Below are 72089 nucleotides of genomic sequence, written 5' to 3'. Positions count from 1 at the left end.
ACTGCTCCGGCGGATTCTGCCCGCTCTGCCTTGCTCACCGCTCCGGCGGTTTATCTCTGCTCTGCCTTACTCACCGCTCCAGCGGTTTCTGCCCGCTCTGCCTTGCTCACCGCTCCGGCGGTTTGTCTCTGCTCTGCCTTGTTCACCGCTCCGGCGGTTCCTGCCTGCTCTGCCTTGCTACTTCATTGCAAGTATCTTGTGTGTATCTGGTTCTGCCTTTCCCTTCCAGTCTGTTCGGTGTGAACAGAGCCCTGTCCCCTCTGCTCTGCCTTGCTCACTGCTCCGGCGGATTCTGCCCGCTCTGCCTTGCTCACCGCTCCGGCGGTTTATCTCTGCTCTGCCTTACTCACCGCTCCAGCGGTTTCTGCCCGCTCTGCCTTGCTCACCGCTCCGGCGGTTTCTGCCCGCTCTGCCTTGCTCACCGCTCCGGCGGTTTATCTCTGCTCTGTCTTACTCACCACTCCGGCGGTTACTGCCCGCTCTGCCTTGCTCACCGCTCCGGCGGTTTCTGCCCGCTCTGCCTTGCTCACCGCTCCAGCGGTTTCTCTCTGCTCTGCCTTGCTCACCGCTCTGGCGATTCCTGCCTGCTCTGCCTTGCTCACCGCTCCGGCGGTTTCTGCCTGCTCTGCCTTGCTCACTGCCCCGGCGGTTCCTGCCTGCTCTCCCTTGCTCTCCGCTCCGGCGGTTCCTGCCTGCTCTGCCTTGCTCACCGCTCCGGCGGTTCCTGCCTGCTCTGCCTTGCTCACCGCTCTGGCGGTTCCTGCCTGCTCTGCCTTGCTCACCGCTCCGGCGGTTTCTCTCTGCTCTGCCTTGCTCACCGCTCCGGCTGTTTCTCTCTGCTCTGCCTTGCTCACCTTTCTGGCGGGTTTCTCCCTGCTCCGCCTTGCCCACCGCTACGGCAGTTCCTCTCTGCTCTGCTTGTCTACCGCATCTGCGGTTCTGTTCCTGAATCCCAGTCTGTACTGGACCCTATCCAGCCTGTGCTCCAACCTGCTAGTACCTCTCCGTCTGCACGCCAGCCGTACTTGTCAATACCGTCCTGTCTGCATACCAGCCGTGCCTACCAGTATCCTCCTGTCTGCACTCCAGCCGGGCCTGCCAGTGCCCACCTGTCTGCATGCCAGCCGTGCCTCCCAATACCCACCTGTCTGTGTGCCAGCCTAACCTGCCTGTTCCTGTATTCCCCGGTGTGGGTCAACAGCCGTGTCCGGGGTCTGGCCTGGAGTAGCACCTGGTCCCTCTGCTCGTTTCCTCCCTGGTGCACGGCGTCGTTAGCCGTCGTGCGACCTAGGTTGGATCGGGTAGATACTTAGTTACGCCCCTCCAGGCACTCTCCGGTTCATGGCACAGTGGAATCACTAAATCACGCACACGCCAGTCCGCCCAGGCGTGTGCATAACAATAAGAGTCAGTTTGTAGGAATCGGCGTCTCACTGTTCTCTGAGCCAGCAGTCAGTGTAATAGCAGACTGGCTGAGTTTCACTTTTGGCAGAGGCGGCAAAATGTCACCCCTGGGAAGCATGTAAGGCCGCCATCTGAGGCGAGATGCTCATCCCCTCTCATGGTGGAAGCGTTTCTCTATTGGGGGACTCCCGACAGATGTTAGGGGAGAAAAGTATCTGGCTGATCCTTTTATTTTCTAGAGATAATCCACTGAATCATGATTCTGTCAGAGGGTTTCTTATTGAGATCACTTGCAAGGGGGCTGAGTGTTTCTGTGTATTAGACTTTACCCACTCTGGGGAGATTTTTCAAAATCATTAATGGTTCACTGTATAGCTATATATGAATCGCACTCATTCAGTACATGCCTATATATACTATACACAGATAGAATATGTCCATGTATAATGCACAACTGTGTCTACTGCATATGTGTATATACTATACATTTATATATGTGTTTATGTATTGTACCTGTGTGTATTTATATATAATAAGTACATTATATACTAACATACGCTCCACTTGGGGATGGGGTCAGTGGGTCAGTCCCAGCCTAGATTTGTCAGAACAGTAATGACAAGATGCAGCCTGTCAGAGAATATAGGTAGTGATTTAGTAACAGTATTCCCGAGCTTTAAGGTCTCTGGTCGGTGCTGTGTGGGATGAGAATCCTGATCGTGCACTGACCATACCGCTCTGAGCTTCAGGATCACAATCAGTAAATCACTGCTTGTAATCTCTAACTGCAGCCTCCTGTCATTATTGTTCTAAACAATCTGACACATGTAGCATCGGCGTCTCTGCCTCCTGCCGGGCAGAGACACCATTCCCCTCACCACCGCGGTCCTGGTCCGGCATCTTCAGGCCTCCCTGCTGCTGCACGCAGCTTCCCGGGCACTGCGCTTAAAGGGGTCGCGCTTCGTCCTAAAGAGTCCCCGGCCAATGGCCGGAGGACTTCTCCTATATAAGGCACCTCCTCCAAAATGGAGGTGCCTGTGCAAGGTTGTTGTTTCGTGTACTTACACTTGCTTCAACCCTCAGGTCCCGCTGCCAGTCAGTCCTGCCCGCCAGTCTGTCTCTAGTTCTGCTCGCCAGCCTGACTTCAGTCCAGTCTGCCAGTCTGACTGCAACCCAGCCCGACAGTCTGCCTACAGTCCAGCCCGCCAGTCTGTCTATGGGCTCTGCCCGCCTGCCTATTACCAGCCAGCTGTGCCTGCCAGTCTGCTTACCCGGAGCACCTGCCAGTTACCTGTTGTGCCCGCCAGCCTGACTACCTGGAGTACCCGCCAGTTACCCGTTGTGCCCGCCAGCCTGCTTACCTGGAGCACCTGCCAGTTACCTGTTGTACCCATCAGCCTGCTTACCCGGAGCACTTACCCGTTACCTGTTGTGCCCGCCAGCCTTCCTACCTGCAGCACCCGTCTGGCTATCTGCCATTCCAGCCTGCTTATCTACCTGGACCACACGTCTGCCTTCCTGCCGTGCTTATCCGCTGTACCGGTCAGCTCCTGTCATCTGACCAGTGGGAGTCACCTGCTCTCATACAAGGTCGGTCCCAGAGTAGCACCTGGTTCACCTGCCCGGTCCCTCCCTGGTTCACGGAGTCGACTAAGCCGCCGTGTGACCTTGGTCAGACCGTGTAGGCACCTAGTTTCGCCCCTCTGGTCCCTCCTTCCACCACCCGGACCCGTAACAACACATTCCTGGCCATTCTTTGCATTTCATTCTGGGTGGAGTCATGGGGTCATTGAGATCCTGGATGGGCTTGAAGTATGTGTAAGGAGTCAGAAGCGATGTTATCACTGGCACCAAACAGGAGTATCCGGGAAGAGGATCTTTTAAGATGGGATAAACCACCACACTGAGTTGTGTAAAATAATGCAGCGTGTGACTGTGCTTAATTACAAAGGTAAAATAAACTTTTATTTAAATTTGAAAAACGCACCACTAGAGATTCGAGACAGTAAACTTGTAATTCGGGGCACAGATATCTTCCCTTGATCGGTCTGCATCAGGAGGATGTGGACCCATGGATCTGTTGTCTCTGTCAAACTTACAGTTGAAACCAGAAGTTTGCATACACTATATAAGAAAACACATATGCATGTTTTTCTCAATATCTCACAGGAAATCAGAATAAACTTTGCCTGTTTTAGATCAATTAGGATCATCATCATTTTTAATATTTACCAAATGCCAGAATAATGAGAGAGAGAGCGAATGTTTTAAGGCATTTTTATTACTCACTGAAAAGTCAAAAGTTTACATACATTTCATTAGTATTTGGTGCCATTGCCCTTAAACTAAATTACTTGGGTCAAACGTTTGCAATATCCTTCCACAAGCTTCTCACGATAGTTGGTCGGAATTTGGGCCCATTCCTCCTGACAAAACTGGTGTAACTGATCCAGGTTTGTATGTCGCCTTGCTCGCACCTGCCTTTTCTGCTTTGCCCATAAATTTTCAATGGGATTGAGATCAGGGCTTTGTGATGACCACTGCAAAACATTGACTTTGCTATCCTTAAGCCACTTTGTTACCACTTTGGCAGCTTGCTTCAGGTCATTGTCCATTTGGAAGACCCATTTCCGCCCAAGCTTTAACTTCCTGGCTGATGTCTTGAGATGTTGCTTCAGTATTGCCACATAATCTTTTCTTATGATGCCATCTCTTTTGTGAAGTGCACCAGTCCCTCCTGCTGTAAAACAACCCCACAACATGTTGCTGCCACCCCAGTTGGGATGGTGTTCTTAGGCTTCCAAGCTTCTCCCTTTTTCCTACAAACGTAACGATGGCCATTATGCCCAAAAAGTTCACTTTTAGTTTCATCAGCCCGCAAGATATGTCTCCAAAAATTAAGGTCTTTGTTCCTGTGTGCATTTGCAAACGCTAATTTGACTCTTTTATGTTTCTTTTGGAGTATTGGCTGACAGAGTGGCCTTTCAGACCATGTTGATACACTACTCGTTTTACTGTGGGTATTGACACAATTTTGCTTTTGTCCTTGGGTTGATATGCACATGTCGGATCAAAGCACATTCATCTCTGGGACAAAGAACCCGTCTCCTTCCTAGGCGGGACGATGGCTGGACATTCCCATCTTGTTTTTACTTGCGTATAATTGTTTGTACAGATGAAGGAGGCACCTTCAGGTATCTTGAAATTGTACCCAAGGATGGGCCAGACCTGTGCAAGTCCACAACTCTCTTCCTGATATCTTGGCTGATTTCTTTAGACTGTCTTCTGATGCTTCACTAAGAAGCAGTGTGTTTCAGGTATGCATTAAAATACATCCACATGTGTGTCTCTAATTAAATCGGATGTTGCCAAAAACAGAAGCTTCCAAACACATGACATCATCATATGGGCAGTCCAGAATTGTTTAAATGAATAGCAATCTTAGAGTATGTAAAAATGCCTTAAAACATTCTCTCTCAATATTCTGGCATTTGACAAATATTAAAAATTATGACAATCCTAATTGACCTAAAACAGAAAAGGTTTATACTGATTTCATGAGATATTGAGAAAAACATACGTATGTCTTTTTATATAGTGTATGTAAACTTCTGGTTTCAACTGTAAATACTGGACTCACAAGTAGCTATGACACAATAGAAGATAGCCTGAACTATCTCATGAAGTTGATCTTGTGGCATGATGGTGGTTCTTGGCACCATGTCCACTGCCGGGTTGGGAGATAGTGATCCCTGGACAGCAGCCTATGATATTGGAAGCCGGCTTGTCCTCGGTAAGGATGCTGGGGAATGCATGATTGGAGCTGCGTGTTGGGACTCAAAAGGAGTAGGTTATGCTTGAGACCTTGGAATGGTCTGGGAAGAAGCGCTCCCTGAAGGACGATACATTGCACACCAAATAAACTGCTCTGATCTAGGAGCGCTACCTAAGGTATCAGTGCGGAATTTGTGGATGTTGCCTTTTTGGTAATTGTAGTGTCCTGTGATGGTGTAGTTGTCTTTCTTCCCCATCTGGTTAGGTAAAATGTAATCTCCGAGTAGTTGTTGTTTAGATTATGGCCCAGAAGAACAATGAACACGTCTTTACTCTACATTTGCCAGGACTATTCCTCCCACCTTGAAAGGTTTTATCACTTAAAATTGTATTTTTCTTCTCTTTTTCACACTAATAGAGACCTTGATGTGTATGTTTTACAGCAGGGGTCTCAAACACGCGGCCCGCGGGCCGCATGCGGCCCCTGAGGCTGCTTTATGCGGCCCGCAGGCACAGACCCCTTGACGATCCCGACCTGGTCCAGGAGGAGCCGCCGACAGCAGCGCTGAATTGCCACACAGAGACTGTTTCCCAGCACTGCATTTCCAATGCCAGCCGCTGGCCAATCAGAGGCCAGCAGCTGATATCTGCGTGTCGGCGCAGCGAGTATGACGTCATTGCCATATGCAGAAGTCAGCTGCTGGCCTCTGATTGGCCGGCGGCTGACATTGAAAATGCTGTGCTGGGAGACAGTCTCTGTGTGGCAATGCAGCACTGCTGTCGGCGGATCCTCCTGGACCAGGTCGGGATCGTCAAGGGGTCGGACTCTGTGGTGCCTGCGGGCCACATCTGCAGGAAGGCCGCAGAGGGAACGGAGGACAGGTGAGAATCATCTTTTTTTTTTTTTCTATTTTATGTGTGTGAAGAACAGCACAGGGGGCACATAGCCACAGGATGGGGACCGGGATGGGGCACAGAGCCACAAGAGGGGACCTGGATGGGGCACATAGCCACAAGAGGGGACCTGGATGGGGCACATAGCCACAGGATGGGGACCTGGATGGGGCACAGAGCCTCAAGATGGGGACCTGGATGGGGCACATAGCCACAAGATGGGGACCTGGATGGGGCACATAGCCACAAGATGGGGACCAGATGGGGACCTGGATGGGGACCAGAGCCACAAGATGGGGACCTGGATGGGGAATATTGCCACAGGATGGGGACCTGGATGGGGCACATAGCCCCAAGATGGGGACCTGGATGAGGCACATTAGTACAAGATGGGCGCCAGGATGGGGAACGTTGCCACAGGATGGGGACCTGGATGGGGCACATAGCCACAGGATGGGGACCTGGATGGGGCACATTAGTACAAGATGGGGACTTGGATGGGGAACATTACTACAAGATGTTTTCCATTATTACTATATGATGCTAATTGTAAGACAATATTACTGTATGTGGCCAATTGGGGGAAATAAAATTGTAAAAAAAATAAAAAATAAAATAAAGCATGAAAAAATATTGGGCACTAAAAATGCTGTTTTATATGTAAACTAAAGTAAACACAAAAAAGTGCACGTTTATTATCGCCACATCCATAACGACCCAAGCCATAAAAAAATAAACACGGCAAAAATGTTCAAAAGGTGTATACAAAAAAAATGGTATCACTAAAAATGTCACATTGAACAAAGAATGCGGCCCCCCAAATTCAAATTTTTTCCATGTGCGGCCCATATACCCAGCCGAGTTTGAGACCCCTGTTTTACAGAAAGAAATACATGACTGAGGCCAGCACTGCTTTCACTGCTCAAGAGGAATTACCACCATTTTCTACTGAGCAATCATCAGCCACATCTGATGAATCCTCTAATGACTCCTTGTAAGTAATTTTGACAACATACAAAAATAGAAATAAAAGATGAACAATTTATGTAACTTTTGAATTCAAATTAAAATTAGATTAAAGTCAAAGTTAAAGGGGTTGTGCCATAAAGAATACAGTTAACCAACCAGAAAAGATGGAATTAAATAGTTTTGTAATTTGTGTTTAAAAATTATGTTTCATTCAAAAGATACCAAGCTTTTATTTTTTGTGTTATGCTCTCTGGTGCCCCCTGGTGTTATTCCATTACGACCTGGTAGTGAGTGATCAGCTGGTCGAGTTTGCGCAGTTCCATTCATAAGAGGTCCCCCCAACTCCCCACCCGCAGCATACACAACATATTCTCTGTCAGAAGTCTGACAGCGCAGGCGCCCTGCTGTAAGCACAGAGCCTGTCTGTCTATGATTCACCCCCTGCGCTCACACAACTGACCTCTGAGTGAGATCATCTGCTTCACAGACCCGCGAGCTCGATTGCAGAGAGACGCTTCATAATTTAAAAAAAAAAAAAAAAGGCTTGGTATCTTTGGAATGAAGCATAATTTTTAATCCCTATGAATTGCAAAACTATTTCCACCTTTTCTGGTTGGTTAACTGTATTCTTTATCGTGGCACAGCCCCATTAATATTAACATAATTTGTATTTCATATGTATAAAGGAAAGAAAAAGAAGCTTAGAAAAAGAATTAGGCAACATGTATCAGTTGTCAGGTTTTCTTTAAGCTCAGTACTAATCAAAAGTTTGAAGCATCCTTTTAATGCAATGGTTTTACTTGTTTTTATTGGAATATGAATATTGTAGATATAGACTGTGTGCACACGAGAAGGAATAGTAGCGTTTTGGACGCAGCATATTTTTACTGTGTTGTACAGTACAAGTACAGTGGATGGGATTAACAGAATCCCATGTCCACTGTGCTTCTTTTTTTACACTGCATAAAGTCACCTGCAGTGCGTGTTTTTGAGCCGCAGCATGTCAATTTGTTTTGCGGCAATGCAAAAAACGCATGTATATCATAAATAAAGAAATAATTTTAAAAAATGACGTGGGGTGCCCCCTATTTTTGATAACCAGCCCAAGTAAAGCAGACAGGTGCAGGTTTATAATACCAAGCTGGAAAGGTCCATGAATATTGGCCCCCTCCCTGCCTAAGCCCGCAGTCGCCCCAGAATTGGCCCATCTATGAGATGGGCCAATTCGGGCACTTTGCCCGACTCTTCCCGATTGCCCTTGTATGGTTTCAAACAAGGGAATAATTTATGGGGTTGATGTCAGTTTCATAATGTCAGCTTGCATCAAGCCATGGTGTTAAGAAGTAATGTTTCTCCTTGCGGAGAGCGACATGCTAAGCACGTCAAGGTTAGGAGACTTTTCAAACCGCAATGCTCTTCTGGGAAATATGCAAATTGTCTCTTCAGAGAGGAATAGAACCAGAACTCTAGTGCCACCTATTGGAAGTATCAATCTTAAAAGCCAATATTGACCCTTTAACGAGTATTATCACATGACTTAGGATAAAATCCAAGACCAGAAGCTCACTTTGCTGACACTGTGTTTCCCAGAAGAGCATTGCTCCTTGTGCTATGAGTACAGTTTTTCCTTTTTTACCGTTTGATAGAAGGCACCCAAGTGCCGCTAAGTGTGTGTAGAAGTATGAATACCACTATAAAATACTAAAGGCAGATTAGGGACAAAGTTTTTTATATACCCCTAGGCGTTTTTAATCAAATATGAAATAAAGGCTAAATTTCATGACTTGTTAGAGAGGGGTCTCTTTTGCGGTTCTCCCCATTTTGTAAATACATTATCAATATACCCCTTCCAGGCCATTGTTTTCCTCACAGTTTGTTATATATTACTAACCCAGTAATAAAAAAAACACACACAGGATAAAATAGTTTATTTTTGAAAACACTCCCCCACACTTCACTCACCAACTTATTAAAAAGCAAAAAAAACACCCTAAAGATCTGGCGTAATCTTGCAAATCAGGAGTAGCCCAAAAATGGGAACCTGAAAGACATAAAAAGAGTTAAATAAAAACAAGAAACACTCCCTAATTCACCAATTTATTATTAAGTAATAATTAGTGATGGGCGAGCACCAAAATGCTCGGGTGCTCATTGCTCGGGTCGAGCAAATTGGAATGCTCAGGTGCTCGATCCGAGCAACGAGCCCAATGTAAGTCTATGGGAAATTCGAGCATTTTTCAGGCGACTCCCTCAGCGGTCTGCAGAGGGACTATGTGAGAACGAAGTTCCAAAAGCCCTAAAATTATCTGAAGGTAAAAAGGTAGAAAGGGTCCACAGAATTGGTCCTCCATCCTCTGTCTCTGGAGCCCACAATACTACCAGACCAAGACAGGTCATTATGAAATTTTTGGATTTCAATGATAAAGCTGACATTATCCGAGCTTACAAACAATTAAACCACCCATTGATCATTCAAGGCCATAAAATCCTGCTTTTCGAAGACTACTCAATTGAAGTAACCAGGAAAAGGAAGTCCTTCAGCGCTTTATGCACCAGACTGCGCAAAGAAAAAATCCGCTTTCAACTACGCTATCCGGATACTCTACGCCTGAAAGACACTGATGGCTCTTTCCGGGAATTTATCTCACCTGATAAGGCAGACTCTTTTGTCAACAGGCCCAGTCCTGAACAGACCCTCCAGGCAAAAACTCCCTCTAGTTCACGGTCACCTAGGAGACCCACGAAACAAGGAGACAAAGGAGACCAGAGCTATAACAATCGCTGATTTAATGAGTTTCTCCTTTTATACGCTTGGTGGCCCTGGAGTGAAAGTCTTTTATGGAGGCAATTGTTTGAGAAAATTCTGATAAATTACCTTAATTAGGGGGGGAGTTAGGTTTGAATTTGAATCTAAATTTAAATTTAAATGTAATCTGTTATATTGCACACATGGTCGGGCAGAAGTGAAGCCCAGGAGATAGTCTTTTCCCTAGCGAGCAGTTAAACATGTTTACGCTCTTGCTAGGTCAGTTCTTTAAAACTTTTGTATATTGTTTTTTTGAGTTTGTTTCACATGTTCGAGCTTTGCTCGTTAGTACGTAATCTAACTACATGTCATCATTATTTTGTAAGTTGTTCACCAAACATGTCTATCTTTACAGTCTTTGAATATGTATATCGTATCTTTGAATGTTAAAGGTTTGCTCTCTCCCCAAAAACGGATGAAAGTCCTTACACATTTAAAACGTTTAAAGCCTGACATAGCCCTTCTACAAGAAACACATTTGCCTGAAGCAGATTTCCCCCGGATGAAAAAATTATGGGTTGGGGGTATCTATGGTTCACCGTCCATAGATAGAAAGGCTGGAGTCTTAATCCTTATTAATAAGCAGTTTATACACCAGCTCATAAGTGAGCAGCAGGATGGAGAAGGGAGATTGATTCAATTAACATTATCTACGTCTTGTGGAACCTTCTCTATCTACAATGTATATGCGTCTAACATAGGCAACAAACCTTTTTTTAAAGAATTGGAGACTAGACTCTTATTTGACTCCAACCCTAACAAAATAATAGGTGGAGACTTTAACTCGGTGGTTTCAGTTCATGAGGATAGGAAAAACACTACTGGTACTCCGCAATCGGTTACCTCACATGACAAAGCACTAGCACCTTTTTTGTCTAGTTGCCAATTAATTGATTCATGGAGGTTTTTGAAACCCAGTAATAGAGAATATACGCGCTTCTCACACGCCAACGACTCTTGGTCTTGTATTGACTACTTTTGTGCAAATTGATGATATTGTTATTTCTGATCATGCTTCAGTGAGGTTGGAACTATCAAAGGATTTCCCTCGGGGCCCTGACTTCTTGTGGAGATTTCCAGATTACTTTTGCAAAGACAACTCATTTATTTCCTCTCTCAAGATATGGTTTAGCGAATTTTTATCTGACAATTCGGCACACCAAGATAACCCCACATTATTGTGGGAATCGGCCAAGGCGGTACTGAGAGGAAAAATTTTGGCATATACTTTTTCTCACAAAAAAGGGTTATGAAAAAATATAGTGAATTGTCCTCTGAACTGAAACAAGCCTACACTACATTTCTTCTTGACCCTTCCCCTCTTAATAAAACACATTGGTCTCAAAAACAATCTGAATTCAACCAATATGCAGATATGAGAGAAAAATTCCATTTATCTCAAACAGAAGCATTCTTTTATAGGTTTGGTAACAAATCGGGGAGGGTGATGGCCAATTTAGCTAAAGGTATGAGAAAGCCATAGGGAATTTTTAAATTAAGAAATAATAATGGGGTTATTCACACGGACCTTAAATCAATTAATGAGATTTTAGGCTCATTCTATAAGGACCTATACAAAAAAGCAAAACAAACCTTGCCCCTCTCTGATACACTCTTGGATAAGGTCAAATTACCTTTTTTTCCGGAGGAACATAAATCTATATTAAATAAACCTCTTTCATTGGAGGAGATTACCACTACAATTAAAAATTTGAAACCAAACAAAGCCCCTGGACCTGATGGATACACTTCTGACTTCTTTAAATCCTTAACGGAAGAGGTGTCCCCGTTGTTAGTACCGATCTTCAACAAAATAATTTGTGGCAATCCCATTTTCCCTTCCGCAACTATGGCTTATGTCAAATTATTACTAAAGCCAGACAAAGATCCATTATCCCCCAATTCATACAGACCGATTTCACTTATAAATATCGACATTAAGCTTTTATCTAAAATAATGGCTGATAGACTGACCTCCATTCTACCCCACCTTATATCCCATGTACAATCAGGCTTTTTTAAAGGTCGCTCACCCACGCTAAATATTAGGAAAGTATTATTGGCGCTCGATAAAATCCACTCTACTCCTGATCTAAAGGGATCCACAGCAATTATCTCCCTTGACACCGAAAAAGCCTTTGATAATATAAGTTGGGATTGGTTATACATGGTTTTAACGAAGATGTCATTGTCAGGCCCCTTTTTTAATGACATTCGTAATTTATACACTTCTCCAAAAGCCCAGGTGCATAACCCGGGTTTTTTATCCTCTCCCTTCCCTCTTGAAAAGGGAACGAGACAAGGGTGTCCTTTATCCCCCTTACTTTTTAATCTGGCACTAGAACCCTTAGTCCGTATTTTGTCAGACCCTAAAACTTTTTCAGGCATCTAATTTAACAAAAAATCAATTCAGGCGACTTTTTTTGCAGACGACATCATTTTGTTCATGTCAGATCCCTTTCTACATTTACCTCTGGTGTTGGATCTACTTAAAAAGTTTGGCTCATATTCTGGATTCAAAATAAACACTAAAAAATGTGAATTGCTACCATTAACTGAAAAGGGTATGAAACTCTACCCAAAAAAATCTTTCTATGATATTAATATAGCTACATCCCATATCACCTACACTGTGTTCCAAATTATTATGCAAATATTATTTTCTCAGATTTTCCCAAATTACCTATATGAATTGCAGTCATTGTAATTTTCCAGTCAAATAACTATTAGAGTACAATTGAAAGGTTTTTGTATAAACTGCCTATGATAACAGTATATTTTTAAAAAAATAAAAAACTCAAACTGCACTCAAAATGCATGTTCCAAATTATTATGCACAGAAGAGTTTTCAACCTTTTCATTTTAATAAAGAACAAAAAATGGTCATTTTTGCAATTATAAGCATTAGCAGGTTATTACAAACTGAAATCAAACCGTTTTCACCTCAAAACTTTATTCTAGGTGATGTTACATTTGCACATAGGACCCTTTGTTCGAAAGGAGCTTCTGAACTCTCTCGTCCATTGAATTTGTCAGGTTTTGGATGGTTTCTGCTTCAATTGTTTTGCATGAGGACAGAATACCCTCCCAGAGCTGTTGCTTAGATGTGAACTGCCTCCCGCCATCATAGACACTCCTTTTGATGATGAGGTTCTCAATGGGGTTGAGGTCAGGGGAGCATGGGGGCCACACCATAAGTTTTTTCCCAGAAACCATCCAAAACCTGACAAATTCAATGGACGAGAGAGTTCAGAAGCTCCTTTCGGACAAAGGGTCCTATGTGCAAATGTAACATCACCTAGAATAAAGTTTTGAGTTGAAAACGGTTTGATTTCAGTTTGTAATAACCTGCTAATGCTTATAATTTCAAAAATGACCATTTTTTTGTTCTTTATTAAAATGAAAAGGTTGAAAACTCTGCTGTGCATAATAATTTGGAACATGCATTTTGAGTGCAGTTTGAGTGTTTTATTTTTTAAAAAATATACTGTTATCATAGGCAGTTTGTACAAAAACCTTTCAATTGTACTCTAATAGTTATTTGACTGGAAAATTACAATGACTGCAATTCATATAGGTAATTTTGGAAAATCTGAGAAAATATTATTTGCATAATAATTTGGAACACAGTGTATTTGGGCATAAAAATAGGCCGGTTGCCATCTTCTTTATATACATTAAATTACCCCCCCCCCCCATCAAAAAAATTACTGATCAATTGAAATCGTGGCAGGATTTGCCCTTGTCTTTTTTAGGTAGGGCGCATCTCGTTAAGATGATAAGTACTTCTAAAATTATATATCAACTCCAAACTCTGCCATTACTGCTGAAACACTCTGACGTAATCACACTTAATAGGGCCTTCCGTCATTTTATATGGAGAGGAAAACGTTCTAGGATTAGCCTTGACAAACTTATGTCATCCAAGGATGATGGAGGCATCAATTTTCCAAGTATCAGGAATTACAACCTTGCTTGCCTTTTTTGCTACATAATTCACTGGCTCCACAAAAGACATACATACTCTGATTACTCTTTGGAATCAGACTATGCTTACCCCTTTAATTTAACTGCAGTAATACACTTCTACACCCTGACATTTTCTTTAAATATTGGAAGCAGCAACTTGATGACGTTGAAATCCCTACTAAGATCAGATTAGGCTGGAATATATTTAGAAAATACATTATAAACGAATCATGGAGAGAGACTCAGAATAAAATAATACACGGGGCCATTTACGCTTTTAATATACCGAAAAAAGATCCTTTGTCAAATAGGATGATTGCATGCCCTAAATGTCATCACCCATACTCTGATCTTATGCACGGCCTATGGTCCAGCCCTGATTCAACAGTATACTGGAATCAAGTCTCAGATGTGATAAAGACTATATGGGGCCCAGGATACACTCTCTCTCCATATGTAGCCATACTACATCATTGGAATAACCCAGAAAATCCTGACCAAAAATCAAAAGGCCCCCCAAAACTACTTCATGCTCTATTCTTCCTGGCAAAAAGAGTTACTTAAACATTGGCTGGATCCTATCATTCCCCCTATAGCAGAGCTAATAATCCAAATGAAACATTTTATGCGAGTAGAGCAATTAGATACCCTTTGTAACAAAGAACAGCAAGCTGGCAAATTTCTATCAAAATGGAAGCAGTTTATTATAACATGCTGTTCTCTGTCTGAAAAGAATAAAATTGTCAAACCATTTACTTCTACAGAATGGTATATTCTGGAGGATCTAAATAATAACCTAGGACTCTTACGTGTTAACTAAAGCAGGGTGTAAAATAATACTTCTTTCTGTATTATTTTCTCTACTGAGGACTTCTCAAAGTATCAATATCACGATATTCTTATAAAAAAATGTATCTATTTATTCTTGGATTGTCCATTAAAAAGAATCAGATTGCAGCAGGTACATACAATAATTAGTTATAAAGTAATTGTCCATTTGTCCATAATTAGCTTAATTGTTGAGATTCACCCATCTTTCCTTGGATCCTGGCTGGTAAATCATGTCTTTGTCCAGCACGTGTCCAGGCCTACATGTCAGATACTTCTCAGCATGAAGATTCTGTGTCTTGTGGGGTGGGAAGAGCAAGAGAGCCCCCCTTTCTGTACCATGGGCTTTTATAGCCAGTCGTATGGCACACCTGTTCTACATATGGTAGTGAACTAAAAATACACACACAAATAGCGCATGTCAACTAGACACGATGGCTGATGCAATCCTTGTGCAGTGTATAAAACTCAAAATTTGAGAATAAAATGAATATCCACTATTAATTATTTAACACAGGGGAGATAATCATCACAATTTATCATTATTTAATTAATTCCATTGACTGTAGATGACTGTAACTTGCTAATACTTAGTTTAGATGTCTATTTGTTAAGCCAGCTAACCGGAACTTATTGATTATTCATTGTGGATGATCTGTGTACAGGTTCCTTATTATGTGCACCCTGGCTTTGATTTATTTGTTTTATATGTCTTTCTATGATTTGTTCTGTTGAAAAAAACAAATAAAAATGATGTTTGAAAAAGGCTGATGTATCTGATAGGGCCGTCACTGTCACAGTTCCTCCTTTGGTGGAAGACGGCGAATATGAAATTTCTCGTATCTTGAATTCTAGATGGCATAGAGGGAGATTACAGTATCTTGTCTCCTGGAAGGGTTTTGGTCCCGAAGATAACTCGTGGGTAAGGACGGATGATGTCTCTGCTCTTAGGCTTGTTAAAGCTTTTCCACAGGAGGTTTCCGGATAGGCCTGGGCCTGGAGAATCTGGAGGATCCGGAGGATCCTCATAAAAGAGGGGGTACTGTTAGAACCCTCCTGTTTGTTTTTTCCATCTTGTGTTTTGCGGTCACGTGACCATTTGCCTTTATATTCCAGCTCCGCCCTTCTGGCTGTGCTGGACTTCAGTGTTTGACTGTTTCTCTAGCCTGGTGCTTTGGTGCCCTTCTCTGTCAGTTCACTTGGTCCTTCTGGTACCTCTTGTACCTTTTGTCAGTTTGTCTTTTTGTGTTCTGCAGCAACTTCTCTGTTTAGGAGGTGTCCCATTTTTTGTCCTAGTCCTTAGTTCTTTTAGGGACCTTAATGCTATAGGTCTTCGTTCAGACTAGCCGAGTACTAAGGCGGGTCTGTTCGCTAGGAACAGGCAGCCTGCTACATCATAGGGATTCAGCTTAGTCTTAATGTAGGGACAGCTTTCCCCTATCTTTCCTTAGTACATGTTGCAGATCATAACATTTTATTTCTAATTGGGATATTGGTTGGTTTAATATATTTTATCTTCTGATATTTTGGGTAGCTTTATACTTTCTAAAAATTGATTGATCAGTTGGGCATTAGGTTGTGGTATTGTATTGTTTTTTTTGTAAATTGTAGAGGGTTGAGTAATAATTTGCGAAGGTATTGGCAATCTCTTTGTTTGGTCATTTTAGCTTTGACTTTAGTCGCTTGTATTTTACCTGCTCTGTTTCCCTGCCAATAGTATTTAGCTTTGCTTTTCCGTAGGTTATGCCCGTATTTATGTTGGAGCAATTGATATAAATCGTATCTTAATTTTTGTAATTTTTGGAGAGTTGTGTTTACGGGGCTGTTTTTATGCATTTCTTCTAGTGAGGCTTTGTTTTGGTTGATTTCCTCTATTTGGCATATTCTTTCTTTTTTGTTTTGGGATGCTATTTGAATTAGTTTTCCTCTAATATAAGCCTCATGAGCATACCATACTGTTGATGCGGACACGTTGAGTGTATTATTAATTATAAAATATTCTTTCAAGGTCTCCTGCAGTTGGGGCCTAATTTTATGTGTTGCGATTAGGTAATTATTTACTCTCCATGGGGAGTATGTCGTGTAGTTGTATCCCTCTTTAATGTGTTACGAGATGGGCATGGTCTGACCATGTGATGTTACCTATCGTGGCTTTTGGATGTCATGTAATAACCATTTATCTGTAAGAATTAGGTCGATTCTTGAGTAGCCCTTGTGTGAATGTGAATAGAACGTGTAATCACGTACGGAGGTGTGCAAAACTCGCCAAACATCGTAGAGTTCTTACGCCAAGAGAGTCTGAGAAAGAGAACGAGCTTTTTCTTTTTTTGAGGATGTACAGATTTGTCTATGCCTGGCATGGGGTGATATTAAAATCCCTGCGCACCAGCAGGGCTCTTTTTTTTGCATCTGTTATTACCGCTAAAGTTTCCTTAACAAATGAAATCTGCTTGGAATTAGGGGCATATTTGGAGGCGATCGTGTAAATTTTGTTATTTCTTCTGCATACTAAGATGATGTATCTGCCTTCATTGTCTACAATGCTGTTGATCAATTGGAAGGCGATGGTGTTTTTTATCACTATTACTACTCCCCTTTTTTACCAATTGCGTGAGAGTGAAACACATTGGGAAGTTTCTGTTCTGCAACCTGTGTACGTCAACACTGTTTAAGTGAGTTTCTTGAACACACAGTCGGGCCTCTCTCCATAGTAGAGATCTTTTAACCCCTTTATGACCTGGGGCATACTAGTTCGCCCCAGGTCATCATACCCGGTTCAGCACGGGCCCCGGCGCTCAGCCTGCACTGAACCAGTGATTTATACAACTGACATGTGCTCGCAACAGCCGCGGGTGGAATCGCGATCCACCCCCAGCTGTTAACCAGTTAAATGTCGCTGTCAATCTTGGCATTAGCCCCGCCCATCGGTGTTCCCATCACATGATCGCGGGTCACCGATGGGTTGGCATGACAATCCGCGGTCTGCAGCAGACCCCAGTGGTTGTCATGTCCTGATTGCTATGAGCGCCGCCGGCCAGTGGTTGATGCTCATAGCAAGTGAACAATTCTGCTGCATATAGGCGATCTGCTCATCTCCTGTATGCAGCAAAGCCGATCTAACCCAAAATAGTATCAATAAAAACGTCAGCTCGACGCGCAAAAAATAAGCCATCACCTGGCCCTAGATTCCGAAAAATGGAGATGCCCAGGGTCTCGGAAATGGCGTGGCTTTTTTCTATAAGGAAACTTTGGATTTTTTTTTCACCACTTAAATAAAAAGAACCTATACAAGTGTGGTATCTACGAACTCGTAATAACACAGAGAATAATAATAGCAGGTCAGTTTTAGTATTCAGTGAATGTGGTAAAAAAAAAAAACATTTTGTTTTGCTATTTCACCGCACTTGGAATTTTTTTCCCGTTTTCTAGTACATGATATGGTAAGAACTAGTGATGTCGTTCAAAAGTACAACTTGTCCCGCAAAAAATAAGCCCTCACATGACCATATTGAGCGAAAAATATAAAAGTTATGGCTCTTGGAAGAAGGGGAGCAAAAAATTAAAACGGAAAATCGCAAGGTCATTAAGGGGTTAAACAGACTATTTATCCCTTTCACATTGATATTGGAAATGTGAAGTACCATATACAAAATACGGAGAAAATCTATATGTCACCACTAGACAGTTAGGGAAGAATGGGGAAATAACAAAATACAAATCTCAAAAGATATAAATAACTATAACAGTTCCAAGAATAGAGTCTGGTTCTAAGTGAACCTACTGGACATGCCGTGCTATCCAGTATACAACAAGGGGAAGTGAGAATGAAAAAATATTTTTCTCGTGCTACCGCAGAGTATTGGAAAAAATAGTTGTATGATCTGCTCAAAAAAAAATAATAAAAGATCTAGGCAGAGCAACTAAATTGAGGGTACAACGGTTAGGAAAGTAAGCTTGCTGCTTGTTCAGATCCACTCCTTCCTCAACATCGGCGGTTTCGTCTTCTTTATTAGAGAACTTGTCCCTTCTGCCACAGTCGCCAGCGACCACTTCTGCATCAGAGTCATTCCCTGCCGAGGAGATGTCAGGACATGTGTGACTCCTTTCTTAGTCATGATCAGCTTCCAGGGTAGCCCCACTTGTACACGATCTCGTTGTCTTGCAGGATTTTGGTCGCTGTAGAAAACTCGCACCTCCTGTTCAGGGTGGCAGCAGACAGATCAGTGAACATCATGATGCTCCTGAACCTGTCCGGAAGCTCTGGATTTCCCGCCGCGTCTTTGGTTATGGCTTCTTTAAAGTGGAAAAAGTGAAGCCGGGCAATTACATCTCTGGGTGCAGAGGTGGGGGCACTTTTGGGTTTGGGGATCCTGTGCGCCCTGTCTATTAGAAGGTTCCGCTGATACTTTTCAAGGATTAATTCAGTAAAAAAGTCCGTTAGGAACTCCTTCAGTGCGTCTGCAGCAATACTCTCCGGTATCCCTCTAAAATGTAGATTGTTGCGTCTGAAGCGGTTCTCCATATCCACCAACTTTAATCTCCGTGCATTAATCTCCTCATCTGCCTCATTATTAGCGTCGACCAGATTATTGTGAGCAGTAGTGAACTCCTCCAACTTCTCCTTAATATGTGCTTTTCTATCTCCAATGTGCACAATGTCTTTCTGTAATGCAGTGAAGGTGGAGGTAATATCACTGTGTATGCCCTGTTTAAGATCCCCTAAAAGGGACTTCAGTGTGGTCTCTGTAATGGGGGCAGAGCTGTGCCATGTGTCAGGTGCATTTGATACTTGCTGTTTGGTGTCTGGAGGTCTCTGGGCTGCAGGATGGCGATCCACATGGGTCCTCTGTCAGGGGGTGATGTTCCTGTGCTGGTCTCGGACTATAACCGCTCTTTATTAGGTGAGGTCTGACCCGATAGCAGAGGATCAGACCTCATGGAGCGTTCTGCACCGACTCTGGCTGCATGATGAGTTCTACGGCAGCCATCTTGGATTTTACAGGGTGTCGGCACAAAGACTGAGATCCTGCCCTGTGCCACATCTCTGCTCTTTGTGGTGCGCCCCATCGCCGCCCAAAGTGTACCGGAGCTTGTGCTGCACGATATTAAGGTAGTCCTCTACTTTTTTTTGCGCTGTGAGCCGCTATTCGACGGTGGAAGCTCGGAGCTGGGTCTATGTGCGGCCGCTCAGCTCCTCATCTGGACACACCCACTAAATAACATTTCCCACATGTCTACTTTACATCAGCACAATTTTGGAACCAACATTTTTTAAAAATGGGTTAAAATGGGTTAAAAATTGACCAGCGACTTTGAGGGCCCTTAATGACAGAAAATACCCAAAAGTGACACCATTCTAAAAACTGCAACCTTCAAGGTGCTCAAAACCACATTCAAGTAGTTTATTAACCTTCCAGGTGCTTCACAGGATTTTTTGGAATGTGGAAGAAAACAATGAACATTTTTACCTTTCTTTTTTCACAAAAATGTTATATTAGACTCAAATTTTCTTATTTTCATTCACAAGGGTTTTCAACAGGAAAAAATGAACCACTACATTTGTTGTGCATTTCTCCTGAAGAAGCCGTTACCCCATATGTGGGGGGAAACCACTGTTTGGGCACACGGCAGGGCTCAGAAGGGAAGGAGCGCCATTTGACTTTTTGAATGTAAAATTTGCTTGAATAATTTGGGGATGCCATGTCGGGTTTGGAGAGTCACTGATGTGCCTAAACAGTGGAAACCCCCCACAAGTGACCCCATTTTGGAAACTAGACCCCTCAAGGAACTTCTCTTGATGCGTGATGAGCACTCTTAAAAATAAAGAAATCACTTTTTAGGAAAATGAAAAAATCACTTTTTCCACAAAAATGATGTTTTAGCCCCAAATGTTTTTATTTTCACAAGGGTAAGAGGAGAAAATGGACCCCAAAAACTGTTGTGCAATTTCTCCTGAGTACAGCGATACCCCATATATGGGGAAAATACACTGTTTAAGCGCACGGTAGGGTTCAGAAGGGAAGGAGCACGGTGTGACTTTTTGAACGCAAAATTGGCTGGAATCGAGAGCGTATGCCATGTCACGTTTGGAGAGCCGCTGATGCGCCTAAACAGTGGAAACCCCCCACAAATGACCCTATTTTAGAAACTAGACCCCTCAAGGATTTTATCAAGGGTTATAGTGAACATTTTGAACCCAGAGGTACGACACAGAATTTGATACCCATTAGGTCATCATATTGAATAAGTTGTCATTAGTATTGAGCGCATGTGCTTGCTACTTGAGTTTGCATCGGGTAAGCACCATGTATTGCGGGTGCACGAGTGACATGCTCGAGTCCCCCGCCCCTCATGTTTCACGGTTGTTAGACACCCAAAAGAAAAACATGCGGGGATCGCTCGTGCATGGCAGGCAATCCCTGCAAGTTTTTTTTGTCTGTATAACAGCCGCAAAACATATGGGGTGGAAACTCGAGCATGTCACTCGAGCATCTGCAATTCTCTTTGTATACCCGAGATTTTTTGGCTGATGGAGCTGTATGGCAGCTTATTTTTTTGCAGGACAAGATGACATTTTCAGTGGTACTATTTTTATTTACATTCGTCTTTTTAGTATAATCTCTTTTTATTGAAATAAGAAAAGACATAAACATACAAAATCAACATCAGTAGAAGCCAGTGCTCAGTCTCGACGGTCAGAACATTGTATATTCACATATGTACTATTTTTCTTATAAGACTGAAGCACCTTTATCCAGCAGTATAAGCTTACTTTTATCTGTTCCAACAATGGAACCAAGAACATATATCAAATATCAACACTACCAAAACGGGAGAAAAGAAAAAAAAAAAAAGGGGGAGGGGGGGGAGCAGGAGAAGAAGTAATAAGAAAGTGAAGATAGGAAAGGAGAGAAGGGTTTAAGGAATGGGAACGGGGCAGGGGAGTCTGAGCTAAGGTTCCATTTTAATTTCACTAATCATCTCCAGCACCAATCCGGATCCAATTCGCCTATTCATCAGTTTTTACCCAAATAGCCCGTGGAACTCCGACGAGTCTTGAAACAAGATCCAAACGCTCCAGATCTTCATGAATTTATCCGCACAATCATTGAAATCAGCAGAAAGCTCCTCCATTCTGCAGATATTAGCCATTTCATTGTACCACTCTGAGATTGGGGGGATTTGAGGTGACCTCCAATAACGTGGAATCACCGCACGAGCTGCTGTTAAACAAAATCTTAAAATATCTTTTTTTTGGGATCTAATCGATGAAGGCAGAATGGAAAGTAGGGCTATCTCAGGGCAGTTCTCAACCCTATTTCCAGTAATTAGGTTATAGTTGGAGAATATTTTATCCCACAGAGGTTTGATCCGACTACATTCCCACCAGATGTGGAGCATAGATCCCTTTTCCACTCCACATCGCCAACACATGTCTGAAGTTGCCGGAAACATGGAGTGGAGTTTCACAGGATACCGGTACCATCTTGCCATAATTTTGAAATTTTTCTCCTGCGCATAATTTGCACCTGACATTTTGTGTGTAAACAAGAAACTTTTTTCCCAGTCTGACGAGGGTATGATATGTCCCAATTCCTGTTCCCACTTATGTTGAAAATTAAGCTTTCCTGAGATATTTACCCCTATCAGACAATTATAAAGCATGGATATTACATGATTGGGAGGAGATTCCTGCAAAAACAGTCTCTCAAAGGAAGATGGTGTACACTGGAACAGGGGCACTGTCCCCCTAGACGATAAAAACGATTGTAACTGTAGATATTCCAACCACTGGAGTTTTCTAGACGGATACCTGTCTTGTATTGTATTGAATGACGGAAATCTACCATTTTCGAATATCTGCAGAAGGCGAACATCCTCCCTAGCTCTCCATCCCATGAAAGAATCCCTCAAATATCCAGGAGGGAAGGAGGGATTGGAGAATAATGGCATAAGAGGGCTGATTGTACTAGAGGAAAAGTGTTTTTTCATAATTGCATGCCAAATTTTTTTTGTACCCCTAGTCAATTCAGATAAACCTCCAATTGAGGAAACATCTGAGGCGAAGAGCCAAGGAAGGTGCTTCAAAGGAACAACTACTCCCTCCTGCTCAACAGTGACCCATTGCTTTGTCAAAGAATTATAGTGCCAGTCTAGAAGGCGACCCAAAGCAGAGGCTTGAAAGTATGTTTTAAAATTCGGAAATCCAGCTCCACCAGCTGCTTTAGGGCGGTTTAAAGTCTGCATACTTATCCTAGGTCTACCTTTACCCCACACAAACCTAGTTAATACTGTACGTAATCTGCTGAAAAAGCTGCATGGGGGAGAGATAGGGACAGTTTGAAAAATCTATAAAAAACGGGGAAGTATATCCATTTTTACGGCATTCATTTTGCCAAACCAGGACATTCTCAGTTTACTGTAATTTAGTAAATCTTTACATGTACGGTCCAAGAGAGACTGGTAGTTTAGCGCATACATTTTTGATGAATCAGAAGAAACGAGCACTCCCAGGTATTTTATCGCCTCCGATTTCCACTTAAAAGGGAAGTTGTCCATCACCTGTCTAACCTCTCTCTGTGGCAATGACACGTTTAATGCCTCCGATTTTGAGTAATTAACTTTGAAATTACTCAGGAACCCAAATCTGTCAAACTCCTTCATTAATGAAGGAAGAGATGTCTGAGGTTGAGATACATAGAGGAGGAGATCATCTGCATATAATGCTGTCTTATAAGTCCTTGTACCTATTTTAACCCCTTGAATACTACTATTTTTCCTTATAGCGTTGGCCAGGTGTTCCATCACTATCACGTACAGAAGGGGGGACAGAGGGCACCCCTGTCTAGTCCCATTTTGTATCTTAAAGGGTGAGGACAGGGTTCCATTAACCCTAACTCTGGCAGTAGGACCTGAATACAAGGAGAAAATCAACTGTAAAAATTGTGATCCAATGCCTATTTGGCTTTGTGCTTCCTTCATAAATTGCCAATGAACCCTTTCAAAGGCCTTCTCTGCATCAACAGATAAAAGGCCCATAGGTAGGAATTGCTTTTAGCTTTGGAGATTAGCAACATAGTCTTAATGGTGTTATCTCTTGCCTCGGCCCTGAATAAATCCTACTTGATCTGTGTTTATAAGGGAGGGTAACAATGGGGCCAGTCTTTCTGCTAGAATTTTGGAGAGTATTTTAATGTCTACGTTTATTAATGATATGGGTCTATAATTAGCCGTGTTTGTAAGATCTTTACCCTGTTTAGGAAGGATACTAATATGGGCTTCCAATGATTGGGGGACGAAGCACGTCTTATCATTTAGTGAGTTAAATGTTTTATGCATAATAGGGGATAATTGAGTTTTAAGGGACTTATAGAATGCTGGGGTAAATCCGTCTGGGCCAGGACTTTTACCAGATGGTGTAGATTGAATAGCAAGATTGACCTCCTCCTCCGTGATGTCTTTTTCCAGTTCCCCAGAGACCTGGCTATCTAAAGATGGTAAAGAAGTATCCTGTATATACTCTTTAATTCGGGCAGTTAAGTCACTGGGAGAGAGATCAGAATATTGCCCTTTAATATTCTATAACTTCTCATAGTATGAGCGAAATATCTCGATAATTTCTGTAGGGTTATGGGCATCCTCCCCATTCTGTTTCTTGATATATGGAACGTATGTTGCCACAGAACGAGGATGAAGCAATCTTGAGAGTGCCCGTCCACATTTATCCGACGATTCATAAAAAAAACTTTTAGTTTGCTCCCTGTGTCTTAGATACTTTTGCTCAAGCAAGATCTTAAGATCATTCCTTTTTTTTGATAGTTCTGCAAGTGTATTAGGTGACAATGTATGTTTGTGCGATGTCTCCAATATGTGTATCTGTCTCAACAGGTCATTCACCCTCTGTGTTCTTTCTTTTTTGAGTCTTGAACCATGTTTAATCAACACGCCTCTCATGACACATTTTAGAGTTTCCCATTGCAGAGGAGTTGAGGTCTGATCTGTTTTGTGAATTTGCATAAAAGAATCAACAGAATCTTTTAATTCTGTCATACAGATACTATCCTTGAGAAGGTGATCATTCATTTTCCATGTCCACGAGCGTCGGACAGAGGAAGGAATAGATAGGGATAGAAAAATTGGAGCATGATCAGACCACAACATGTCGCCTATTGTGGCAGATGGGTTTAAAGAAAGAGCGTGATGACTCAACAGGAAGAAATCAATGCGACTATATGAACCATGCGCAGGAGAAAAATATGTGTAATCCTTACCCTGAGGATTCAAGATTCGCCAAACGTCTGTCAATCTGAGGGCGTGGATGGCCCGCTTCAGTGATCGGAGCCTTCTCGAAGGGACAACACCCCTTCCTGAGGATGAATCTAGCGCGGGATTCCATGTGAAGTTAAAGTCTCCACCTGCAATCAGAATACCTTCTGCAAATTCAGAGAGGGATGTTAGAAAGGACCTACACGTGGGGATCTGATCTTTGTTAGGGAGGTACCAATTTGCTATTGTATATATTGATTCCGCTATTTTAAGTTTTAAAAACACATATCTGCCTTTATCATCAATGAGGGAATCCATGAAAGTGTAAGCCAACGATTTGTGTATGGCTATGGATACACCCTTAGAGCGTGAATCCGGATTAGTGCTGTGAAACCATCGAGAATAATACCTATCACCAAGAACAGGCACATGCCCCATTTTAAAATGCGTCTCTTGTAACATAAGAACCTGAACTTTTTGTTTGTGCATAGAGTATAAAATTTCAGAACGTTTCTGTGGGACATTAAAGCCTCTTACATTCAATGAACCTACTTTAATAGATGACATGATTACCAAGGGTGAGGAAGGGGGTGGGGTAAGATGGAAGACGGAAATATAAAGAAAGGGACGAGAAAGAGGAAAGGGGAACAAAAATAAAATTAGAATAAAGAAAACAATCTGATGAGGGGAGATGAGTCTATTTTACACCTGCCAGCAGTGTGTAAACCCCTTGAGAGAATGGGCTTTCTACCGAGGAGCCGTCCCCCCCAAGCCCAAACAACAGGCCAAACCTTTTGTACTAAAACTTTGATATAAAGGCAGCCAAAAACTGACATAGATTAACATCTGCTTATCACTATATTAAATCTCAAATCAATATATCACATAACCTTATGAGATAATATCTGTACCTCCCAAGAACTGAATACCATTGACACAGTACAATTAGTTTTGTCACTGATTTCCAGTCACATATGTGAGGTATTCAAAATATCAACTATATTCTACGTTGAGAACATTTTAGAGGAATATAACATTCTAATGTCTTTCACCAACATTTTAGAGGAACATAACATTCTAATGTCTTTCACCAGCTTGACTAGCACTGAGGGCTAGAGAATTGACCACAGGTCCTTTTTGTGAGAGATGTTTCAATCTGGGGGATGCGAAACGTGTTTCCTATTGATCTCTCTTCTAGATTCTTCTCTGGCTTTGTTTCTTGTCACTTTTTGTGATTGTGGATTGAGATCCGACTTGGGGCCTCCCGGGAGACTTGGCCAGTCCTCTGATGATATAGATACGAGGGGGATCCCCAAGCCCTTAACAAAAGCCGGGATGTCTCCAGGGCAGCGTACCACATGTAAAACCCCAGAATGGCGGACTTGTAGGCGGAAAGGGAAACCCCAAGAATATAATATGTTCTGCTGTCTTAAAACCTCTAATAGAGGTCTTAATGTCCTCCTCTTCTGAAGTGAGTGACGTGATAAATCAGACATGAGTTGTACAGGATGATCTTGATATAGAATAGAATCTATTTTTCTGGCCTTTATTAAGATGCTTTCTTTGATTTTGTATTTATGAACCCGGCAAATCACATCTCGATGTTTTGACATGTCAGAGGGTCTGGGACCCAGGGATCTATGGGCCCTGTCTAACTCCAACTCACTCTCTAAGGGCCGACCCAGAATAGAGTTGAACAAATGGCGCAGTGTCTCATCCAATTTATTGTGCTCAATTGTCTCTGGAAGTCCTCTAATCCTAATATTATTGCTCCTTTCTCTGTTCTCAATATCGTCTATCAAATCTGTTAGATATTCCAGTTGGTATGAGTGGGAGGACAAAGTTTGTTCATGGGATTTAACTTGTTGGGCGATGGATGCTGTGTGTGACTCAGCAGCAGACACTTTTTCTGTTAACTCTTGCATGTCCCCTCTAATGGCAGCAGTTTCAGCTCTGTAGGAGGACTCCAGTCTGGACAAATAGGACTCCATGTCCTCCCTGGTTGGGATAGCTCGTATTCGAGCTTTGAGATCTCTCCACACTGCCTCATGCTGAGATAAATCATCCTGTTGGCTCTCCTCTGAGCAGCCAGGAGAGGGAGAGCGTAATAATGTGGGAAAGGAGCCTCTCTCAGGGGATCTCTGGTCATCAGTGGACCATTGGGGTCTCTGTAAGTCCGGACCCGCAGCAGAGGTAAGCTCTGCCGAGTCTGAAGTGTCCGAGGGTTGGAGCACGGAGCTATCCCCCACCACGCACCTGAATCCCGGAGGCGCGAAACCAGGGTCCGCCATCTTGGACTGGGGGGGGTCCTCCGTAGCTGCGACGGTGAGGCCTCCTGTGTTCTCCCACGCCTGAGAGGTATCGTCCGGTCTGTTGATCTTGATGGGGAGCGTTTACCACGTGGGCTCAGAGCCTCCGATGCAGGAGCCGAGGAGCGCTGTGCAGGGCCCGCCGACGCCATCTTAGATCCCGCTTGTGCAGGGGAAGCAGGTGCAGTGCTTCTCAGATAGCGTGTAATGTTCGTTGGAGATGCCCGCTGGGTACTCACACTGGTCTGTGTTATGTTCCGTTTCTTTTTTGCCGGCATTGGCAGTATTTTGGCTCGATTTGATGTGGTAGGCATGCCCCGAAGCTGGGCCAGGGACGGGAGCAAACAACCCTGCAACTTCACTCCTCCATAGCCAGGCCACGCCCCCACATTCGTCTTTTTAATCACTTTTTTTTGTTTGGCGGTATGATGATAAAGCATAGTTTTTTGATTAGTTTTTTATATTTTATTTTTAGTTTTTTAGTTTTATAGGACAGGTCTTTCCGGGCACCGCAATGCCAAATATGTGTTCTTCTAATAGTTGTTTTTTTTTCATAATAATATTTATTTATGGGTACAGAATATTTTAATTTTTTTTGGATTTATTCTTTTTTTTTTTTATATTTTTACTATTTTTTTTCACTTTCTGATACTGTTTTTCACTTTTACACTTTGTCGCACTAGGGGACTTTCATTTTTTGCAGCCTGATTGCCTTTAAAGCATAGGGATGCAGTAGCATCCTTGTGCTATGAAGTCTGTCAGCCCTGCACTGGCACAAGTTAGATAAATCGTGCATTGCACACGCTCTATCCATCTTCCTGATGCCTGGTGACCCAGATGTTGTCATGGTATTCAAGGTTAGAGGGGCGCTCTTAACTCTGCTTGCCCCGGAAATGCACAGCCTCTGTGCGGGCGCGATCACATTGTGCGTAATCGTAGGTACCTGGTCCATAAGTACCAGGGCGCAGGGACGTACTATTACTGACAATGTCAGAAAGGGGTTAAAGTGCATTTACTCCTCGCCAACGCACCCAAAAACACATGTATGTCATAAATAATTTTAAAAAATGACGCGGGGTCCCCCCTACTTTTGATACCCAGCCTAGGTAAAGGAGACAGGGCTTACATTATCAAGCTTGGAAGATCCATGGATATTGGCCCTTTCCCAGCCCAAAAATTAAAGCTCTCAGCCGCCCCAGAATTGACGCATCCATGAGATGCGCCAATTTGGGCACTTTGCCGACTCTTCTCGATTGCCCTGGTGCGGTGGCAATTGGGGTAATAGTTTATGGGGTGGATGTCAGCTTTGTAATGTCAGTGAGCAACAAGCCTAAGGGTTATTAATGGAGAGTTGTCTATCAGACACCCCCATTACCAATCCAGTAGTCATAAAAAAAAACCACAGTAAAAAATCGTTTATTTTAAAAAACACTCCCACACACCTTGCTCGCCAATTTATTAAAAAGCAAAAACATCAACATGAAGATCCGACGTAATCCAGCCAATTAGAAGTAGTCCAAAAATGGGAACCTGAAAGACATAAAAAGAGAGTTAACTAAATGAAAACAAGAAACATTCCCTCATTCACCAATTTATTATTAATAATAATTCCTGCTGCTGTGATGTAAACCATTGGGGTTCCCACGACGTCTCGCGATTCTGTACAGCAACCTTTGGTGCGTCATTCTGAGAACGACACTTCACAGATCACTCCTGGTCATGTCTCACGAGCGATGACATCAGTAACTGAGTAACGTCATCGTTCGTGAGGGACCTATGAAGGGACCTATTAGCACATTCCAATAAAATGAATGAAAATTATTGCGTGAACTGTTGTTGTTAAACTTTTTATTGGTACTGTACATGAGCATCCCTTTATAGGGAACCCCTTCGATGCTGTTACTTTTTCTTCACTTTGTAACTTATTACGCAAGGGACTATCCTCTTTTTTTCATATATCGTAAAGTTCTACATGTAAAATTTCCTTAGTTCATGTCTGTGCATGTGAATGGTTAAAGTGGATCTGTCACCAAATTTGACAATCCTTCCTGCACTGCTACTGGTGGCATCTCACACGGCTAAATGCATATGGATATATTGTCCTCTATTTGCTTCTTCTTGAACATTGGTTTGTGGTTGTTTTCCCTATGATCAGAATGCACCTTGGTGTTTCTAGGTTCTCCCCTGATGTAATATATTTTTTTTGCTCCTTAAAGGGAACCTGTGACGTGAAAAAAAGCTATTTATCTGCAGATATGGGGTTAATCTGCAGAGTAATAGCATCCTGAACCTGCACTGCACTTAGACCCCCGCTCTCAGGAGGAAATGAACTTTATTCCTCCCGGTAGTGTTCTGGGTTCAGTCACCGGGATGGTGCCGGCGTGGTTCAGTCACCGCTCTGTGTATAGAGAGGGCAGCTGTAACCGCATCCCCGGCACTGAGTAATGCTGAGCTGCTTTCAGTCAGTGCCAGTGATGTGGTTACCGCCACGGCTCACTATACACAGAGTGGTGACTGAACCTACACCTGTGCCACTCCCGAGATGGAAACCCAATGGATGCTGGGAGAAATAAAGTTCATTTCCTCCCAACAGCAGGGGATTAAGTGTGGGCGGGTTCAGAATAGTATTAACATAGAGATTATCCCCATATGTGCAGGCTAATTTCGTTTTTTCACATGACAAATTCCCTTCAAGGAAAGAAGCTTTTTTGTTGTAGTTATTATTTCTTACAAGCATGTAGTAATGTGTTTTTTTTTTTTTAAAATCTGCAGTGCAAGCGGACCTTCTGACCGCACCTATTATAGAGGTAAGACATTTTACGAAAATTCAGATGGTATAATGAAATATGTGACTTTATATTTTATTCCAAAATTTTTATAGGTTTTATTAAAGGTACAGTGGGTACAGAAAGTATTCAGACCCCTTTAAATTTTTCACTCTTTGTTTCATTGTAGCCATTTGGTAAATTCTAAAAAGTTCATTTTTTTCTCATTAAAGTACACTCTGCACCCCATCTTGACTGAACATAAACAGAAATGCAGAAATGTTTGCAAATTTATTAAAAAAGAAAAACTGAAATATCACATGGTCATAAGTATTCAGACCCTTTGCTCAGTATTGAGTAGAAAGACCCTTTTGAGCTGGTACAGCCATGAGTCTTCTTGGGAATGATGCAACAAGTTTTTCACACCTGGATTTGGGGATCCTCTGCCATTCTTCCTTGCAGATCCTCTCCAGTTCCGTCAGGTTGGATGGTGAACGTTAGTGGACAGCCATTTTCAGGTCTCTCCAGAGATGCTCAATTGGGTTTAGGTCAGGGCTCTGGCTCGGCCAGTCAAGAATGGTCACAGATTTGTTCTGAAGCCTCTCATTTGTTATTTTAGCTGTGTGCTTAGGGCCATTGTGTTGTTGGAAGGTGAACCTTCAGCCAAGTCTTAGGTACAGAGCATTCTGGAAGAGGTTTTCATCCACAATATCTCTGTACTTGGCCGCATTCATGTTTCCTTCAATTGCAACCAATCATCCTGTCCCTGCAGCTGAAAAACACCCCCATAGCATGATGCTGCCACCACCATGTTTCACAGTTGGGATTGTATTGGGCAGGTGATGAGTAGTGCCTGGTTTTCTGCACACATACCACTTAGAATTACCACCAAAAAGTTCTATCTTTGTCTCATCAGACCAGAGAATCTTATTTCTCATAGTCTAGGAGTCCTTCATGTGTTTTTGAGCAAACTTTATGCGGGCTTTAATATGTCTTGCACTGAGCAGAGGTTTCCGTCGGGCCATTCTGCCATAAAGGCGTGACTGGTGGAGGGCTGCAATGATAGTTGACTTTGTGGAACTTTCTCCCATCTCCCTACTGCATCTCTGAAGCTCAGCCACAGTGATCTTGGGGTTCCTCTTTATCTCTCTCACCAAGGCTCTTCTCCCACGATTGCTCAGTTTGGCTGGATGGCCAGGTCTAGGAAGACTTCTGGTGGTCTCAAACTTCTTCCATTTAAGGATTATGGAGGCCACTGTGCTCTTAGGAACCTTGAGTAATGCAGACATTCTTTTGTAATCTTGGCCAGATCTATGCTTGCCTCAATTCTGTCTCTGAGCTCCTTGGGCAGTTTCTTTGAGCTCAGGATTCTCATTTGGTCTGACATGTACTTTGAGCTGTAAGATCTTGTGTGTACCTTTCCAAATCAAGTCCTATCAGTTTAATTAAACACAGCTGGAATCCAATGAAGGAGTAGAACCATCTCAAGGAGGATCACAAGGAAATGGACAGCATGTGACTTAAATAAGAGTGTCTGAGCAAAGGGTCTGAACACTTATGACCATGTGATATTTCAGTTTTTCTTTTTTAATAAATTTGCAAAAATTGGAGTTGGGGAACACTTTTTTAGTGTGTGACAGCAGCCAACCATAAAAATCCGATATACAGTGGCTTGCAAAAGTGTTCACCCCCTTCGCAGTTTTTGTGTTTTTCTACCTTACAACCTGGAATTTAATTGTTTTTTAAAGGCTTTGCATGAGATCATGTAAAGAACATGCCTACAGCTCTGAACATTTGGTTTTATTTTTGTTGTGAAGCAAACAACAAATAGGACAAAATACCTGAAAACTTCAATGCGCATAACTATTCACCCGTCTAAAGTCAGTACTTAGTAGAAGCTCCTTTCGCAGCAATTACAGCTGAAGGTAATTTTGGGTAAGTCTCTATGAGCTTTCTACCTCTTGCCACTGGGATTTTTGGCCATTCTTCAAGGCCAAACTGCTCCATCTCCTTCAAGTTAGATGATTTCCTCTGGTGAACAGCAATCTTCAAGTCTGACTACAGATTCTCAATTGGATTACAGTCTGGGCTTTATCACTAGAAAACATTTAGGCTATGTGCCCATGTTGCAGAAATGCTCCGGATTTTTCCTGAGCGTTTCTGCATCTCCCTGGCAGAAAAAACTCATGCGGATTGTACATGCGTTTTTCCTGCCAGGGACATGCGGATGTGAAGCGTTCTTCACATGCATTTCTGCATGCGGATTGACAAGTTCTTTTCAAGCGATTTTAGCATCACTTGGAAAGTGATTGACAACTTGGTCACACTATATAAATCCATGTGTGTTATATAGTGTGACCTTAAAGAATGTTTAAAAATAAAAAAATTAATCTATACTTACCTTCCGATGGCCCCCGAAGTCTTGCTTCGCTCCGTTCTCCCTTGCCGGCAGCTCGCGGTACACTGCACTGAAGGACCTGCCATCACATGACTATGACGTCAGCGCAGGTTCTTCAGTCCATAGCGAACTGCCGGCATGGGAGGATGAGCGCAGCGGGGGCCGTCAGAAGGTAAATATAATATTTATTTTTTATTTTAGTCTTTTTTTTTACAGGTTCTATGGTACCCTGGTCCGGAGGAGAGTCTCCTGTCCTCCACACCCGGGTACCATCCGCACATTGAAACGCTTGGATTCCGCATGTACAGATGCAGTGATGCGTAATCCGTGCGTTTCAATGCAAGTCAACGGCGGCAAAAAAAATAATTGGTAGTGCTGCGTTTTTTTCCGCAATGATAACCCGCAGCGGAAATTTCCACAGCATGTGCAGAGCACATGCGAATTATCATTGGGGACCATGGCTGGCCTTCTACCATGCGTTTCTGCAGCGTTTTTGCCGCTGCGGAAACGCTTAAAAAAAATGCATCGTGGGCACACAGCCTTACACTTTTTCCCTTAAATCACTCGAGTGTTGCTTTAGCAGTATGCTTTGGATCATTGTCTTTTTGGAAGGTGAACCACTGTCCCAGTCTCAAATCACTGACAGACTGAAACAGGTTTTGCTCAGAAAATATCCATGTATTTCGCTGGATCCATCTTTTCCTGGACTTGAACAATTTCCCCTATCCCTGCTGTCGAAAAACATCCCCATAGTATGATGCTAACACCACCATGTTTCACTGTGGGGATAGTGTTCTTGGGGTGATGAGTTGTGTTGGTTTGGCACCAGACATAGCGTTTACTTTGGTGGCAAGAAAGTTCAATTTTGGCCTCATCTGACCACATCGCCTTCCTCCACACATTTGAGGAGACTCCCACATGTCTTTTGGGAAACTCAAAATACCTTACAATTTTTGTAAGTAAAGGCTTTTTTCTTGTTCAATTATGTTTATTGGTATTTTAAAACATTTTAAAGGGAGAAATGCACACACAATATAAGCCTAAAGGTTGGCGGAGAGTAGGGGAGGTAGGAAAGCTAGGGGGAAGGAAGGGGAAGTAAAAGGTAATTCCTTTTGAAAATATGGAAAAGAGAGGCAAGTGTACAAAAAGCTGTCTTTCAATTTTACATGTAACTTACACTTGTTAAAATTATAGCTTATTCCTTATGAATTAATTGCTGAAAAAAGAAAGAGAGAAAAATTAGTAAGACACATATAGTACATTAAAAGTAGCTTAATGATATATGTGGACACTTGCCGGGGATCAAGATGTTCTCCATCGACCTGGGGGGAAGGAGTTTGATTTAAGTTTCCATTCAGTCAGAGTGAAGTATGAATAGAAGTTCGCTGACCTAATGCAAATATTGAAGATTGTTTCAATTGGAAGATGAAAACAAAAAGGATTATGATCTTTTTATAATCTGGTTCTTGAAGATGGATTGTAATTCTATGGTAATAGTCCAAGATGGAAAATTGTATTACAATCCAGATGAAATCCAAGGCATAGACCCAAATTGACCCATATTGTAATCGAATTTAGTATGAATTGTAATTCAAGTGTTTATAATGTTATAATCTTGGTTAAAATCCGTAGATATTAGCTGATATTTATTCACCTAGTCCAAGAAATTCTAATTAAAAATCAATATTTTTTATTCATTATCCATATAAAAAATCAGAAAAACAATTTTTTTTTTAAAAAAAATGACAGGGGACATCCAGAAAAGAGAGATGCAATATATAGCTTGGTCATATCACATTCATCATGATTGTATAGCAGAAAACTAAACCACCTTATTCACTTGATGCATATTTGAACCGGTATTATAGACAGATGTAAACAGATTTGACAAAGTGCAAATTATGCAATACCCTAATTAAATTAAATGGTAGGGAGTCAGACATTTACATCTATGATCATAAAGTGCTAAGTGCTTATATTTAGAAAAAATAGTCTGCATTATTTCATTGCATTAGTTGGACCGTAAACAACTGCTTACAACTATGCAAAGTGCCATGGAGTAGTCAATATACCTATTAAAAATTGGTAAGAAAGTAAGAAAAGATCAAAGATATCTAATGATAGGCCAGGCGTCCGGGGGAGCCGTCCATAGGGAGTTATCCCATCAATCATGTGCCAGCTGTAAGGTGCTTTGATGGCTCATCGCACATGTGTATACTACACCTGTTTGCAAAAGGGACTTCCGGGTGGTACGCAGTGGAACGCATGTGTGGAACGCACGCGGTCCACATGTAGCGCATCCCCGGAAGTCAATAGGTGATGTCACACGCGTCTGCGCACAGCTCCCATGGGCCGCACGCCACTATACAGGAACCGGACCCGTGGAGTAAAGCCTAGCTGTGCAGAGCAGTGGAACGCATGTGTGAAACGCATGCGGACCACATGGAGCGCAACCTCAAAATGGTCCATCCCCACTTCCTAAACCATGAACCTGTAGGACATGGCATACATATCAAGGAATGACAAGGGAAAATGGGAGGGGAATGGGGAAGGAAGGAGGGAAGAAGAAAAGAAAAGAATAAACCAAATGTAAAGACAGAAAATAGATGCTGTAGGAGCATCGATTACCATAAAGTGAAATGTGAAGGGGGATGGGGGGGGGGTTGAAAAAGAAAGTAAAAGTGTAAATTAAAAAAGAAAAATCATGTATGAATGAAAATATGTATTTGTTGAATGTAAAGTGTATAAATAACGAAAATAATGTATGTATAGTGAAAAAGCAAAGAATAAGTGAAAATTAATAAAACAAATATATGTAAATAAGTGTTAATATGTCTATAGTCAAAGAGAGGCTAAGTGTAACAATTAGAAACATTTAATTGTGCTAGGATTTTATGCCACGCAATCACGGAGAATAAGGGGAGAAGCCTACCCTTCTATCAGTGTCAACCGTCATATACAAAAAACATGTTCTTCCCAATTGGGGACCCCCCAACTCACTCCTGAGATCATATATTGACATGTTGGATATATATCACTTGTTAAAAAGACAGCACCGTCCAATTTTATAGTCCATGTTCATCATTGATGGATAATTAAAATCCAAATATTTCTTACTTAATTTGTCCATTGCCATAAATTTCCGTGGACAATGCCACGAATTTCAAAAATATTCAATATGTTTCAGATTCACTTGTTAAAGGGACACAGCGCCATCTATAATTATAGTCCATGCATATCATTGGTAGATGGTTCCAAACTAATGTTTCTTGATTCTAATTGTCCATTATCATGGATCTCCACAGAAGGCTCTAGGAACACGATCCCCTTCGGAAGGAGGAGTCAACCAGGTCATCAGACTCCACCCCAAGTAGCCAAGGCAGCAGGTAAGTAGTGGATATAAGTAAGTCTTTGATCTGGGATAAAAAACACAAATCAATCAATTAGAAGTACATAATGGTTTGTAAAGAGGACTACTCATCCTTCACAGTACCCATGATACACAAAAATGAAAAATGAGAAGGGGGGGGGGAGGGAAAAAAGGGAACAAGGGAAGGGAAATTGGACCTAAGATCTATTTAAAAGCTGATTACAGCATAATTCTCGGCTACCCTATAAACGGCCTCGCAGACGCCAGGAAAAATGGTCAGAATGAAAAAAAGGGAAAAGTTAACCCCTTAAGCCCCGCGGGTGGTTTGCACGTTAATGACCGGGCCAATTTTTACAATTCTGACCACTGTCACTTTATGAGGTAATTACTCTGGAACGCTTCAACGGATCCCCCTGATTCTGAGACTGTTTTTTCGTGACATATTGTACTTCATGATTGTGGAAAAATTACTTCGATATCACTTGCGTTTATTTGTGAAAAAAACGGAAATTTGGCGAAAATTTTGAAAATTTTGCAATTTTCAAAATTTGAATTTTTAAGCCCTGAAATCAGAGCGATATGTCACACAAAAGAGTTAATAAATAACATTTCCCACATGTCTACTTTACATCAGCACAATTTTGGAACCAAAATTTTTTTTTGTTAGGGAGCTATAAGGGTAAAAAGTTGACCAGCGATTTCTCATTTTTCCAACAAAATTTACAAAACCATTTTTTTAGGGACCACATCACATTTGAAGTCACTTGGAGAGGTCTTTATGACAGAAAATACCCAAAAGTGACACCATTCTAAAAACTGCACCCCTCAAGGTGCTCAAAGCCACATTCAAGAACTTTATTAACCCTTCAGGTGCTTCACAGGAATTTTTTGAATGTGGAAGAAAAAAATGAACATTTAACTTTTTTCACAAAAATGTTACTTTAGACCCAATTTTTTTTATTTTCACAGGGGTAGCAAGAAAAAATGGACGCCAAAATGTGTTGTGCAATTTCCCCTGGGCACGCAGATACCCAATATTTGGGGAAAAAACACTGTTTGGGCGCACGGCAGGGCTCGGAAGGGAAGGAGCGCCATTTGACTTTTTGATTGTAAAATTTGCTTGAATAATTAGCGGACGCCATGTTGTGTTTGGAGAGCCCCTGTGTGCCCAAACTTTGGAGCTCCCCCACAAGTGACCCCATTTTGGAAACTAGACCCCCCAAGGCACCTTTATAGATGCATAGTGAGCACTTGGAACCCCCAGGTGCTTCACAAATTGATTCGTATAAATGAAAAAGTGAAAAAAAAAACACTTTTTCATTTTTACGAATCAATTTGTGAAGCACCTAGGGGTTCCAAGTGCTCACTATGCATCTAGATAGGTGCCTTGGGGGGTCTAGTTTCCAAAATGGGGTCACTTGTGGGGGAGCTCCAATGTTTGGGCACACAGGGACTCTCTAAATGCAACATGGTATCCGCTAACAAATTGAATGCAAAATCGGCTCAAATTGTTAGCGGACACCACATTGCGTTTGGAGAGCCCCTCTGTGCCCAAACTTTGGTGCTCCCCCACAAGTGACCCCATTTTGGAAACTAGACCCCCCAAGGCACCTTTCTAGATGCATAGTGAGCACTTGGAACCCCCAGGTGCTTCACAAATTGATTCGTAAAAATGAAAAAGTGAAAAAAAAAACACTTTTTCAATTTTATGAATCAATTTGTGAAGCACCTGGGGTTCCAAGTGCTCACTATGCATCTAGATAGGTGCCTTGGGGGGTCTAGTTTCCAAAATGGGGTCACTTGTGGGGGAGCTCCAATGTTTGGGCACACAGGGACTCTCCAAATGCAACATGATATCCGCTAACAAATTGAATGGAAAATCGGCTCAAATTGTTAGCGGACACCACGGTGCGTTTGGAGAGCCCCTCTGTGCCCAAACTTTGGAGCTCCCCCACAAGTGACCCCATTTTGGAAATTATACCCCTCAAGGCACCTTTCTAGATGCATAGTGAGCACTTGGAACCCCCAGGTGCTTCACAAATTGATTTGTAAAAATGAAAAAGTGAAAAAAAAAAACACTTTTTCATTTTTATGAATCAATTTGAGAAGCACCTGGGGTTCCAAGTGCTCACTATGAATCTAGATAGGTGCCTTGGGGGGTGTAGTTTCCAAAATGGGGTCACTTGTGGGGGAGCTCCAATGTTTGGGCACACAGGGACTCTCCAAATGCAACATGATATCCGCTAACAAATTGAGCCGACAATTTGTTAGCGGATATCATGTTGCATTTGGAGAGTCCCTGTGTGCCCAAACATTGGAGCTCCCCCACAAGTGACCCCATTTTGGAAACTAGACCCCCCAAGGCACCTATCTAGATTCATAGTGAGCACTTGGAACCCCAGGTGTTTCCCAAATTGATTCATAAAAATGAAAAAGTGTTTTTTTTTCACTTTTTCATTTTTACGAATCAATTTGTGAAGCACCTGGGGGTTCCAAGTGCTCACTATGCATCTAGATAGGTGCCTTGGGGGGTCTAGTTTCCAAAATGGGGTCAATTGTGGGGGAGCTCCAAAGTTTGGGCACACAGGGGCTTTCCAAACGCAACATGGTGTCCGCTAACAATTTGAGCCCACAATCTGTTAGCGGATATCATGTTGCATTTGGAGAGTCCTTGTGTGCCCAAACATTGGAGCTCCCCCACAAGTGACCCCATTTTGGAAACTAGACCCCCCAAGCACCTACCTAGATTCATAGTGAGCACTTGGAACCCCAGGTGCTTCACAAATTGATTCATAAAAATGAAAAAGTGTTTTTTTTTTCACTTTTTCATTTTTACGAATCAATTTGTGAAGCACCTGGAGGTTCCAAGTGCTCACTATGCACCTAGATAGGTGCCTTGGGGGGTCTAGTTTCCAAAATGGGGTCACTTGTGGGGGAGCTCCAATGTTTGGGCACACAGGGGCTCTCCAAACGCAACATGGCGTCCGCTAACAATTTGAGCCGATTTTCCATTCAATTTGTTAGCGGACACCATGTCGCGTTTGGAGAGCCCGTGATGTGCCTAAACAGTGGAGCTCCCCCACAAGTGCCCCATTTTGGAAACTATACCCCTCAAGGATTTTATTAAGGTGTATAGTGAACATTTTGAACCTAGAGGTATGGCACAAAATTTGTTTACATTAGGTCATCATATTGAATAAGTTGTCATTATTCTTGAGCGCAAGTGCTCGCTACTTGAGTTTGCATCGGGTACTCAGGTATGCACCATGTGCAGCGTGTGCTCGAGTGACATGCTCGAGTCCCTGCTCCGCATGTTTCACGGTTATTAGACACCCCAAAAAAAACATGCGGGGATCGCTCGTGCATGGCAGGCAATCCCCGTAAAGTTTTTTGGCCGCGAAGCATATGGGGCAGAGACTCGAGCATGTCACTCAAATACCCACGATACTCAATGCATACCAGAGCACCCGATGCAAACTCAAATAGCGAGCACTTGCTCTCAACACTAGTCGCCATATCGTCATCTTTTTTTCTTACTTTTGAAAAAAATCCCAACCCCAGCCCTAACCCTAGCACAACCCTAGCCCTAGCACAACCCTAGCCCCAGCACAACCCTAGCCCCAGCACAACCCTAGCCCCAGCACAACCCTAGCCCCAGCACAACCCTAGCCCCAGCACAACCCTAGCCCCAGCACAGCCCTAGCCCCAAACCTAACCCTAGCCCAATCCTAACCCAAGAGTTTATTTTTGACGCTGTTCCTTGTGCGGTATAAGTGATTAGACGACTTTATTCTTCGGGTCGGTGTGATTACAGCAATGCCAGAATCATATGGGGTTTTTACGACTGACAGCTGTCACACACTAAAAGACGCATTTTTTGTAAAATCTAGTTTTTGCATCGCCATATTTTGAGAGCTATCATTTTTCCAGATTTTGGCAGACAGTCATGTGACGGCTCGTTTTTTGCGGGATGACTTGACGTTGTTATTGGTGCCATTTTCAGGCACGTGACATTTTTTGATCGGTTTCTATTCCGATTTTTGGGAGGCAGAATAAACAAAAACCAACAATTCAGGGATTTTTTTTTTTTTTTTAAATTCTGTTCCGCGTGTGGTAAAATTGATGAGGTAGCTTTATTCTTCGGGTCAGTACGTTTACAGCGGTACCACATTTGTATCATTTTCTATGTTTTGGCGCTTATACACAATAAAAGCTATTTTATAGAAAAAAATATTTTTTAGCATCTCTTTATTCTGAGAGCTATAACTTTTTTATTTTTCGGCTGATGGAGCTGTATGGCGGCTTGTTTTTTGCGGGACGAGATGACGTTTTCAGCGGTATCATTTTTATTTATATGCGTCTTTTTGATCGCGTGTTATTCCACTTTTTGTTTGGCGGTATGGTGATAAAGCATTGTTTTTTGCTTCGTTTTTTTTTTTTTACCGTGTTCACTGAAGGGGTTAACTAGTGGGACAGTTTTATAGGTCAGGTTGTTCCGGACGCGGCGATACCAAATATGTGTACTTTTATTGTTTTTGTTTTTGTTTTTTATAATAATATTTATTGATGGGTACATTATATTTTTATTTTTGGTGGATTATTTTTTTTTATTTTTTTTTTATATTTTTGCAATTTTTTTTTTTTCCACTTTCACACAGTTTATACACTTTATTACTTTGTCCCACTCTGGGACTTTCACTTTTTTTTCTCTGATCGCCTGCATGGCACAGGAATGCAGCACCATCCCTATGCCATGCAAGCTGTCAGAAATGCACAGTGTGAAGATTGCTTGGAGATGCACTGCGCATGTCCAAGCAATCTTCCTGCTGTCTGGTGACCCGGATGTTGTCATGACGACATCGGGTCGTCATGGCAACACCCGGGAAGCCTTTGCAGACTGCGCTGGAAGCCGGAAGAGGAGGTGAGTATCGGCGATCACCTCCCCTTGCCCCCGCAATGCCGCGATCGACTTCGATCGACTTCGATCGCAGCATCGCGGGGGTTAATGTGCTGGGAGCGGTGCAGGACCGCTCCCTGCACATAGTACCGGGTGTCAGCTGTGACAATCAGCTGACACCCGGCGGCGATCGCGCCCGCACAGCCTGTGTGCGTGCGTAATCGCCATGACGTACTAATACGGGTCTGGCTCTTAAGTCCCAGGGCACAGACGCGTATTAGTACGGCAAATGTTGTTAAGGGGTTAAAAAGGTATTAAAATACCATAAGATAAAAACATAAAAAATAGCCACCCAGAAAAAACATGAAACCTACCAACTCGAAAAAATGGGGGAAGAAATAAGAATAAATTACAAGAAAAAACTAAAACCCGTAGCTTCATTTAAACCCTGTGGATTCAAGGTCCCCAATTGAAAAATCCAACGACTTTCTAACTAACCTAAGGCTTTTCCAAGATCTCCACCCCTTAGACCTAGGACTATCTGACCTATGGCAAATGCCTTAAGGCCTTTAGGGGACCAATTGTGGTACAGTTTAAAAGCGTTGAGCGAGATTAGTGGCTTGTTGTTCAACTGACCAATAGGGATTCCCCTAATGGTGGAGGGCAAATGAGACAATTCTGCATGTAGCAGTGAGTTAGTGGCCGTAGACTTGCGATATATATCCGTAATGACACGTCCTTCACTAGAAATGTGGATTTTGAGATCCAAGAAGTCTAGCTCTCTACCATAATGATATGTCAATTTAATGTTAAAATTATTATTATTATTGAGAGCTTTCATCAGAATATCCAAATCCCCCACTGACCCCTCCCACATAAACCATAAGTCATCGATATATCGCATCCACCCTTGCACCAAATCAATGCCAGGAATTGATTCCCCCTGGAATATGTCCCTCTCCCAAGCTCCTAAAAACAAATTGGCTTAGGATGGGGCACAAGAGACCCCCATCGCTGTGCCCTGTAGTTGTAAATAAAAAATTTTTATGAAAAATAAATACATTATGCTTGAGGACATATTCCAGGAGGATCAATATTAAGTCAACTAGCTCTGAATCCAAATCGGTAGATCTCAGATACCAAGATGCCGCTCTCAAGCCATCTTCATGTTTTATACAAGTATACAAGGCTTCCACATCTGCCGTTACCATGATGGCTTGGTCTGGAATATAAAGGTGGTTTAATCTTTGGAGAGCCACATTGGTGTCCTGGATGAATGATGGTAGGGTGGATACGATAGGTTTCAAAAAATAATCAATGACGTCGGAAATTACCTCACATAATCCCCCATTGCCTGAAACAATGGGTCTACCGGGGGGGGGGGTCAGTGTGCTTTTTGTGGACCTTTGGAATGAGATACAATGTGGGAAGTTTTGGATGAAAGTTATTAATTGTATCTAACATTTTTTTGGTAATAATACCCTTCTCCAAAGCCTTCTCCATGATGAAAATTAATTCATTGTGGAAGGTAGGGGTCGGATTATATACCAGTTTTTTTATAGCAAGATGGTGGGCTTGTTTTTCGTATAAACAGGTGGGCCGCACCACCAGATTTCCCCCCTTATCTGCTGGTTTATATACCACGTAGGGGAGGGATTGTAATTCTTTTACCGCTGCTCTCTCCTGTTTATTAATGTTTGACTTACAGGGGGACAGCTTGGAAGAGATTGAATGTCATTAGTAACTAGTTTGGTGAAAACATCGACCGCTGGGCATGTACTTAGAGGGGGGAACTTTTTGTATTTGTGAAAAAGGTTCGAAGGAATGTTACCAACCTTTGTAAGTTTATTTTCATCATCCAATGATTCCAAAATCTGAAGTGCTTCCCTTTCTTCCACGGTGGGAAACATACTCTGATGGTCGGCCTTGTTATGCAATTTTTTAAAAACTAGCTTTATAGCAAGGAGATGTACATCTCTCACCACCGAGAATGTGTCTAAATACGAAGAGGAGAAAACGTCAAACCTCTTTCAAGAACTCTGAGTTGAATTTCAGATAGAACATGTGAAGACAAGTTAATTACCCGTAAGCGGTTCTCTCCCTTTTTGGTTCCAGCAGCCTTAGCAAACATATCCTGAAATCTTCGTTCCTGTCTTTTGCCCTTGTCCATATGAAAGCCCCTACTACTGGTGCTATCAATATCACTAGAGGATGAAAAATTCATCTGTCTGTGACTGATAAGGACTTTCATAAGACTGACCTTGATTGAAGACTTTAGTGACGTTTTTATGTTTTTTAATCTGCCAGCGAAATACTTTATTGTTCTCAAAATCAGTTAAATCTCGTTGGTATTTCTTACATTTTATCTGACTGATATCTCCTTCCCATTTATTTATATCAGTCATAAGTTTTTCAAAATTTTCCCCTGTAATCTCCTTGTGAATAGTTTTCTCCAATGCCTCCAACTCATCATCCAAGTCACCAAGGGTTTTAGTATTTGTTTCAATGATGATCTGGATGAAATCCAGCGAGCATAAAGTTGCGGCCTTAATCCATTTATTGCTCAAAGTCTCGTCTTTTAGATCAAAAGATGGGTACACTTGTATACGTAAGCCACGTGGGATGATTCTTTTGGTATAATAATTCTCTAAGGATGTTTTATTCCACCATACACTGGATGTTCCCTGTTTGAATAGATCTGAAGCCTTAGTTTGCCAGGCATTCATTCTGGCTTTTAAATCCATTTTAAGTATTTTGAATGGACCAATCTGTTTGAAAACAGCAAACATAATTATTCACATAGTCCAAGAAATTCTAAGCAACACTAGACACTGGGAAAATATTACTATACACTTAATCCTATGTGGTTATTTGTTTCAAACCCACCAGGATAACACAGACTCTAATTTCAATTAAAAATCAATATTTTTTATTCATTATCCATATTAAAAAAACAGAAAAACAAAACACTTTTTTAAAAATGACAGGGGACATCCAGAAAAGAGAGATGCAATATATAGCTTGGTCATGTCACATTCATCATGATTGTATAGCAGAAAACTAAACCACCTTATTCACTTGATGTATATTTGAACCGGTATTATAGACAGATGTAAACAGATTTGACAAAGTGCAAATTATGCAATACCCTAATTAAATTAAATGGTAGGGAGGCAGACATTTACATCTATGATCATAAAGTGCTAAGTGCTTATATTTAGAAAAAATTGTCTGCATTATCTCATTCCATTAGTTGGAGAGTAAACAACTGCTTACAACTATGCAAAGTGCCATGGAGTAGTCAATATACCTATTAAAAATTGCTACAAACTGACCATATTGACAGCATTTACCTCTCAGAACCCCTACGCCGTTTCGCTGTTAAGCTTCTTCCAGGGGTGTGTCTATCCACTGAGCGGCTTGAGTATATATAGAGCCATGTAGCCAATTGCATTGACTGATGTATGAAAAAGAAAGTAAGAAAAGATAAAAGATATCTAATGATAGGCCAGGCGTCCGGGGGGCCGTCCATAGGAAGTTATCCCATCAATCATGTGCAAGTTGTAAGGTGCCTTGATGGCGCATCGTGCACGTGTATACTACACCAGTTTGCAAAAGGGACTTCCGGGTGGTGCGCAGTGGAACGCATGTGTGGAACTCACGCGGTCCACATGTAGCGCATCCCTGGAAGTCAGTAGGTGATGTCACATGCGCGTGTTCACAGCTCCCATGGGCCGCACGCCACTATATAGGAACCGGACCCGTGGAGTAAAGCCTAGCTGTGCAGAGCAGTGGAACGCATGTGGACCACATGGAGCGCAACCTCATAAAGGTCCATCCCCACTTCCTAAACCATGAACCTGTAGGACATGGCATACATATCAAGGAATGACAAGGGAAAATGGGAGGGGAATGGGGAAGGAAGGAGGGAAGAAGAAAAGAATAAACCAAATGTAAAGACAGAAAATAGATGCTGTAGGAGCATCGATTACCATCCATTACCATAGACATCTTAACACTTATTTACATATATTTGTATGCATGGACTATAATTGTAGATGGCGCTGTGTCCCTTTAACAAGTGAACCTGAAACATATTGAATATTTTTGAAATTCGTGGCATTGTCCACGGAAATTTATGGCAATGGACAAATTAAGTAAGAAATATTTGGATTGGAATTATCCATCAATGATGAATATGGACTATAAAATTGGACGGTGCTGTCTTTTTAACAAGTGATATATATCTAACATGTCATTATTTGATCTCAGGAGTGAGTTGCGGGGTCCCCATTTGGGAAGAACATGTTTTTTGTATATGATGGTTGACACTGATAGAAGGGTAGGCTTCTCCCCTTATTCTCCGTGATTGCGTGGCATAAAATACTAGCACAATTAAATGTTTCTAATTGTTACACTTAGCCTCTCTTTGACTATAGACATATTAACACTTATCTATATATATAATCGTCTTATCCCGTCTGTCTGTCTGTCTGTGTGTCTGTCTGTCCAGGAAATCCCGCTTCTCTCATTGGTCCGCCAGCGGCCAATCAGCGCCGCGGGATTTCTGAAAAAAGATGGCGGCCGTTAGCGGCTCATTTGCGGGACGGAGCTCAGCGGCGATGCAGCCGGGAGATGACCGGCGTGAGGCGCTCATCTCCCGGCCGGTACTAGCAGAACGAACCCGACCGCCGGACCCATCTGCGGGACGGAGATGCAGCCGGGAGATGAGCGGCGCGAGGCGCTCATCTCCCGGCCGGTAGCAGCGGAAGGACCGCTGGCGCCTCTGACCTCCATGCGGAAGGGAGGACCGACGAGCGGCGCTGCAGGTCGGGATACTTCTGCTGCCAGCGCCCACTATGTCCCGGGTTCTCGCAGCGTAAGTAGCCGCACAGGCAGCGGCGCTCCCCGGTCCTCACCAAGACGATTCGATGATTGGTCGCAGTCTTCGGACCCGACCAATCACTGATCTTAGCGCAAAACTTAAACACCGCTGTGCTGATTGGTCGCCGGCCCTGCCCGCGACCAATCACCGATTTGGGCGCCAAATTTAAATATCGGCCGCGACCAATCAGCACAGCGGTGTTTAAATGTGGAGCCAAGATCGGTGATTGGTCGGGGCCGATATTTAAATTTGCCGCCCAAATCGGTGATTGGTCGCTGTCAGCGTCCGCGACCAATCAGCACAATAGTGTTTAACTTTGGCGACAAAATCAGTGATTGGTCGCGGGCCAAGACAGCGACCAATCACCGATTTGTGCGGCAGATTTAAATAGCGGCCGCGACCAATTGGATGTCAGCGGCGCTGCCTGTGCGGGTACTTCCGCTCCGAGAACCCGGGACATGAGCGGGCGCTCGCAGCAGAAATATCCGGACCCGCAGCGCCGCTCCCCTGTCCTCCCTTCACACCCTAGCCGCTGATCTCCCCACAGTATCCGAATGGTGTTACAAAGGTCCGGACATTTGTGTTAAAAATCGCTGATTGGTCGCGGGCGCTGCCCGCGACCAATCACCGATTTGGGCGCCAAATTTAAATATCGGCCGCGACCAATCAGAACAGCGGTGTTTATATGTGGAGCCAAGATCGGTGATTGGTCGCGGCCGATATTTAAATTTGGCGCCCAAATCGGTGATTGGTCGTGGGCGACCAATCACCGATTTTTAATACAAATGTCCGGACATTTGTAACACCATGCGGATACTGTGGGAACATCAGCGGCTAGGGTGTGAAGGGAGGACCGGGGAGCGGCGCTGCGGGTCGGGATACTTCTGCTCCGAGCGCCCGCTCATGTCCCGGGTTCTCGCAGCGGAAGTATCCGCACAGGCAGCGCCGCTGACATCCATGCGGCTAGGGTGTGAAGGGAGGATCGGGGAGCGGCGCTGACATCCAATTGGTCGCTGCCGCTATTTAAAAGTGCCGCACAAATCGGTGATTGGTCGCGGTCTTGGCCCACGACCAATCACGGATCTTGCCGCAAAAGTTAAACACTACGGTGCTGATTGGTCGCGGACGCTGCCCGCGACCAATCACCGATTTGGGCGCCACATTCAAATATCGGCCGCGACCAATCACCGATCTTGGCTCCACATTTAAACACCGCTGTGCTGATTGGTCGCGGACGCTATTTAAATGTGGCGCCAAAATCGGTGATTGGTCGCGCCCTACGTCGGCGACCAATCAGCACAGCGGTGTTTAAATGTGGAGTCAAGATCGGTGATTGGTCGCGGCCGATGTTTAAATTTGGCGCCCAAATCGGTGATTGGTCGCGGGCAGCGCCAGCGACCAATCAGCGATTTTTTACACAAATGTCCGGACCTTTGTAACACCATGCAGATACTGTGGGGACATCAGCGGCTAGGGTGTGAAGGGAGGACCAGGGAGCGGCGCTGCGGGTCGGGATACTTCTGCTCCGAGCGCCCGTTCATGTCCCGGGTTCTCCTAGCGGATGTACCCGCACAGGCAGCGGCGCTCCCCGGTCCTCACTAATACAATTCCGCTCCCCGCTCCTCACCAATACGATTCGCTGATTGGTCGCGTGCGGAGAGCGCGACCAATCAGTGATCTTGGCGCTAAAGTTAAACACCGCTCTGCTGATTGGTCGCGGCCGTCAGCCGCGACTAATCAGCGATTTTGTCGCCAAATTTAAACATCGCTCTGCTGATTGGTCGCGGATGCCGGACGCGTCCAATCAGCAAGATTGGCGCTAAATTTAAACAACGCTCTGCTGATTGGTCGCGGTCGCTGGCCGAGATCAATCAGCAGTATTGGCGCAAAATTTAAACACCGCTCTGCTGATTGGTCGCGGTTGTCGGCCTTGACCAGTCAGCAGTATTGGCGCCAAATTTAAACCTCACTCTGCTGATTGGTCGCAACCACCGGCCGCGACCAATCAAAGAGATTGGCGACAAATTTAATCAACGCTCTGCTGGTTGATCGCGGTCGCTGGCCGAGATCAATCAGCAGTATTGGCGCAAAATTTAAACACCGCTCTGCTGATTGGTCGCGGTTGTCGGCCTTGACCAGTCAGCAGTATTGGCGCCAAATTTAAACCTCACTCTGCTGATTGGTCGCAACCACCGGCCGCGACCAATCTTCGTTTTTTGTGCAAAATTTAAACAACGCTCTGCTGATTGGTCGCGGTCGCTTGCCGCGACCAATTAGCAGTATTGGGGCCAAATTTAAACCCCGCTCTGCTGATTGGTCGCGGTCGCCGGCCGCGACCAATCAGCAGTATTGTCGCCAAATTTAAACACCTCTTTGCTGATTGGTCGCGGTCGCGACTAATCAGCGATTTTGGTGCCAAATTTAAACACGCTCTCCAGTCCTCACTAACACGGTTCGCCGATTGGTCGCGACCGCCGCCCGCGACCAATCAGCGATTTTGGCCCAAAATTTAAACACCGCTTTGCTGATTGGTTGCGGCCGCCAGCCACGACCAATCAGCGAGATTGGTGCCAAATTTAAACACCGCTCTGCTGATTGGTCGCGGCCGCCATCCACGACCAATCAGCGATTTTGGCGCCAACTTTAAACAACGCTCTGCATCGCTCTGCTGATTGGTCGCAGTCGGCGGCCGCGACCAATCAGCAGTATTGGAGCCAAATTTAAAAACCGCTCTGCTGATTGGTCGCGAGTAATCAGCGATTTTCGTGCCAAATTTAAACACGCTCTCCAGTTCTCACTAACACGGTTCGCCGATTGGTCGCGGCCGCCGCCCGCGACCAATCTCCGATATTGCCGCCAAATTTAAACACCGCTTTGCTGATTGGTCGCGGTTGCCAAACGCGACCAATCAGCGATTTTGGCGCCAAATTTAAACACCGCTCTGCTAATTGCGCCCGGTCGGCCGCATACATATTCTAGAATATCCGATGCGTTAGAATCGGGCCACCATCTAGTTTACATATATTTGTTTTATTAATTTTCACTTATTCTTTGCTTTTTCACTATACATACATTATTTTCGTTATTTATACACTTCACATTCAACAAATACATATTTTCATTCATATATGATTTTTCTTTTTTAGTTTACACTTTTACTTTCGTTTTCACCCCCCCCTCCTACAGCATCTATTTTCTGTCTTTACATTTGGTTTATTCTTTTCTTTTCTTCTTCCCTCCTTCCTTCCCCATTCCCCTCCCATTCTCCCTTGTCATTCCTTGATATGTATGCCATGTCCTCCAGGTTCATGGTTTAGGAAGTGGGGATGGACCTTTTTGAGGTTGCGCTCCATATGGTCCGCATGCGTTCCACACATGCGTTCCATTGCGCACCACCCGGAAGTCCCTTTTGCAAACAGGTGTAGTATACACGCGCGAAATGCGCCATCAAAGCACCTTACAGCTGGCACATGATTGATGAGATAACTTCCTATGGATGGCCCCCCGTACGCATGGCCTATCTTTAGATATCTTTCATCTTTTCTTACTTTCTTTTTCATACATCAGCTATAAATTTTCCTTTAGCCTTCTTTTCCTCAATAAAACAGATCCTATCCCAATACATTTGGAAGTATAAAAAACCTAGACTTCCTCATAAAATCCTAACCCTACCTAATCATAAAGGGGGTATTGGCATTCCTAGTGTCCTAAACTATTATTAAGCAATCCACTTAAATAGATGGCTCAAATTAGCCAGTGCATCCAAGAGAGTGGAAGCCTCAGACATTGATCTTCTACTCCTGGGTAATAATCCACACAAATACATATGGGCAAATATTGTCCGCACTTCCGAGGCCATAAGTGATATTACTATTACCACTTCCCTTAAGATTAAACGCGACTTAGATAAAGATCTAAAAAAGAGCATACTTCCCTCAGCTCAGGCCCCTATTTCTACCATTCCGTACTTTCTAGACCCAAATTATTCAGATCCCTATAATCTTTGGTTGGATTTGCCGAACTGTTCAATCAAAGAGTTCCTGACCAATAAAATCCCATTGCTGGATTCATGGCCGGTTAATTCCTCCACGCGCCCCATTAATTTCTTACAGCATAAACATGTCACCCACATTCTTTCGATGTTTAAATCTAAATTCCCTGGTGCGGGAGGAGGTTCATGGGTGGACATGCTATGTAAACTCTCGTTCCCTTTTCCTAAAGGAATATCGAAGATATATAACCATATGATCCTGCCTCAGTCCTTCCAAAAACCTTCCTTTATATACTCTTGGGAAAAGGAACTTAACATCTCTTTGGCGGATGAAGAAGTCGAATCCATTCTTACTAATTCTCACGGATTCTCCAGGTGCATTTCTTTGCAAGAGAATTCATACAAAATATTAATACGGTGGTATAGAACGCCAGAACTATTATGCCATTATGGATCGTCTGACTCTAACCTTTGCTGGAGATGTAAAGCAGGGGTGGGAAACATGTCCCATATATTTTGGTACTGCCCTAATATTAGACCTTTTTGGGTTAAAATAGAGGAGACGTTGAAAGACCTAGGTATGATAAGGGGTCCCTTGTCTCCGAAAGAAGTCTTACTATCCTTCCCGTCTCAAAATTTTAAACCTACAAGACATGATCTGCTCCCTCTACTGTTCGGGGCGGCGAAATACCTGATCCCTCTGCACTGATTGCAGGTTACACCCCCCATTTACGTTGAGTGGTTGAATAAGGTTGACATGATTAGGCGGTTGGAGGAGCTCACTAGTTGGGAGACTTCCCAGCATTCCTATTTTCGTGAGGTTTGCTTTCCCTGGAAACCTACCTGGCCGGTTTAGCGGTTTTGTGGGTTAAAAATAACAACTACTTATTCTGTCATATCTTGAGCACCTCCTTCTCCTTCCCATTACTGTTTATCTCCTACCTCATTCAGGTTGTTTATTAATCTTGCCAACGCGCCGCAACACACATAACTTTGTTTTGGTATGTGATGTCTCTCATACATTATGCTCCCTTGTATTAATTCTTTTCTGATACTTTATTCAGATATTATTCATTTTCCTAGCTTAGGTCTCTTGTTGTCTAGGTATACTAGCTTTAGTTTTGTATTTGTCTTGTTATATATTGTTTCACGTGCCTTGATTTGTTCCATTGAGATACTATTGTCTTTTTATTGATATTGTTATGATATCTCAATTTCCTAGTCTATAATTCCATATGTTGCACTGATGTCATTTGTTTCTGTTCTATTTACTTAAATATAGAATGTTTAAAAAAAATGTTTTAAATGGAACCTTTATGGCGTCACTTAAAATTCTCTCATGGAACATTAGTGGATTAGGGAATGCCAAGAAAGGGAATATTGTATTCTCCCAGATACGTAAATCTCAAGCGCAAATAATATGCCTTCAGGAAACCCATTTAACCCCGGACACTGTGTCCAGAATAAACAAACCCTGGATAAAGTGGGACAAACACGCTACACATACTTCTTATTCTAGAGGTGTAGTTACCATTGTGCATAAGTCAGTGGGATAGTCAGTTCAAACTGTCAAAAGAGACTCAACATATACAACCCACCACCAGCCAAAATGGATGTACTCCAACAGGCAGTGATTTTTGTATCACAGTACCCAGATGCTAAAATGTTATGTATGGGAGACTTCAATATGATTCTTAATACACACTTGGATAAAATGAGCCCTGCCAACACTAGGTCTGATAGTCAAGACACCGCTACTTTACATACTTTCATAACGGAGGTGGGTTGGATTGATTTGTAGAGGCAGCAGCACCCACTCAAGAGAGAATTTTCCTGCTACACACCTGCTGTTCGATGTTTATCTAGAATGGATCATATATTTGGAAACAGTACTGCATTTTCGGATTTAAGTAAAATTGAATATTCCCCTAGAACGGTGTCGGACCATGCTCCACTGATAGCATCTTTTCATTTGGGGGGTCCTAACAGACCCAAGAGGTTTCGCATACATCCGTTTTGGTTGTCTCTTATTTGAGAACATGATAGGATACCAGATCAAGGGGAAGTATTTATAGCAGGTCATGGGGACTTCCCTGACAGATTGATAGTATGGGACACACTTAAAGCATATATTAGGGGATGCGTTAAATCAACGATTTCATACATTAAAAGGGAATCTTCTATTGGGGAGCAGAGGCTTGGCGAAGAGTGCAAATTATTAGAAGCTAAATATATTAACCCCTTAATAACATCTGACGTACTAATACGCGTCTGTGCCCTGGGACTTAAGAGCCAGACCCGTATTAGTACGTCATCGCGATCGCGCGCACACACAGGCTGTGCGGGCGCGATCGCCGCCTGGTGTCAGCTGATTGTCACAGCTGACACCCGGTACTATGTGCAGGGAGCGGTCCTGCACCGCTCCCAGCACATTAACCCCCGCGATGCTGCGATCGAAGTCGATCGCGGCATTGCGGGGGCAAGGGGAGGTGATCGGCGATACTCACCTCCTCTTCCGGCTTCCAGCTCAGTCTGCAAAGGCTTCCCGGGTGTTGCCATGACGACCCGATGTCGTCATGACAACATCCGGGTCACCAGAGAGCAGGAAGATTGCTTGGACATGCGCAGTGCATCTCCAAGCAATCTTCACACTGTGCACTTCTGACAGCCTTCATGGCATAGGGATGGTGCTCCATTCCTGTGCCATGCAGGCGATCAGAAAAAAAAAAGTGAAAGTCCCAGAGTGGGACAAAGTAATAAAGTGTATAAACTGTGTGAAAGTGGAAAAAAAATAAAATAAAAATGTGCAAAAATATTATAAAAAAATAAAAAAAATAATACACCAAAAATAAAAATATAATGTACCCATCAATAAATATTATTATAAAAAAAAACAATAAAAGTACACATATTTGGTATCGCCGCATCCGGAACAACCTGACCTATAAAACTGTTCCACTAGTTAACCCCTTCAGTGAACACGGTAAAAAAAAAAAGAAAAAACGAAGCAAAAAACAATGCTTTATCACCATACCGCCAAACAAAAAATGGAATAACACGCGATCAAAAAGACGCATATAAATAAAAATGATACCGCTGAAAACGTCATCTCGTCCCGCAAAAAACAAGCCACCATACATCTCCATCAGCCGAAAAATAAAAAAGTTATAGCTCTCAGAATAAAGCGATACTAAAAAATATTTTTTTCTATAAAATAGCTTTTATTGTGTATAAGCGCCAAAACATAGAAAAATGATACAAATGTGGTACCGCTGTAAACGTACTGACCCGAAGAATAAAGCTACCTCATCAATTTTACCACACGCGGAACAGAATAAAAAAAAAAAAAAAATAATTCCTGAATTGTTGGTTTTTGTTTATTCTGCCTCCCAAAAATCGGAATAGAAAGCGATCAAAAAATGTCACGTGCCTGAAAATGGCACCAATAACAACGTCAAGTCATCCCGCAAAAAACGAGCCGTCACATGACTGTCTGCCAAAATCTGGAAAAATTATAGCTCTCAAAATATGGCGATGCAAAAACTAGATTTTACAAAAAATGCATCTTTTAGTGTGTGACAGCTGTCAGTCATAAAAACCCCATATGATTCTGGCATTGCTGTAATCACACCGACCCGAAGAATAAAGTCGCCTAATCACTTATACCGCACAAGGAACGGCGTCAAAAATAAACTCTTGGGTTAGGATTGGGCTAGGGTTAGGGCTGGGTTTGGGGCTAGGGTTGTGCTGGGGCTAGGGTTGTGCTGGGGCTAGGGTTGTGCTGGGGCTAGGGTTGTGCTAGGGTTAGCGCTGGGGTTGGGATTTTTTTCAAAAGTAAGAAAAAAAGATGACGATATGGCGACTAGTGTTGAGAGCAAGTGCTCGCTACTTGAGTTTGCATCGGGTGCTCTGGTATGCATTGAGTATCGTGGGTATTTGAGTGACATGCTCGAGTCTCTGCCCCATATGCTTCGCGGCCAAAAAGCTTTACGGGGATTGCCTGCCATGCACGAGCGATCCCCGCATGTTTTTTTTTTGGGTGTCTAATAACCGTGAAACATGCGGAGCAGGGACTCGAGCATGTCACTCGAGCACACGCTGTACATGGTGCATACCTGAGTACCCGATGCAAACTCAAGTAGCGAGCACTTGCGCTCAAGAATAATGACAACTTATTCAATATGATGACCTAATGTAAACAAATTCTGTGCCGTACCTCTGGGTTCAAAATGTTCACTATACACCTTAATAAAATCCTTGAGGGGTATAGTTTCCAAAATGGGGACACTTGTGGGGGAGCTCTACTGTTTAGGCACATCACGGGCTCTCCAAACGCGACATGGTGTCCACTAACAAATTGAATGGAAAATCGGCTCAAATTGTTAGCGGACGCCATGTTGCGTTTGGAGAGCCCCTGTGTGCCCAAACATTGGAGCTCCCCCACAAATGACCCCATTTTGGAAACTAGACCCCCCAAGGCACCTATCTAGATGCATAGTGAGCACTTGAAACCCCCAGGTGCTTCACAAATTGATTCGTAAAAATGAAAAAGTGAAAAAAAAAAACACTTTTTCATTTTTATGAATCAATTTGTGAAGCACCTGGGGTTCCAAGTGCTCACTATGAATCTAGATAGGTGCCTTGAGGGGTCTAGTTTCCAAAATGGGGTCACTTGTGGGGGAGCTCCAATGTTTGGGCACGCAGGGACTCTCTAAATGTAACATGGTATCCGCTAACAAATTGAATGGAAAATCGGCTCAAATTGTTAGCGGACACCACATTGCGTTTGGAGAGCCCCTCTGTGCCCAAACTTTGGAGCTCCCCCACAAGTGACCCCATTTTGGAAACTAGACCCCCCAAGGCACCTTTCTAGATGCATAGTGAGCACTTGGAACCCCCAGGTGCTTCACAAATTGATTCGTAATAATGAAAAAGTGAAAAAAAAAACACTTTTTCATTTTTATGAATCAATTTGTGAAGCACCTGGTGTTCCAAGTGCTCACTATGAATCTAGATAGGTGCCTTGGGGGGTCTAGTTTCCAAAATGGGGTCACTTGTGGGGGAACTCCAAAGTTTGGGCACAGAGGGGCTCTCCAAACGCAATGTGGTGTCCGCTAACAATTTGAGCCGATTTTCCATTCAATTTGTTAGCGGATACCATGTTGCATTTAGAGAGTCCCTGTGTGCCCAAACATTGGAGCTCCCCCACAAGTGACCCCATTTTGGAAACTAGACCCCCCAAGGCACCTATCTAGATGCATAGTGAGCACTTGGAACCCCTAGGTGCTTCACAAATTGATTCATAAAAATGAAAAAGTGTTTTTTTTTTCACTTTTTCATTTTTACGAATCAATTTGTGAAGCACCTGGGGGTTTCAAGTGCTCACTATGCATCTAGATAGGTGCCTTGGGGGGTCTAGTTTCCAAAATGGGGTCATTTGTGGGGGAGCTCCAATGTCTGCAAATATTGAAATACTACTCTGTATACCCCTACAAGGTCATTAATAAATATGTTAAAAAGAAGCGGGCCCAATACTGACCCCTGTTGTACCCCAGTGTTAACTGTGACCCAGTCTGAGTGTGTTCCATCAATAACCACCCTTTGTTTCCTATCACTGAGCCAGTTCTGAACCCACTTACATATATTTTCCGCTATCTCCATTGTTCTCATTTTATGTATCAACCTTTTGTGTGGAACTGTATCAAAAGCTTTTGAAAAGTCCATATACACAACATCCACTGCATTTCCTTGGTCCAGTCCAGAACTTGCCTCCTCATAAAAGCTGATCAAATTAGCTTGACAGGAACGGTCCCTCGTAAACCCATGTTGATATTGGGTCATGAGGTTATTCTTCTTCAGATACTCTAGTATAGCATCTCTTAGAAAACTCTCCAGGATTTTACCCACAGTAGAGGTTAAGCTTACTGAGCTATAATTTCCAAGTTCGGTTTTTGTCCCCTTTTTGAATATTGGCACCACATTTGCTATACGCCAGTCCTGTGCTACAGACCCTGTTATTATGGAATCTTTAAATATTAAAAATAATGTTCATCTATGACTTTACTTAATTCCTGCAGTACTCACGGGTGTATCCCATCCGGGCCCGGGGATTTGTCAACTTTAGTGATTTTTAGATGCCGCCATACTTCCTGCTGGGTTAAACAAGTGACATTTAATGAAGAATTTTTGTTATCACTAATCATGTTTTCTGTCATGTGATTTTCTTGTGTAAATACTGTTGAAAAAAAATCGTTTAGCATATTGGCTTTTTCCTCATCCAACATTTCACCCATAGTATTTTTAAGGGGGCCAACACTATCATGTTTTAGTTTCTTACTATTTATGTAGTTAAAGAATATTTTGGGATTATTTTTACTTTCTCTGGCAATGAGTCTCTTTGTCTCAAACTTTAGTGCCTTGATTTGGTTTTTACAGAATTTATTTTATTTTCTGTATTTATTTAATGCCTCATCACTACCTACTTGCTTTAGTTCTCTAAATGCTTTCTTTTGTCACTTATTGTGCCCCTTACAGCTCTATTTAGCCATAGTGGTTTCCTCCTATTTCTTGCATGTTTATTCCCATAGGGTATATATTGTGCACAGGTCCTATTCAGGATGCTAATAAATGTCTCCTATTTGCTTTGTGTAGTTTTATGTCTCAGGATATCGTCCCAGTTTATTGCACTAAGAACCTCTCTCAACCTTTGGAAATTTGCCTTCCTGAAGTTTACTGTCCTTGTAACCCTTCTACTACACATTTTATTAAAGGATACATGAAAACTTATTATTTTGTTAACACTATTACCCAAGTGACCCCCAGCTCGTATATTTAATATGCGGTCTGGCCTGTTGGTTAATATTAGGTCTAGCAGTGCCCCCCTTCTTGTTGAGTCCTGAACCAGTTATGAAAGGTAATTGTCTCTCATAGTTGTCAGAAACCTATTACCTTTGCTTGAACTACAGGTTTGTGTTTCCCAATGTATTTCCGGGTAGTTAAAGTCCCCCATAATAATGACTTCTCCTTGAGTCGCTGCTTCATCTATTTGCTTTATGAGGATATTCTCTGTTGCTTCCATTATTTTTGGAGACTTATAACAAACCCCTATCAGTAATTTACTATTTTTCACCTCCCCTTATCTCCACCCACAGGGACTCTACATTTTCATTAGATTCATATATATTGTCACGCAAGATGGGTTTTAAGGATGATTTTACATATAAACACCCCCCCCCCCCCTCGCTTGTTTGTACGGTCATTTCTGAACAGACTATAACCCTGTAAATTAACTGCCCAGTCATGGCTCTCATCCAGCCATGTCTCAGATATCCCCACCATGTCATAATTATTTTCCAACAAAATGTATTCTAATTCCTCCATTTTGTTGGTGAGGCTTCTTGCATTAGTGTACATGCATTTTATGTATCTCTCTATACCTCTATTCCTTCTTACTATATTGACTTTTCTAACCCCACCTCCAGTTTCTTTATTTCTGCCCAGGTCACTATCTGCACTATCTTCCCCACCTATAAAATGAATACCCCCCACCACCCCCAATCCCTAGTTTAAACACTCCTCCAACCTTCTAGCCATTTTCTCCCCCAGCACAGCTACACCCTCCCCATTAAGGTGCAGCCCATCCCTAGCGTGGAACCTGTAACCAACTGAGAAGTTGGCCCAGTTCTCTAGGAACCCAAACCCCTCCTTCCTACACCAATTCCTGAGCCACTTATTTATGTCCCTAATTTCCCATAGCCTCTCTGGCGTGGCACATGGTACAGGCAGTATTTCAGAGAATACCAGCTTGGAGGTCCTTACTTGAAGCTTGCAGCCTAAATCCCTGAAATCATCTTTAAGGCCCTTCCACCTACCTCTAACTTTGTCATTTGTGCCAATGTGCACCATAACCGCTGGGTCCTCACCAGCCCCTCCCAGCAATCTGTCAACCCGATCAGCGATGTGCCGGACTCGAGCGCTAGGTAGTCAGCGCACTGTTCGACGATCCTTGTCTTTGTGACAGATTGCCATATCTTTTCCCCTAATAATTGAGTCCCCCACTACCAGCACCTGCCTGGCCTGCCATGCTCTCCTATTTCCCCCCTTACAGGAGCTGACACTCCTCCGACTTTCTGAGGACATGCCTTGCTGCTGCAGTGCTACCCCTGTACTGACACTCCCCTCATCTCCCAACTTTGCAAACTTATTGGAGTGTGCCAGATCAGGACTAGCCTCCCTTGCATTCTTCCCTCTACCCCCCCTTCTAACTGCCACCCAGCTAGCTGCCTCACTGTCCTGCAGCTACCTACTACCACCCTCCCCCACATCTACCCCAGTGAGCAGCTGCTCAGTGAGCAGCAGACTCCTTTCCATATTGTCAATGGAGTGTTGCCAGCTGCTCATTTAGATCTAGTACCTGGGCTTCCAAACGCACAGCATGCACACATCTCGCACAGCAGTATGCACCCATGACCGGCTGTTCAAGGATTGCATACATGTGGCAAGATGTACACTGGATACCATTGTCAATAATGGAGCTCATTTCCTAATGGGGATTGCACTAGACAGAAATGTTAAGTAAAAAGAAATGTAAAGAATTAATAAAATACAGACAGCAATTCAGTCTAAATTCCTCCCTTCCAAACTCCGTGAATCCAAAGTCACTGAATCAGAAGTCACACACTTACTTCCTTTCGAACTTGCGCTCCAGTCACACTCAGCTCGTTCACACTTGCTAAGGAAGAAGATTTAAAGAGTTTTTTTCCCCCTTTAGCAGCAATCCAACCTACAGCTCAATGCACTTCCAAAGGACTGGATGCCCCAACCAGCTGCCCTTTATAAACCAATAATTATGACCCCCTCACCCTTAATGAACCCCTTGTGAGTATAGCTACACCTCAGGATTTAAGTGCAATGTAGTTAACCCTTAAACACACATGTAGTAAAATAAGAAACTGTAGAACTGTAGAGAGCAAATAGGTTTTAAAAAGCCCAATAAAATTAAACGGTAGAAAATCACTCAGCAGTTCACAATTCAGCAACTCACAGCAATTCACAGTGATATTTTCTGCAGGATTCCCAAATACCTTTTCACTGAATCACAAGTCACACACTTTCTTCCGTTTGCACTTACGCTCCGGTCACACTCAGCCTGTTCACAGTCGCTAAGTAAGAAGATTTAAAAAGTTTTTTTTTTTTTTCCTCTTTTGTAGCAATCCAACCTTCAGCTCAATGCACTTTCAATATATTGCTCCATACTGAATAATGGACCCCATGTAATGCTCCATACAGGATTCTGGCCTCCATATAATGCTCCATGCAGGATGGGCCCCATATTTTTATTTATTTATTTTACTCACTTATATAGTGCCATTAATTCCACAGCGCTTTACATACATTATCGGCACTGTTACATAGTTACATAGTTTATAAGGCCGAAAAAAGACAAGCGTCCATCCAGTTCAGCCTATTTCTTGTGCACTGCAGCTATTCCGCAGCGTTGATCCAGGGGAACGCAAAAAAAAAAAAAAAACAAAACAAAAAAAAAAAAAACATGCGGTATAGGCCAATTGACATCATTGAGGAAAAAATTCACTTCCCGACACCAATCTGGATTAATTAACTATCACTAAGCATAAGATGTAATTTTATTGTTCTCAAGAAAGGCGTCCAGGCCTCTCTTGAACTCATTAAGTGAGTTGGACATCACCACTTCCTCTCCCAGAGAGTTCCAGAGTCTCACGGCTCTGACCGTAAAGAATCCCCTTCTATGCTGGTGCAGGAACCTCCTTTCCTCCAGACGCATAGTGTGCCCCCTCGTCTTTGTCACCATCCTTGGTATAAACAGGTCATGGGAGAGATCTCTGTACTGCCCCCTGATGTATTTATACATGTTTATGAGGTCTCCCCTAAGCCTTCTCTTTTCCAACGTAAATAGGCCTAATTTTGACAACCTCTCTGGGTATTCTAGTCCCTCCATTCCCTTTATTACCTTAGTCGCCCTCCTTTGTACCCTCTCTAGCTCCAATATGTCTTTCCTGAGCACCGGAGCCCAGAACTGTGCACAATATTCTAAGTGCGGCCTTACCAGCGCTTTATACAGAGGAAGAACAATGTTCTCATCATAAGCCCCTATTCCTCTTCTGATGCATGCCATGACTCTATTTGCCTTCGCAGCTGCTGCCTGACACTGGGCACTCCAATTTAATTTGCTATTAACCAAGACGCCCAGGTCCTTCTCCGTGTCAGATTTCCCCAACGGTTTCCCATTTAATATGTATGGGTGACTGCTGTTTTTCTTTCCCATGTGCATGACTTTACATTTATCGGCATTGAACCCCATTTGCCATTTTTTGGCCCAACTCCCCAATTTATCTAAATCCTCCTGTAGCTGTGCCCTATCCTCATCTGTGTTAACTACTTTACAAAGTTTAGTATCATCTGCAAATATTGCTATTTTACTATGCAACCCTTCCACTAGATCATTAATAAATATATTAAATAATATAGGGCCCAAGACAGACCCTTGAGGCACCCCACTAGTAACCCTGACACACCCTGAGCTTACTCCATTGATAACCACCCTCTGCTTTCTATCACTCAGCCAGCTATTTACCCACTTACACACATTATCCCCCAGACCAAGCATTCTCATTTTATATACCAACCTTTTGTGTGGCACGGTATCAAACGCTTTGGAGAAGTCAAGGTATACAACATCCACTGACTCTCCCCGGTCCAGCTGTGAGCTCACCTCCTCGTAGAAGGCAATCAGGTTTGTTTGGCAGGAGCAATCTCTCATGAATCCATGTTGATATGGAGTTAGACAGTTATTATCATTAAGATATTCTACAATAGCATCTCTAAGAAATCCTTCAAACAATTTACCCACAACAGACGTTAAGCTGACTGGTCTATAGTTCCCTGGGTCACTTTTAGACCCCTTTTTGAATATTGCTACCACATTTGCTTGGCGCCAGTCTAGTGGGGCAGTCCCTGTCCATAAAGAGTGCTTGAATATAAGATACAGCGGTCTGTCTATCACATTACTTAATTCTTTTAGTACCCGGGGGTGTATGCCATCTGGGCCTGGTGACTTGTCTATTTTGATATTATTTAGGCGTTTCTGAACTTCCTCCTGGGTTAGGTGGGTGATATTTAGCGGAGGGTTTACTTTATTACTTTGCATTTCCTCCGATAAATTGTTTTCTTTTGTGAAAACAGTGGAGAAGAAGCTATTGAGTAGGTTTGCTTTACCCTCATTGCCCTCTATGATTTTACCCAGGTTATTTTTCAATGGGCCAACTCCATCAGTTTTAATCCTTTTACTGTTTATATAGTTAAAGAACAGTTTGGGATTCGTTTTACTTTCTTTGGCAATTAGTCTCTCTGTCTCCTCTTTTGCTATTCTTATTTGTTTCTTACAGATTTTGTTTTTTTCCCTATAAGTTATTAGCGCTTCCTCGCTGCCTTCTTGTTTAAGTTTACCGAAAGCCCTTTTTTTGTTTTTCATTGCCCTCTTGACTTCCTTATTTAGCCACATTGGCTTCCTCCTATTCCTAGCCCTTTTATTCCCATAAGGTATGTACCTTCTACAGTGACTATGTAGGACTGTTTTGAAAATTTCCCATTTTCTATCCGTGCTCCTATTACTGAAGATACTATCCCAGTCTATAAGGTGAAGGGCATCTCTTAGCTGATCAAACTTTGCCCTCCTGAAGTTCAGTGTTTTTGTGACTCCCTTGCTGGGCACCCTACTGAAGCACATGTGGAATTGTATAATGTTGTGGTCACTATTTCCCAGGTGCCCCCCAACCTGCACCTCAGTTATTCTGTCTGGCCTGTTAGTTAATATTAAGTCTAAAAGGGCCGTCCCTCTAGTTGGTTCCTGCACAAGTTGTGACAAATAATTGTCTTTGATAATTGACAGAAACCTGTTTCCTTTCTGAGATCTACAGCTTTCGGTTTCCCAGTCTATCCCCATTGGGGCTCACAATCTATATTCCCTATCAGTATGTTTTTGGAGTGTGGGAAGAAATCAATGCAAACACGGGGAAAACATACAAACTCCTTGCAGATGTTGTCCTTGGTGGGATTTGAACACAGGACCCCAGTGCTGCAAAGCAACAGTGCTAATGCTCCATGCAGGCTTGTCCCCATACAATGCTCCATCCAGAATACTGGCCCCAATATAATGCTCCATCCAGAATACTGGCCCCAATATAATGCTCCATCCAGAATACTGCCCCCAATATAATGCTCCATGCAGAATACTGGCCCCAATATAATGCTCCATCCAGAATGCTGGCCCCATATAATGCTCCGTTCAGAATACTGGCCCCATATGATGCTCCATACAGGATTCTGGCCCCATATAACGCTCCATACAGAATACTGGCCCCCATATAGTGCTCCATGCAGGCTGGGCCCCAAATAATGCACCATGCAGGCTGAGCCCCATATAATGCTCCATGCAGGCTGGGCCCCAAATAATGCTCCATGCAGGCTGGGCCCCATATAATGCTCCATGCACCCTGGGTCCCATAGGATGCTCCTTGCAGGCTGGGTGCCATACAATGCCCCACATAATGCCCCACGCAGTCAGGGCCCCATATAATGCTCCTCGCAGGCTGGGCCCCATATAATGCTTCATCCTGTATGGGCTCCATATAATGTCCCATGTTGTATGGCCCCCATATAATGCCCCATCCTGTATGGGTTCCATATAATGCCCCACCTTGTATGGGCCCCATATAATGCTCCATGCCTCCATACATAAAAAAATAAAATAATCAAATACCTCTCCTCGCTGCGGCTACTCTGCTCTGCTCCGGACTCCTCAGCGTCGCCTTCTTCCTGCTCTCTGCGCTGTGACTGCACGCCGGGATACCCGACGGTGAGTGGGCCCCCCGTCTGCTCAGGGCCCCGGTGCTTGCCTGGGTGCTGACGCTGGGCCTGGTTATAAGGTATAGCAGTACAGGATCACTGCTATTCCTTATGACCTGTCAGTGCTGCAGACTGTACTGTGCATGATCAAGCTATCTTGATAGTGCCTGGTGACCCGAATGTCGACATGACAACACTGGCACTGAGTGCTGGCTGTCATTTGTCAGAATCAGCTGACACCCGGCAGCGATCACGCCCGCATAGCCTCTGTGCCCACGCGATTGCCAAGATGTAATAATGCGTCTCTGGTCCATAAAGCCCAGAGCACACGGACGTATTATTACGTATAATGTCAGAAAGGGGTTAAAATAATTTATGTCTTTTGTATTATCAACCAAACCTGCTCCTTTGGTGCGTTTTTTTTTGATAGAGCAAGGAGGAAACTTCTTTTTCTCTAACCTTTTTTAGGTGGGAACTTAGCGCGAGCAATTAACCTCGAATAACAGCTTTATTTGCTTCCCAAACCACTGGGGGAGGGGTGCCAGATCCTGAGTTTTCAAGGAAGTAGAAATCTAAAACCTTGGATATTTTGGTAAAAATTTCCTCATTACCCAGCATAGATTTGTTTAACCTCCATGTAAAGTGAAGATATGGCCAATTCCAAGAATACAGGTTCATGATGAGATAGCGTTATAAAACCAATTGAGGTAGATTTAATCAGGGACAAACACAAGCTTTGAAGAAAGATGTAGTCGAGTCTATGATATGTGGAGTGTGGATTAGAGAAAAAAGTATAATCTTTCATAGAGGTTGAGGAGGCTCCAGATGTCAATAAGTTGTAAGGAATTTAAAGATAAATGGATTCTTTTGAGGACTCTTTATGACGAAGTGGAGAGACCAGTGGAAAAGTCAAAGAGTGGATTTAAAGTGGTGTTAAGATCTATACCTAGTATGAGAATGCCCTCTTTGAAGGAATTCAGGGTCTCTAATGTTCTGATGAGCCATGCTGATTGGCCCTTGTTTGGTACTTCAAGGTTACAGAGTGTGACAGTGGTATTAGTAACATATCCCTTAACAAAAACTTATCTGCCTTCTGCATCAATTAAGTGATCTTTTGACGTGAAGGGCAAAATTTGGGGTATTGCAATGCTAACTCCCTTAGCTGTAGCTGAGCTACACCTATGGAACCATAGACTAAAATTACCGTATTTTTCGGACTATAAGACGCACCGGATCATAAAATGCACCTAGCTTTTAGAGGAGGAAAAGAGAAAAAAAATATAAGCAAAAAATGTGGTCATGATGCCCTGTTAAGGGGGAGGGGGTCTGCTTCTGACACTGTTATAGGTGTAATGTCCCCTAATTCTGTTAATATCCCCCATCCTGGTATATATGGCCTTCTCTCTCCTATTATACGTGGCCCTCATCCCCATCCTGATATGTATGGCACCCCAATCCCCCATCCTGGTATGCAAGGCTCCCACATCCCTCTTCCTGGTATGTACAGTATGGCACTCTTCATCCTGTTATGTATGGCCCCCCTCACACCCATCCTGGATTGTATGGCACCTTCATCCTCTTCCTGATCTGTATGGCACTCTTCATCCCTATATGTATGTCCCCCCTCATCCTGGTATGTATAGCCCCCCTCATCCTGGTTTGTATGGCTCCCTACATCCATGTATGTATGGCCCCTTCATCCCTGTATGTATGGCTCCCTTCATCCTTGTATGTATGGCCCCCCTCATGCCTCATCCCTGTATGTATGGCCCCTCTCATGCCTCATCCCTGTATGTATGGCTCCCCTCATCCCGCTATGTATGGCCCCCCTCATCCTTGTATGCATGGCCCCCTCATCCTGGTAGCCGCGCAGCAGCTAAAGTGTGTGCGCTATTAGGGAGAATGAATGGTCACTGCTCCCCATACACGCAGTCCCGGCATGGTGAGCAGTGACTATTCCATTACAGAGTGTGACACAGCGCTGGAGGAGAGAGGAAGTGAGTATGAGTGTTTATTTTTTTTTTCTGTGCAGCGTGACGGGTATTAGGGGGTGCCAAGCATACCTGAATGAGGGGGACATAAATACAGGGATGAAAGGGGCCATAGATACAGGGATGAGGGGGGCAATACATACAGGGTGCCATACTTACCAGGAGCCGGGCTGCAGGCACAGTGTGCCAGTTATTAAGGAAAATTAATATTCACTACTCCCCACGCCCATGGACGTGGGGAGCAGTAAATATTCATTTTCTTTAGTAGTGGGCACAGTGTAGGCTGCAGCAGGTGGCTGCTGCCTCCTATGCACCGCTATTCCGCCACTGTCGCTTCCCCCACCACCCACAGCCACAGTATTTATGTATATCGGACTATAAGACATACCCCCACTTTGCTCCAATATTTTGGAGGAAAAAATTGCGTCTTATAGTCTGAAAAATACAGTAGATCCAGAAATATTTGGAGTGCGGCCTGATTTGCAGGCTATTGAAGCATACTATGGAACCTTGATTTCCAAATGAAAACCTTCTGAACTGTGTCAATGACTGCCTTCTGGACATCTGTCAAGTCAGCAGTCTTTCCCATGATTGTGGAGCCTACTGAAAAAGATTAATTGATCTTTTTAAACGCTTAGGAAGCCTTTGCAGGTGTTTTTTGTTAATTATTTTACTTTACTGAGAAAATTAGTTTTGTGTTTTCATTGGCTGTAAGCCATAATCATCAACATTAACAGAAATAAACACTTGAAGTAGATCACTCTGTTTTTAATGACTCTATATAATATATCAGTTTCACTTTTTGTATTGAAGAACTGAAATGAATTAACTTTTTGATGATATTCTAATTTAGTGAGATGCACTTGTACTTGTAACTTGAAGACATACTTGTAACTTGAAGGTGAGCATGTGGGTAAACATATTGTAGTACAGAGTCAAAGAAAAATATCTATGGTGTGATGTGTTCACTACGGACCCTCTCTATCATAATTATATTCTCACCACATTTTACTATCACTTTCATTTTACTATTACTTAAACAAAAACCAAGTTTTATGTCCTGCTACAGATAGATTATTGCAATGGTCTTCGGCCTTCCTGCAATTTATTGTAATTTCATCCCTCCAATGAGCATTTCTTCTGCAGGTTTATTCAAACACGACATAAACCAGTGCAGAGATCAACATAAACGTGGCCTTTCTGGCAATATGAGAAAACAAAACATAACTTATAGCACTGTCCATATACCTGTTGGGATCTGTCCCCTCAGGGTACAATCAACAGTCCTGCACAGTTGCACATAACCTCTTCCCTGGAGGTCTCTGGCCTCTACACACACAGAGAGAGAAAAAAAACATCAGTGGCTGGGCATTAAATTTCCTGAACCAAACCCTTGGGGTGGAGATGTGGTGAGTAGACGCTGCTGCATGTAACAGAGCAGGGCTTGAACAGCACAGATGCCGGGGAAGCGGCCCTGCACAGATGCCGGGGAAGCAGCCCGGGCCCCGATAACGAGTGGGCCCCCCTGATGGCCCAGGGCCATGTGACATGCCTGAGGCCCTGCACTGCCACATGACTGAGGAGCTGGACGGGACACAGGCCAGGGGGCAGGTAAGCGAGCTTCCCCAATCCCCATATAAAAAATATTTTTAATGTGTGTGCGCATGTATGATGTGAATGTCTGTGTATGTCAGTGTGTATGACTGTGTGTATATATTTATGTCTGTTTTATATGTGTCTTTAAGAATGTGTTCAAATATGTATGTGTGTGTATCTGTGCGTGTCTGTATATTGTGTGTGTATATCTGTGTACCATGTTCATGTGTGTATGTGTGTGCATGCCTGTGTACCGTGTGCATGCGCATGTCTGTGTACTGTGTGTGCATGTCTGCGTATTGTGTGCATGTCTGCGTATTGTGTGTGTGTGCGTGTCTGCTTTTTGTGTGTGTGCATGTCTGCGTACTGTGTGTGTGCGTGTCTGCGTATTGTGTGTGTGCGTGTCTGCGTATTGTGTGTGTGTGCGTCTCTGCGTATTGTGTGTGTGTGCGTGTCTGCGTATTGTGTGTGTGCGTGTCTGCGTATTGTGTGTGTGCGTGTCTGCGTATTGTGTGTGTGTGCATGTCTGCGTACTGTGTGTGTGCGTGTCTGTGTACTGTGTGTGTGCGTGTCTGCATACTGTGTGTGTGTGCGTGTCTGCGTACTGTGTGTGTTTGCGTACTGTGTGTGTGTGCGTGTATGCGTACTGTGTGTGTGCATGTCTGCGTACTGTGTGTGTGTGCGTGTCTGCGTACTGTGTGTGTGTGCGTGTCTGCGTACTATGTGTGCATGTCTGCGTACTATGTGTGCGTGTCTGCATACTGTGTGTGTGCGTGTCTGCGTACTGTGTGTGGGCCTGCGTGTCTGCGTACTGTGTGTGGGCCTGCGTGTCTGCGTACTGTGTGTGTGTGCGTGTCTGCGTACTGTGTGTGCGTGCATGTCTGCGTACTGTGTGTGCGTGCATGTCTGCGTACTGTGTGTGCGTGCATGTCTGCGTACTGTGTGCGTGTCTACGTACTATGTGTGTGCGTAAGTGTCTGCGTACTATGTGTGCGTGTCTGCATACTGTGTGTGTGCGTGTCTGCATACTGTGTGTGTGAGTGCGTGTCTGTGTACTGTGTGTGTGCGTGTCTGCATACTGTGTGTGTGTGCGTGTCTGCGTACTGTGTGTGTTTGCGTACTGTGTGTGTGTGCGTGTCTGCGTACTGTGTGTGTGCATGTCTGCGTACTGTGTGTGTGCGTGTCTGCGTACTGTGTGTGTGTGCGTGTCTGCGTACTATGTGTGCGTGTCTGCGTACTATGTGTGCGTGTCTGCATACTGTGTGTGTGCGTGTCTGCGTACTGTGTGTGGGCCTGCGTGTCTGCGTACTGTGTGTGTGTGCGTGTCTGCGTACTGTGTGTGCGTGTCTGCGTACTGTGTGTGCGTGCATGTCTGCGTACTGTGTGTGCGTGCATGTCTGCGTACTGTGTGTCTGTGTGCGTGTCTACATACTGTGTGTGTGCCTGCATGTCTGCGTACTATGTGTGTGCGTGAGTGTCTGCGTACTATGTGTGCGTGTCTGCATACTGTGTGTGTGCGTGTCTGCGTACTGTGTGTGTGTGCGTGCATGTCTGCGTACTGTGTGTGTGCATGCATGTTTCCATTTGTTAAGGATGAGGGGGCAGCCTGGGACCTGTGTTGTGTACCTATATTTCTCCGCCGTATCTGTGCTTCATGAATCGTGGTATGTGCTAAAGGCGTCTACTGAGACTGTTTCGCCCGGGGCCCACAAAAACCTGGAGCCGGTCCTGGTAGGAGATCTGCTATGTTCCCAAATGATAATCCGCATGTGCTGTGCACATGCTGCGGAAATTTCCGCTGCGGTTATCATTGCGGAAAAGTCCGCAGCACTACCAATTATTTTGCGGAATCGCGGCGATTTCACCACCATTGACTTGCGTTGAATCGCTTAATATCCGCATGACTACATGTGCACATGTGGATATTAAACGATTCAATGTGCGGATGGCACCCAGGTCTGGCGAAGAGGAGACTCTCCTCCAGACTCGGGTACAATAGTACCTGTAAAAAAAAAAAAAGAATTTAAAATAAAAAAATACATTATACAGTCATATGAAAAAGTTTGGGCACCCCTATTAATCTTAAGCTTAATGTTTTATAAAAATTGGTGTTTTTGCAACAGCTATTTCAGTTTGATATATGTAATAACTGTTGGACACAGTAATGTTTCTGCCTTGAAATGAGGTTTATTGTGTTAACAGAAAATGTGCAATCTGCATTCAAACAAAATTTGACCGGTGCATAAGTATGGGCACCCTTATCATTTTCTTGTTTTAAATACTCCTGCCTACTTTTTACTGACTTACTAAAGCACTTTTTTTGGTTTTGTAACCTCATTGAGCTTTGAACTTTATAGCCAGGTGTATGCAATCATGAGAAAAGCTACTTAAAGTGGCCACTTGCAAGTTGTTCTCCTGTTTGAATCTCCTCTGAAGAGTGGCATCATGGGCTCCTCAAAACAACTGTCAAATGATCTGAAAACAAAGATTATTCAACATAGTTGTTCAGGGGAAGGATACAAAAAACTGTCTCAGAGATTTAACCTGTCAGTTTCCACTGTGAGGAACATAGTAAGGAAATGGAAGAACATAGGGACAGTTCTTGTTAAGGCCAGAAGTGTCAGGACAAGAAAAACATCAGAAAGGCAGAGAAGAAGAATGGTGAGATCAGTCAAGGACAATCCTCAGACCACCTCCAGAGAGCTGCAGCATCAACTTGCTGCAGATGGTGTCACTGTGCATCGGTCAACTATACAACGCACTTTGCACAAGGAGAAGCTGTATGGGAGAGTGATGCGAAAGAAGCCGTTTCTGCAAGTACGCACAAACAGAGTCGGCTGAGGTATGCAAAAGCACATTTGAAGAAGCCTATTTCTTTTTGGAAGAAGGTCCTGTGGACTGATGAAACCAAGATTGAGTTGTTTGGTCATACAAAAAGGCGTTATGCATGGTGGCAAAAAAACACAGCATTCCAAGAAAAACACTTGCTACCCACAGTAAAATTTGGTGGAGGTTCCATCATGCTTTGGGGCTGTGTGGTCAATGCCGGCACTGGGAATCTTGTTAAAGTTGAGGGATGCATGGATTCCACTCAGTATCAGCAGATTCTTGGCAATAGTGTTCAAGAATCAGTGAAAAGTTGAAGTTACGCAGTGGATGGATCTTTCAGCAAGACAATGATCCAAAACACCACTCCAAATCTACTCAGGCATTCATGCAGAGGAACAATTACAATGTTCTGGAATGGCCATCCCAGTCCCCAGACCTGAATATCATTGAACATCTGTGGGATCATTTGAAGAGGCTGTCCATGCTCGGCGACCATCAAACTTAACTGAACTGGAATTGTTTTGTAAAGAGGAATGGTCAAAAATACCTTCATCCAGGATCCAGGAACTCATTAAAAGCTACAGGAAGCGACTAGAGGCTGTTATTTTTGCAAAAGGAGGATCTACTAAATATTAATGTCACTTTTCTGGTGAGGTGCCCATACTTATGCACCTGTCAAATTTTGTTTGAATGCAGATTGCACATTTTCTGTTAGTACAATAAACCTCATTTCAAGGCAGAAACATTACTGTATCCAACAGTTATTACATATATCAAACTGAAATAGCTGTTGCAAAAACACCAATTTTTATAAAACATTAAGCTTAAGATTAATAGGGGTGCCCAAACTTTTTCATATGACTGTACTTACCTTTTGATTTGTCCCCGGTCTCCATAGCGTCCTGGCTCCCCGGCAGCTCACGTTGGTCTAAAAGGACCTTCCATGACGTCATTTATTCATGTGACGGGTCACATAACCGCTGACGTCGGTGGTCGCGTGACCCGTCGCATAACTAAATTACGTCATGGAAGGTCCTTTTACACCACCACGAGACACCGTAGAGACCGGACCATCGGAAGGTGAGTATATGTTTTTTTGTTGTTTTTTTTTACCATTTTTATTCTTTATTTTAACAAACTTGGTCACTCTTTATAAAATCCATGCCGTTTGCTTGGATTTATATAGTGTGACAAAGTTGTCAAGCACTTGCCAAGTGATGCTAAAATCGCTTGGAAAGCTCTTGACAACCCGCATGCGAAATCGCATGATCAAAACCCTTCACAAACGCTTGTCCATGACTGAAAAAACGCATGTAAACCCGCATGTTTTTTTTTCTGCCAGGTAGATGCAGAAACGCTCAGGAAAAATCCGGAGCATTTCTGCATCATGGGCACATAGCCTAACAGCCACTCACAAAAAAGATCCATCCCTGTCATGGCCGATTAACCCCTCTGAGCAAATAACATGCTGGAGTCAAATGGTTTTCACATTACGGGAGATAGCAATCTGCGTGATGCATATCTCCCCCCTACTTACATTGCCAGTGATCCTTTCAAACCGTCCTGGCAGGTTTTGACAACTGGATGTGGTGTTCAGCTTTTACACCATTTATGGTTTCTGGTCTCGGTCAGAATACCGACTCTGGATCAACCTTATGGAACGGAAAACAATTTTTCTGACTTTCAGTTTTTCCTCATGCTGAGGAACCTTTAGCTTTGAGAACAGATGGACATCTCGACAGCGATGGCCTACTTTGAACCATTAGCAGAGCACATAGTGTGGTTGCTGACTTTGCCAGGCTAGTTAAACCTTGTGTCTGTTCACTTGGCTTGTTGCATTCCGTGACATGCTGTAACATTCCCAGAGTCCCCTATTCAAAAGAAAGAGACTAAAAAAGGCTTCTTTCAGGCTCATTATGGAGGAGAAAGTTTCTGCATACCATTTGTTTATTGTAAAGGAAGCGCAGTGGGATGTGCCTTCCTACACAGAATGCCACAGCAAAGGAGGGTTTACTATGTAATATAGGTTTTCCTTAGTCAGCTTCTATAGCGGATAGATGCCTTGACACTCATCCTGACCGTGGCCAATGTCAGACATATACCTCTTGAGGGCATGCACCTACCAGTGAACACAAATGCTGTGTATACCTAGCTTCACAGTTGATCACATTAGTTTGAACTTCTTTAGTGCCAATGTCAAGTGTGACAGTGACATTTAACTGACTACTACATAGTGGTCCTCAGTTCTGTTGACCATCGGCCCTCCATGTAGTACAACCACAGGTTTCTGAAGGGTTATTGTAAAGTTTTTTGTTTTATTTTTAAGTAGTAAATGAAAAATCTATGTAAATTTGGAATCTCATAAGTAAACTGGCCTGTAGAGCAGAGTCAACATATCACCAACAGATTACCATTAAGTGAACGGCGTTAATCAGTGATGAGAGAACACTAAAATGCTCAGGTGCTCGTTGCTAAGGTCAGGCAAATCGTAATGCTCGGATGGTCAACACAAGCAGCCCAATGTTATTCAGTGGGAAACTCGAGCATTTTTCCGGCGGTTCCCCCGGAGTTCTGAAGGGGGCCGAAAAATTGGCCAAATCGGTGGAAACAGTGCTGAATTGTTATGGAAACAGCATGGGGAAGACCTCTGGAAGCATTGACTCCCTGGTCACTGCTGTTAACATTTTTACTCCACTTTTACTGACTGAGAATAAAACATACAAAAACTAAGCCAAAATGGACTTTCCTTGAAAAAATGGTAAGGAACATTCTTTCCAGGGTAATGACTTGTATGTAAAGCAAAAACACAAATGCTCCACCAAACGTTGGCCTATGTTCACACATAGCGTTTTTAATGCATTTTTGCACTTTTGCATTGCTTTCAACAATGAAAAATACATACATCAGTAAATGTGATTTTAACATTTTACTACCTTATCTGGCCATATGGTGTTTAAGACATGATAAGACAAATCCTGTTTCATTTATGAAGGAGGTACTCTGAAAGTCGCAAAGCCTATTTTTACAAGGCCTTCACTTTGCCCTTACTATTGTTAGACAGCCGTCAGCCGGCTATGCTTTGTTGTTCCCATTATTAAGGAGTGGGTCTCTTATTGTCACGGGTGTGTCAGAAGTGGCAGACAGTCGCCCTGCAGTTGGCTGCAGGAGATCTCTACTTTTGGCATTACAGACATCTTACAGACTGTCTGGCTATGTGCCCACGATGCAGAAATGAAGCAGAAAATTTCTGCAGCATTTCTGCATCT

This window comes from Phyllobates terribilis, unplaced genomic scaffold (genome assembly GCF_046119375.1).
Source record: "Phyllobates terribilis strain yellow unplaced genomic scaffold, ASM4611937v1 Scaffold_212__1_contigs__length_3418457, whole genome shotgun sequence".
NCBI lineage: Eukaryota > Metazoa > Chordata > Amphibia > Anura > Dendrobatidae > Phyllobates > Phyllobates terribilis.
The sequence above is the reverse complement of the archived record's forward strand: the minus strand, read 5'-3'. Positions refer to the sequence as shown.